The sequence below is a fragment of the Ochlerotatus camptorhynchus genome, unplaced genomic scaffold, assembly GCF_037179485.1.
Source record: "Ochlerotatus camptorhynchus isolate MF236.1 unplaced genomic scaffold, CSIRO-AGI_Acam_v1.1 ptg000685l, whole genome shotgun sequence".
NCBI classification, from domain to species: domain Eukaryota; kingdom Metazoa; phylum Arthropoda; class Insecta; order Diptera; family Culicidae; genus Ochlerotatus; species Ochlerotatus camptorhynchus.
Genome location: NW_027041162.1, coordinates 160,312 through 232,400, shown reverse-complemented (window position 1 = coordinate 232,400; position 72,089 = coordinate 160,312). Strand labels below are relative to the sequence as shown.

General features: G+C 35.3%; 3 protein-coding genes across 6 annotated transcripts in view; 1 reads left to right on the top strand and 2 right to left on the bottom strand.

Annotated features, from left to right (window-relative positions):
* Window positions 1-4,993: 4,993 nt before the first annotated feature.
* Window positions 4,994-5,695, bottom strand: LOC135714645 (uncharacterized; the record flags this gene model as incomplete). Its single annotated transcript, XM_065238018.1, has 2 exons — window positions 5,567-5,695; window positions 4,994-5,501 (listed from the first exon to the last, which is right to left on the bottom strand). Coding segments are annotated over exons 1-2 (637 nt in total), but the record flags the coding sequence as incomplete, so codon positions are not given.
* Window positions 5,696-40,077: 34,382 nt separating this feature from the next.
* LOC135714647 (uncharacterized) lies at window positions 40,078-41,100 on the top strand. The gene is made up of 2 exons (XM_065238024.1): window positions 40,078-40,518; window positions 40,588-41,100. The coding sequence occupies exons 1-2, from the start codon at window positions 40,078-40,080 to the stop codon at window positions 41,098-41,100; spliced, it is 954 nt and encodes a 317-aa protein (XP_065094096.1).
* A 27,026-nt stretch (window positions 41,101-68,126) lies between these two features.
* The window catches only part of GABA-B-R1 (gamma-aminobutyric acid type B receptor subunit 1), a 159,240-nt gene continuing 155,277 nt past the window's right edge, over window positions 68,127-72,089 (bottom strand). For all 4 annotated transcript variants that reach the window (XM_065238019.1, XM_065238020.1, XM_065238023.1 and 1 more), the window contains one exon: window positions 68,127-70,510. In XM_065238019.1, coding sequence (XP_065094091.1) covers window positions 70,488-70,510 — 23 coding nt within the window. In that variant the 3' untranslated portion in view covers window positions 68,127-70,487. The remainder of the gene's footprint in view (window positions 70,511-72,089) is intronic.

The window sequence follows — 72,089 nt, the reverse complement described above, 5'->3', positions numbered from 1 at the left end:
AGCAGAGATAGTTGAAATCACACATCCAATTTCCCCATTTTTCAAACGCCCTCCACGAGCATGCTCATCATCAAAATAAACACAAAAAATTAAATTCAATTAAAGACCCCTACCGCCCCCTGATACAAACCAACAATTCCAATTTCAGGAAACAAAAATTAAAAAATAAAATCAAACTCAACTAAAGACCCCTAGCGCCCCTTTTGCTTCAAGGAAATTAAAAGCAAAAATTCAAATTTTCTCAAACATCACAAACGTCTTCAATTTGCATTAGTATCATTAAAAAGAAATAAAAATAAATACCCTTAGCGTCCCATAATGCAAACCATTTATATTTAATGAAAAAATCAAAACGCCTTCCAGAAACCATTTGCAAACCATTTATATTTAATGAAAAAATCAAAACGCCTTCCAGAAAAAAAAATATGGAAGAAAATAATATTTAAAATCAAATTCAATTAAAGACCCCTAGCGCCCTCTGTTACAGCAGAGATAGTTGAAATCACACATCCAATTTCCCCATTTTTCAAACGCCCTCCACGAGCATGCTCATCATCAAAATAAACACAAAACATTAAATTCAATTAAAGACCCCTACCGCCCCCTGATACAAACCAACAATTCCAATTTCAGGAAACAAAAATTAAAAAATAAAATCAAACTCAACTAAAGACCCCTAGCGCCCCTTTTGCTTCAAGGAAATTAAAAGCAAAAATTCAAATTTTCTCAAACATCACAAACGTCTTCAATTTGCATTAGTATCATTAAAAAGAAATAAAAATAAATATTCTTAGCGTCCCATAATGCAAACCATTTATATTTAATGAAAAAATCAAAACGCCTTCCAGAAAAAAAATATAGAAGAAAAAAATATTTAAAATCTTATTCAATTAAAGACCCCTAGCGCCCTCTGTTACAGCAGAGATAGTTGAAATCACACATCCAATTTCCCCATTTTTCAAACGCCCTCCACGAGCATGCTCATCATCAAAATAAACACAAAAAATTAAATTCAATTAAAGACCCCTACCGCCCCCTGATACAAACCAACAATTCCAATTTCAGGAAACAAAAATTAAAAAATAAAATCAAACTCAACTAAAGACCCCTAGCGCCCCTTTTGCTTCAAGGAAATTAAAAGCAAAAATTCAAATTTTCTCAAACATCACAAACGTCTTCAATTTGCATTAGTATCATTAAAAAGAAATAAAAATAAATATTCTTAGCGTCCCATAATGCAAACCATTTATATTTAATGAAAAAATCAAAACGCCTTCCAGAAAAAAAATATAGAAGAAAAAAATATTTAAAATCTTATTCAATTAAAGACCCCTAGCGCCCTCTGTTACAGCAGAGATAGTTGAAATCACACATCCAATTTCCCCATTTTTCAAACGCCCTCCACGAGCATGCTCATCATCAAAATAAACACAAAAAATTAAATTCAATTAAAGACCCCTACCGCCCCCTGATACAAACCAACAATTCCAATTTCAGGAAACAAAAATAAAAAAATAAAATCAAACTCAACTAAAGACCCCTAGCGCCCCTTTTGCTTCAAGGAAATTAAAAGCAAAAATTCAAATTTTCTCAAACATCACAAACGTCTTCAATTTGCATTAGTATCATTAAAAAGAAATAAAAATAAATACCCTTAGCGTCCCATAATGCAAACCATTTATATTTAATGAAAAAATCAAAACGCCTTCCAGAAACCATTTGCAAACCATTTATATTTAATGAAAAAATCAAAACGCCTTCCAGAAAAAAAAATATGGAAGAAAATAATATTTAAAATCAAATTCAATTAAAGACCCCTAGCGCCCTCTGTTACAGCAGAGATAGTTGAAATCACACATCCAATTTCCCCATTTTTCAAACGCCCTCCACGAGCATGCTCATCATCAAAATAAACACAAAAAATTAAATTCAATTAAAGACCCCTACCGCCCCCTGATACAAACCAACAATTCCAATTTCAGGAAACAAAAATTAAAAAATAAAATCAAACTCAACTAAAGACCCCTAGCGCCCCTTTTGCTTCAAGGAAATTAAAAGCAAAAATTCAAATTTTCTCAAACATCACAAACGTCTTCAATTTGCATTAGTATCATTAAAAAGAAATAAAAATAAATACCCTTAGCGTCCCATAATGCAAACCATTTATATTTAATGAAAAAATCAAAACGCCTTCCAGAAACCATTTGCAAACCATTTATATTTAATGAAAAAATCAAAACGCCTTCCAGAAAAAAAAATATGGAAGAAAATAATATTTAAAATCAAATTCAATTAAAGACCCCTAGCGCCCTCTGTTACAGCAGAGATAGTTGAAATCACACATCCAATTTCCCCATTTTTCAAACGCCCTCCACGAGCATGCTCATCATCAAAATAAACACAAAAAATTAAATTCAATTAAAGACCCCTACCGCCCCCTGATACAAACCAACAATTCCAATTTCAGGAAACAAAAATTAAAAAATAAAATCAAACTCAACTAAAGACCCCTAGCGCCCCTTTTGCTTCAAGGAAATTAAAAGCAAAAATTCAAATTTTCTCAAACATCACAAACGTCTTCAATTTGCATTAGTATCATTAAAAAGAAATAAAAATAAATATTCTTAGCGTCCCATAATGCAAACCATTTATATTTAATGAAAAAATCAAAACGCCTTCCAGAAAAAAAATATAGAAGAAAAAAATATTTAAAATCTTATTCAATTAAAGACCCCTAGCGCCCTCTGTTACAGCAGAGATAGTTGAAATCACACATCCAATTTCCCCATTTTTCAAACGCCCTCCACGAGCATGCTCATCATCAAAATAAACACAAAAAATTAAATTCAATTAAAGACCCCTACCGCCCCCTGATACAAACCAACAATTCCAATTTCAGGAAACAAAAATTAAAAAATAAAATCAAACTCAACTAAAGACCCCTAGCGCCCCTTTTGCTTCAAGGAAATTAAAAGCAAAAATTCAAATTTTCTCAAACATCACAAACGTCTTCAATTTGCATTAGTATCATTAAAAAGAAATAAAAATAAATACCCTTAGCGTCCCATAATGCAAACCATTTATATTTAATGAAAAAATCAAAACGCCTTCCAGAAACCATTTGCAAACCATTTATATTTAATGAAAAAATCAAAACGCCTTCCAGAAAAAAAAATATGGAAGAAAATAATATTTAAAATCAAATTCAATTAAAGACCCCTAGCGCCCTCTGTTACAGCAGAGATAGTTGAAATCACACATCCAATTTCCCCATTTTTCAAACGCCCTCCACGAGCATGCTCATCATCAAAATAAACACAAAACATTAAATTCAATTAAAGACCCCTACCGCCCCCTGATACAAACCAACAATTCCAATTTCAGGAAACAAAAATTAAAAAATAAAATCAAACTCAACTAAAGACCCCTAGCGCCCCTTTTGCTTCAAGGAAATTAAAAGCAAAAATTCAAATTTTCTCAAACATCACAAACGTCTTCAATTTGCATTAGTATCATTAAAAAGAAATAAAAATAAATATTCTTAGCGTCCCATAATGCAAACCATTTATATTTAATGAAAAAATCAAAACGCCTTCCAGAAAAAAAATATAGAAGAAAAAAATATTTAAAATCTTATTCAATTAAAGACCCCTAGCGCCCTCTGTTACAGCAGAGATAGTTGAAATCACACATCCAATTTCCCCATTTTTCAAACGCCCTCCCCGAGCATGCTCATCATCAAAATAAACACAAAAAATTAAATTCAATTAAAGACCCCTACCGCCCCCTGATACAAACCAACAATTCCAATTTCAGGAAACAAAAATTAAAAAATAAAATCAAACTCAACTAAAGACCCCTAGCGCCCCTTTTGCTTCAAGGAAATTAAAAGCAAAAATTCAAATTTTCTCAAACATCACAAACGTCTTCAATTTGCATTAGTATCATTAAAAAGAAATAAAAATAAATACCCTTAGCGTCCCATAATGCAAACCATTTATATTTAATGAAAAAATCAAAACGCCTTCCAGAAACCATTTGCAAACCATTTATATTTAATGAAAAAATCAAAACGCCTTCCAGAAAAAAAAATATGGAAGAAAATAATATTTAAAATCAAATTCAATTAAAGACCCCTAGCGCCCTCTGTTACAGCAGAGATAGTTGAAATCACACATCCAATTTCCCCATTTTTCAAACGCCCTCCACGAGCATGCTCATCATCAAAATAAACACAAAACATTAAATTCAATTAAAGACCCCTACCGCCCCCTGATACAAACCAACAATTCCAATTTCAGGAAACAAAAATTAAAAAATAAAATCAAACTCGTTAAAGACCCCTAGCGCAAACAAACTTTTCTAATTTTATTAAACATTCTAACAGCATCCAGAAGCATGAATGTCATCAAAGTAAAAAAATATATAAAATTTAATCAAATACCCCACTTTCAAATTCCTTATTTTCCAAACGCCTTGTGTTTTATGACATGAGTATCATCGAAGTAAAAACAAATTAAATTTAAATTAGATACTCCTAGAGGGGGCGCTAGACTGCTTGTTATAATTTAAAAATAAAATCATCTTTTTTAATTCCTCCGTCGAATTTGCTTTTGCTTAACAATTAGAAAATAAATCAAGTTTTTAAAGATCGTTTTGTGTGGAGGCATTTAAACTAATCATACAATTTTGTTAAACACTTCATGATTGCCTACGGCGGCTGTCTCAGAGAACTTAGATTTTTTTTGTTCACCTTGCTGATACATCACAAGAAAGGTGTGTGTTATGTTTATGGACTTTTGGTTTTTTTTATAATGTGTATGAAAACAATAAGAGGGCGTTAACAGTAAAGGTCTAGCATGAGGAGCATCAGGAGGGCGCATAAGGTATGAAACACAAATCATTTGGGGGGGCCATGGCCCCCCCTGGCCCCCCCTTGCGCACGCCTGTGCGAACAATTGACGGCCAGTCAAATATGATCTCAGCCAACTACAAATTATCGAAGATGCTCCTAGTCGCTCCAGCTTAGCCAACAGAATATCGTGATTAACTGAGTCGAACGCAGCCTTTATGTCAGTGTATATGCTGTCGATTTGACCTCCTTGCTCGATTTCGCTGATGCAAAACGACGTGTATTCACACAGATTAGTGATGACTGAACGTTGCGGAAAAAATCCATGCTGAGATGTTGAAATGTACATTTTACAGGCCTGGAACATAACATCATTGAGAATTATCTCAAAACATTTTGATCCGGCAGGTAACGAAGTTATTCCACGATAGTTCGACACATCCACTTTACTGCCTTTCTTGAAGATAGGCTGCATGTATGACATCTTCTTAGCGATTGGAAACTGCTGGCTTCGAAGAGAGAGGTTGAATATAGCTTGCAGAGGTGTAATCAACATGCCACTACATTTTTTCAATATGCACGCAGGAATACCGTCCGGTCCAGGTGATACAGATGATTTCAGCTTCTTCAGTGCATTCTCCACCATCGTCTGATTAACATCGAAAATATCAATGTCGAATGCGTCCACGGGCAGGGACCTTGTCGCAGTTTCACCATCCGATGGAGACCCAGTTGATGCCTAAAAAACACTCGCAAATCGTGCACCAAATAGTTCGCATTGGGCTTCTGCGGTGGAGGCAGATTAATCTTCCATGCGCATGGTAGATGGAAGGACGCTTTCATTTCGCTTAGTGTTTACAAAATTCCAGAACTGTTTAGGATTTCTTCGCAGATTGTCCTGAACACGTCTTACGTATCTGCCGTACAAGTAACGGTTATAGCTCCGATAGTTGCGACTAGTTAATGTTAATGCTGGGTAATGCGCAATACAGATCCCATTGAGATCACTAGCCTCTTCCAAGCAACTCCTATCCCTACCTCCCCGTGGTACCGGCCGGGAACTGTGAGTAACCTTAGGGAAGATCGGGTAACCAACCCCGGTGGGAACTTTGGTCATAGGCTGACAGGGAAGGGGGGGGGGTTTGCTTCGGCAAGCCTGAGCGTCTGTTCTCCAGGAGGAGCGGCTCACAACAGCGTCTGTTCCCATGTTAGGGGCGGCTGATCTACGTCCGAGTGCCAGTGAAGGACTCTAAGCACAACTGTGCACCCTGGTCCTCCGGAAAGTTAGGGGGTTGGTGTCAGGCCCTGCGAGCCAGCCGTAAAAAAGCATTGCAACGGAAAATCAGCAACAGAGGAATACGAACCGAGACCAACGGCAACGACCCCAGCGACGAAATAGGACTTGCGATTGGAAACTCGGCACGTGGAACTGTCGATCTCTCAATTATGGAGAGCGGCAGCCGCAAACCAAGTATTGTAGCGTACTATTGTTGATTATGTCTTATCTTAAATGTGATGTTGTACAAATAAATGTATGTATGTAGTTGCGACTAGCTCGTGCAAATGCCAGTTTGGTGATGCCATTTTTGCGTGCCGAGAAGCGTTTAAGCATCTTAGATCGAATACGTTGAGGGTACTGTAAGCGAGAATTGGACCAAGCAGGTTTTCTCCGAGGTCTTGACAACGGAACACAGAATGTGAAGCAATCGCGCAGTATACTGTTGAAGCAACTAACAGCATCATCTACGTTGCTACACCGACAAACAGTAGACCAATCAACTTTAGAAAGCATAGAGTTGAGTACGTCATAATAAACTTTACTATTTAAAGTCACGATCATGTTCATCGACGTTCTCAACAAATGGAAAGATTGCTGAACAATACACCGTGAAAACAAGAGCTGGATGATGAGGATCGATATCTACAACCGACTCCGGGGCCTCATCAACTGAACTGCAATCTGTCATGCAGTCGTTCGAAAATATCCCATCAAGCGTTCTGTCCAAGTGATTGCGTATCATATTTCGTTGTCTCAACCCTCCAAAAGCAAGGCTGTCCAGAAGAATGCGGCAGAGACATTACCCAATATTTGACCTTCAAATACCTTGGAGTCTGATTTGATTCAAAATGCACTTGGGGTACCCACACTAAGTATTTGAAACATAAGTGTCAATAAAGGATCAACTTTCTATGGTTAATTTCCGGGCCGTGGTAGGGTGCTCACCCAGCAGACCTCATTAAGCTATATAAAACAACTGTTCTTTCAGTTCTTGAGTATGGCTCTTTTTGCTTCCTCTCAGCAAGAAAAAGCCACCTAATTAAATTCGAACGCATTCAATATCGTTGTTTACGTATTGCCCTTGGCTGTATGCATTTAACACATAATATGAGCCTTGAGCTTCGGGAATAAACCCCTGCAGAAACATTTCTGAGAGCTCTCATTAAAAGTATTGATCAAATGTAGTGTCAGTACAACATTGTGATTGAAAACTTCGAAAAAATGCTCGAATTGAGCACCCCACTTAATTATATATCATCGGATATTAGCCGACCGTGCTATAGCCTGCCTCGTGTACGCTTTACTAACTACAGTTTCCCCATTGACTATGATCCCTCCATGAAACAGGCTATTCAAGGAGTTCCATATCAACTTCGAACTATCTCAATTACACCCATATTTTTGCTGAAAAGTACCAAAAAGTCAATTGCAATAAAAGATTTTTCACTGATGGATTACGCATTGATGGATCCACTGGCTTCGGTGTCTTCAATGAACACTCAACTGCCTTCCGGAAACTTCAGGAACCTTGTTCCGTATATTTTGCTGAGCTAGCAGCAATCAACTTCGCATTGGGGATGATTTCCGACATGCCCACAGGCCATTACTTCATCTTCTCGGATAGTCTCAGTTTGATTGAGGTTATTCGGTCGATGAAACAAGGCACTCCTCTTATTTCCTTTCAAAGGTAAGGGAGCAGATGAGTTTGCTGGTCGAGAGATCATATATGATTACCTTTATATGGGTCCCCTCATATTGCTCAATCTCCAAGACAGACTCTCTCGCAAAGGTGGGCGCACAACAAGGAGAGATTTATGATAGAAGAATTTCACATGATGAATTTTTCCCATTAGTACGTCATAGTTTTCTTCTAAGTTGGCAAAACGATTGGACATGTAATTCTCTTGGGCGGTGGTTACATTCCATCACTCCAAATGTTGTTTGGAGAGCGTGGTTGAAAGGCCTGGATGTAAGTCGGGGATTCATTCGCGTGATGTCAAGACTTATGTCCAACCACTACTCGCTAGACGCACATCTCTACAGAATAAATCTCGTTGACAGCAATATATGTAGGTGCAGAACCGGTTATGATGACATCGATCACGCAGTTTGGCATTGCCCGGGTAATGATGTCTCCAGAGCACGACTATTGGATACCCTAGTGGCCCGAGGTAGACAACCCTTCCGTGAAGTAAGAGATGTATTGGGATCCCGTGATTTTCCCTAGATGCAGGCGATCTACGAATTCCTTTGTTTGTCTGATGTTAGAGTTTGATGTAACCATCCCCTTCTTTCCAAACAATTTCCAGTCATTGTGTCCCAGTCTTATTATCCTCTTGTTTCTTTGCTACTTGCCTCTGCCCAGCCAGGATGTGGTCAACCGTCCGAGAGTTTTATCTGAAGGAGGCTTCAGAAACCAGTTTCCTACCTAGCTCCTTCCAATCGAAATTGTTACCCATTAACCTTGAGCCCGACACAAGTTATTGGTACCCAATACTATCCTAGAACCACTGCTGTTTAGAATGTAAATTCAAACATTACTGATTTTTAGCTCCGCCATAGTCACGCACGACTGAACCTAGTAAATAAATGAACCAGTTAAAAAAAAAACAAATAATGATTTCTGTAAAAATCCATTTTAAGAGCAGTATTGCTTCTTAAGTCTAGATTATCAAAATTTCCGTTAGAATTATGTTGGCTAGTATTTTGATATCTACCCGGTGCAATTTCTGCAAAGGTAGCTCCATTTACTCGCTGAAAATTGTTCGCAGCGAGGGAAGCAGGTATGATGAAACATTTGAAACAGGGGTGATATTTGTTTCTACGGGTACTAATGTAGAATTTGTTCATCGCTGACCGTTGTTAAAGGCAGAGGAATTTGTACCTGTTCGGGAATGTGGAGCGTTTCCTACCTGTCACTTAGAACGAGATTGTAGGATCACGAGTCTTACATTCCCAAACTATTACGTGATATAGGCTGTAATGTGAACGGGGTATTAAGGGGGTATTCCCAATCTTTTGCCTTTTTTCGGCCTGTTTTTCAATTAATTTTTTTTCAAGAAAAATGAATAGTAATGCGCCTAACTCTTTGGGATTCTTGTTTATTGAACATTAAAGTTTACAAATAAATTTTTTTCGACATAAAAAAGACATTATTGACGTCACAAAATGGCGGCAAACAGACCCCTGTTCGCCGCAAACGCCTGGACGGGCGAAGACTTTTCTCTGGAACGACTTCATCTGAAACAGATTTCGTGATGAAATTAATAATCTGCATAAGATTCTCTGGAGCTTCTCCCGTTGGCAGCAAAAAATCTTGCAAATTAACAAAATGGCGGCCATATGAAAAAACAGGCGATTTTTAGCCCGCTTTTTTGCAGCTTTAAGGTGCTTCAAACAATGTTAAATGTTAATATTTTTGGCTGAAAGTGGGAGAAGCTCCAAAGAATTTAATAAGGAACAAAATGCGCAAAGATTCAAGTCAATATCTCTTATAGTTTCTGAGAAAAATCTTCGCCCGATAAAAAAAATGTGGTTTCGAGAAAAACGCGTTTAAAGTTTTGACTTTAGTTAAAACCATTTGGGGGTTCTTACCATTAGTCAGCTATGCCTGGACACCGAATTCGCTGATCGGAAAACGGCTTGGGGGGATGAAAGTATATAGTCTAAAGTACAAAAAAACGTGAAAAAAAAAATTTGATTTTTTGAAAAAAAAGATCGGGAATACCCCCTTAATGAACAATCAATAAAGCTTCCTATTACACTAGCATACTTCCATACTTCATATCCGGCTGGCGGACCTTGAGTGGTCAACTAGCTTATAAATTTAAGTTTAATTGGAAAAAAGAAGGTAGACCTAGCTTTACATGGAAGGATACACTGAAGCAAGATTTTGTAAAGTATGAGGGTATGGATGAAAGAGTCTGGAAGTTCTAGCTAAGGATAGGGAAAAATTGAAGTGAAGAGCAGAGGAAATCTATAAGGAAAGTGATAGTGCGATTTCGGATGGGGTAAGTCATCATCAAAAGGTATGTTCGTTGGTACAGGTAAATTCATTAATATAATTCGTTTTTGAGTACATAAATAACCCTTATTGTCAACCCCTCTTTGATAATCTTTTCAAAAATAAAACATAAAACAAGACCTTAGAGCACCCAAACAAAACGATTAAAATTTATCTTATCAAAGAAAGAGAGTTAAAATATCAATTCCTATTATCTAAAATAATTAAAATTCGGATGCAGTGGGGTTGATAAAATTGGAATATTACTGTAAATCATTCATTTTAAAACATTATATTATATATTGGGTTGGGGAGGGGCAGCCAAAGGGAATCAAAGGATTTGTTGATTGAACGAGGGTTCGTGGATTTGCCAGTCCTTTGTCACGTGATTACACGTGGCTATCTGGTCGTTTTGTCTTCCAATGGTCTTCAATCAAGCTGAATTCACCCAGCTACAACAAACCATCAAGCAGAACTTCACAACCCTATGAAAATTATGCTTTCCCAATATGGTACATTCTCTCACTATAAACCTGTCATTTCTAGCCTATCTGAACTATTTAATAAATAGAAACCATAACATGGGTTACGCTCCTCCTAAGCGGGTCCTCCGCATCCTATCTCTGTCTTATCTCAAATGCCAATGGTTTGAATGCATCAATATATACATTGGAAATGACGTTCAATCAAATAAACCCATACCCCACTCACTTGGCCAGGCTTCAGAATCGTCCAGTGGGCAGTGCGCTCTACACTCCAAGTTCCCTTTCTTTCAAATTTACCCCAAATTTCATATTTTACCCCTTTGAGTGTTGACAGAGCACGGACTTGAGGTTACTAGAGTATTAAATAATCTAGGTTCTATTTAGGATTATATCTGAAAAATCCAAATTTAGCCAACGCCCACCAACATTTCTTGCAAATTGCTTTTTATTTGTAATAGTCACTCTAACGCTCTTGGGTCAATCGTGACTTGTCCGGGAGTGAGATTTGAACTCGTGACTTTGGCGTGAGATGTATGGATGCTAAACTCTACGCCGGGGTCGCCTCCTTGCAAGCTGCTAGTTTCTTGAGAAAATTAAAAAAAGTGTTGCTAGAGGTTTCTAGGGAAATTAAAAAGATCCTGGAGTAAAAAATCAGAGGATTGTTCGGCTGTCTTCTTCTTTCCTACCTTTCCCCTTTCATTCACAAACCAATCAGTGCTCTCTGCGCGCTCGTTGGTTTGCAGTCGGTCGGCCATCGCTCGGTCGGTGCTGCTGCTTGCAACTACTACACGCAGAAAAAAATATTTTAAACGTAATAATATTTGACGTAAATTTAATAAGAATTTCATTTTGTTTTGGCTGCAAAATGAAATCATTATTATTTCAACAATCCAGTATCTTTGTTTTTAGAAACCCATGGATTGTAAAATCAAAAAGAAAATCTTTTCGAATTTACAAGAGCTGTAGGCGCTTACCCAGAAATTTCCTACGTTGTGTTGTTTGTATGTTGTGTTTCCCTCTGAGCGGTAGTAGCACAGGTAAGGTGGAGGGAAGTTCCTTCTTTTCAGGTTCCAGAGGACACACGGGCACCAGAAAGCAAGAGATTAAAGTGGCAGGTGAGTGAATACACTTAGGCAGGATACCTCTTTTACACTACACTTTATTTGTTCTTGGAAAAAGCCTTCTAAAAAAAATAGGTTTATTTTGCGATCTGAAATACTACACTTTTAACACGGGAATGACTCTGATGGCGAGTATGCGAAGGTTAAAATCTCGATTCTTTCCTTTCGGGTCTATTCCCACACGAATTGCCGGCGAAAAAGTGACGTCATTTGACATTGAGCGACTTGAAGACTGATCGTTCGCCCTTTGTCCGGGATGCGGACGAAGGGCGACTCGCCTCGCTAGAGTAATTTCATCCGCCGGGCGACCAAATGGCGCTCCGGGATCCGGACGAAAGGCGACTCGCCCCGCTAGAGTAATTTCATGCGCCGGGCTACCAAATGGCGGATGGAAGTTGTTTTTATTTTTTTGTGATTTTGTTCGTAGCGGCTGATTACGTGGTCAGCCATGTTTTTATTTCATTCGTGGAAGTCGTTTGTTTTTCTTCGGGCCGTGAAATTGGCCTCCGATGGCCATATTCGGGAGTGAATGGTCTTCCGACGGGACCAAAGACGGAACATTTTTATACTCAAGGTAAGTAAACTACTTTTCAATAAAAACAAAAACAATCACCCCTATTCTGTATTTCGTTTCGAACGAAATTCTCATACAAAAAATATTTTTTTGTATGAGAATTTCGTTTGAAACGAAATACAGAACAGGGGTGAATATAATTTGATAATTTTTGTAAATTTTTTTCAGCCGGCTGCTGGCGTTTACTTGAGAAGTGTCACGGACTGGGAGTGGACTCCATACCGAGATGGATTTTTATTCAGCCGAAACCGGGGTGAATTCCCTCCCAACGGAACCGAGGAGGTCAACAAAATCAGCAAGCCAACATGCCAAGTGGAATACTCTCAAGGTAAATATACTGCATGCAAACGGAAACAAGGGCAATGTTGATAATTTTTGTTTATATTTTTCATCCAGATCCAGTTAAGTGCAATTCTGGATACATGATGGTGAAGCTGGAATTAGCTACGGGAAGTTGATTTAAGATAAGTATTGCCCTGTTTGTTGTTTTAAGTGACATCATTTGTCATAATTAATCCGCTGGAGGAATTCGGATGGAGTTAAACATCCTTTGGGATGTCTGGGGATTGTGATCCTCCGAACTGAATTGTTGTTTATTTAAAGAAGTGATTCAGAGTAAAATCAATAGTCATAATTGGTTTTCTGGGCTACATCCGGATATGTTCCAACATCCCTGAGGATGCGTTGGAATTGTGCATCACGCGATGGTTATCAGGTTATGTGATATCAAGCAATATTTCTTGAAGGGATTAAATTAAATTTATAAATGGCCTGCTGCATGATTTCCCGCTGTCTTGCAACATCCTTGAGGATGCGGTGGAATTGTGCGCGCACACTCGTGTGTGTGTGTGTGTGTGTGTGTGTGTGTGTGTGCGTGTTTTTTTTTTTCATAGTAAGGTTTAGGAAACCTTCAAAAAGCTTGGCCTGTAGTGAAGTTGGCACGGTGCACAGCTCCACTAAAACCCATTCCTTATCTCTCCTCTGCCTTGATCCTCCCGGGACTACGGTGAAGCGACTACTTCGGGGGGTGGCTGTGCTCATGCACTTCTCATACTCTTAGCACTAGCTGGTGTTACTAGATCGCTGCTCATCTCTCCATTTACGCTGCACCTTCGACAACATTTGAGCAACTGTGCTGCTAACGGCATTCCAAGTGCCCTGGTCTCGACACATATCATGTACGACATTCTCCACGTTGAGGACGGGCATCTCCCTTCGCATTGGACGCTGCGTGTCCGAACCGATGCAGGTATTTCCTAAAGCAGCAGTGGCCAGATAGGAACTGCGTCAAGTGAAAGTTGACTTCTCCGTGTTTTCTGTTCACTCAGGTCGAAAGAATCGGTATCAACTGATGTGTCCATCTACCGTTTTCCGTCGTGTCCCACTCGAGGTACCACTCCTGTTGCCACATAGTCAACGACTCCGCTCTCACGACTTCCGTACTCTTCCGGCTTCTCTCTGCCTGTAGCACTCGCTGTCCTCCGCCTTAGTGATGCCGATAGGGATCATTCCGGCGATAATGCCTACTGCTTCCGACGAGATTATTCTGTACGCACTGTATATAGGCGTATGCGTGTGTGTGTTTTAATATTTTTGTAACAGTTTGCTATTTTTTAATTCATGAACAATCCAAAGCCAGATCCTGATCAGGAATTCGAATCTGGATCCCGATAACGGATTCGAATCCGTATCCCGATAGCGAATCCGAAGCCAGATCGCGAAAGTTAAATTCATGTTGGTGTAAAGTTGAAGTAAAGTTAAATTAAAATTAAAATTAATTAGTTAAAGTTTTTTAAAAGATAAAATCAAGTTGAGTTTCAATAAAGATAAAGTTAAGTTAAAGTAAATATATTATTTAGTGAAGGTTAGGATAAAGCTAAGTTAAAGATATGTTAAAACCAAGTTATTTTAAAGTTAAGTTAAAGTTAAGTGGAAGTTAAGTTAATGCTTATGTGTCTTTGACTTATAATCAATTTAATTAATTAGTTTAAGTTAAGTTAAGGATATGTTAAAGTTAAGTTAAAGCAATGTTAAAGTTAAGCTAAAGTCATGTTAAAGTTAAGTTAACGTTAAGTTAGATTTATATTAAATTAATTAGATAAGGTTTAGTTAAATTTATGTAAAAATAAGTAAAAGTGAAGTATGCTTTATGTTAAATTAATAAGGAAAGAGTTAGTTAAATTAATGTTAAAGTAAATTCAATGTTAAGATAATTTAATGAGTTGAAGTTTTATAAATTTAAGTTAATGTTTATTTAAAGATAAACTCAAGTTAAGTCAAAATAAAAACAAAGTTATAAAATAAATTAGTTTAAAGTTAAGTAAAAGTCAAATTAAAGATAAGTTAAAGTTAAGTTCAAGTAAAGTTAAAGTTAAGTTGAAGTAAAGTTAAAGTTAAGTTGAAGTAAAGTTAAAGTTAAGTCAAAGTTAAGTTAGTTTTATTTTAAATGAATTAGATAAGGTTTATTTAAATTTGTGTTAAAATAAAGTTAAAGTTTTGTTAGTTTTATGTTATATTTAGTGTTACTTAAATTTACGTTAAATTTAATTCAAGTTTATGGTTAATTAATGAGTTGAAGTTAAATAAAACTAAATAAATGTTTATTTAAAGATAGACTCAGTTTAAGTTATAATAAAATCAAAGTAAAGTAAGTGATTAGTTTAAAGTAAAGTCAAAGTTACGTTAAAGTTAATTTAAAGTTAAAGTTAAGTAAAAGTTAAGTTAAAGTTAAGTTAAAGTTAAGTTAAAGTTAAGTTAAAGTTAAGTTAAAGTTAAGTTAAAGTTAAGTTAAAGTTGAGTTAAAGTTAAGTTAAAGTTAAGTTCAAGTTAAGTTAAAGTTAAGTTAAATTTAAGTTAAAGTTAAGTTAAAGTTAAGTTAAAGTTAAGTTAAAGTTAAGTTAAAGTTAAGTTAAAGTTAAGTTAAAGTTAAGTTAAAGTTAAGTTAAAGTTAAGTTAAAGTTAAGTTAAAGTTAAGTTAAAGTTAAGTTAAAGTTAAGTTAAAGTTAAGTTAAATTTAAGTTAAAGTTAAGTTAAAGTTAAGTTAAAGTTAAGTTAAAGTTAAGTTAAAGTTAAGTTAAAGTTAAGTTAAAGTTAAGTTAAAGTTAAGTTAAAGTTAAGTTAAAGTTAAGTTAAAATTAAGTTAAAGTTAAGTTAAAGTTAAGTTAAATTTAAGTTAAAGTTAAGTTAAAGTTAAGTTAAAGTTAAGTTAAAGTTAAGTTAAAGTTAAGTTAAAGTTAAGTTAAAGTTAAGTTAATGTTAAGTTAATGTTAAGTTAAAGTTAAGTTAAAGTTGAGTTAAAGTAGAGGTAAAGTTAAGTTAAAGTTAAGTTCAAGTTAAGTTAAAGTTAAGTTAAAGTTAAGTTAAAGTTAAGTTAAAGTTAAGTTAAATTTAAGTTAAAGTTAAGTTAAAGTTAAGTTAAAGTTAAGTTAAAGTTAAGTTAAAGTTAAGTTAAAGTTAAGTTAAAGTTAAGTTAAAGTTAAGTTAAAGTTAAGTTAAAATTAAGTTAAAGTTAAGTTAAAGTTAAGTTAAAGTTAAGTTAAAGTTAAGTTAAAGTTAAGTTAAAGTTAAGTTATAGTTAAGTTAAAGTTAAGTTAAAGTTAAGTTAAAGTTAAGTTAATGTTAAGTTAAAGTTAAGTTAAAGTTAAGTTAAAGTTGAGTTAAAGTAGAGGTAAAGTTAAGTTAAAGTTAAGTTCAAGTTAAGTTAAAGTTAAGTTAAATTTAAGTTAAAGTTAAGTTAAAGTTAAGTTAAAGTTAAGTTAAAGTTAAGTTAAAGTTAAGTTAAAGTTAAGTTAAAGTTAAGTTAAAGTTAAGTTAAAGTTAAGTTAAAGTTAAGTTAAAGTTAAGTTAAAGTTAAGTTAAAGTTAAGTTAAAGTTAAGTTAAAGTTAAGTTAAAGTTAAGTTAAAGTTAAGTTAAATTTAAGTTAAAGTTAAGTTAAAGTTAAGTTAAAGTTAAGTTAAAGTTAAGTTAAAATTAAGTTAAAGTTAAGTTAAAGTCAAGTTAAAGTTAAGTTAAAATTAAGTTAAAGTTAAGTTAAAGTTAAGTAAAAGTTAAGTTAAAGTTAAGTTAAAGTTAAGTTAAAGTTAAGTTAAAGTTAAGTTAAAGTTAAGTTAAAGTTAAGTTAAAGTTAAGTTAAAGTAGAGGTAAAGTTAAGTTAAAGTTAAGTTCAAGTTAAGTTAAAGTTAAGTTAAATTTAAGTTAAAGTTAAGTTAAAGTTAAGTTAAAGTTAAGTTAAAGTTAAGTTAAAGTTAAGTTAAAGTTAAGTTAAAGTTAAGTTAAAGTTAAGTTAAAGTTAAGTTAAAGTTAAGTTAAAGTTAAGTTAAAGTTAAGTTAAAGTTAAGTTAAATTTAAGTTAAAGTTAAGTTAAAGTTAAGTTAAAGTTAAGTTAAAGTTAAGTTAAAGTTAAGTTAAAGTTAAGTTAAAGTTAAGTTAAAGTTAAGTTAAAGTTAAGTTAAAGTTAAGTTAATGTTAAGTTAATGTTAAGTTAAAGTTAAGTTAAAGTTGAGTTAAAGTAGAGGTAAAGTTAAGTTAAAGTAAAGTTCAAGTTAAGTTAAAGTTAAGTTAAAGTTAAGTTAAAGTTAAGTTAAAGTTAAGTTAAAGTTAAGTTAAAGTTAAGTTAAAGTTAAGTTAAAGTTAAGTTAAAGTTAAGTTAAAGTTAAGTTAAAGTTAAGTTAAAGTTAAGTTAAAGTTAAGTTAAAGTTAAGTTAAAGTTAAGTTAAAGTTAAGTTAAAGTTAAGTTAAAGTTAAGTTAAAGTTAAGTTAAAGTTAAGTTAAAGTTAAGTTAAAGTTAAGTTAAAGTTAAGTTAAAGTTAAGTTAAAGTTAAGTTAAAGTTAAGTTAAAGTTAAGTTAAAGTTAAGTTAAAGTTAAGTTAAAGTAGAGGTAAAGTTAAGTTAATGTTAAGTTCAAGTTAAGTTAAAGTTAAGTTAAATTTAAGTTAAAGTTAAGTTAAAGTTAAGTTAAAGTTAAGTTAAAGTTAAGTTCAAGTTAAGTTAAAGTTAAGTTAAATTTAAGTTAAAGTTAAGTTAAAGTTAAGTTAAAGTTAAGTTAAAGTTAAGTTAAAGTTAAGTTAAAGTTAAGTTAAAGTTAAGTTAAAGTTAAGTTAAAGTTAAGTTAAAGTTAAGTTAAAGTTAAGTTAAAGTTAAGTTAAAGTTAAGTTAAAGTTAAGTTAAAGTTAAGTTAAAGTTAAGTTAAAGTTAAGTTAAAGTTAAGTTAAAGTTAAGTTAAAGTTAAGTTAATGTTAAGTTAATGTTAAGTTAAAGTTAAGTTAAAGTTAAGTTAAAGTAGAGGTAAAGTTAAGTTAAAGTTAAGTTAAATTTAAGTTAAAGTTAAGTTAAAGTTAAGTTAAAGTTAAGTTAAAGTTAAGTTAAAGTTAAGTTAAAGTTAAGTTAAAGTTAAGTTAAAGTTAAGTTAAAGTTAAGTTAAAGTTAAGTTAAAGTTAAGTTAAAGTTAAGTTAAAGTTAAGTTAAATTTAAGTTAAAGTTAAGTTAAAGTTAAGTTAAAGTTAAGTTAAAGTTAAGTTAAAATTAAGTTAAAGTTAAGTTAAAGTCAAGTTAAAGTTAAGTTAAAATTAAGTTAAAGTTAAGTTAAAGTTAAGTAAAAGTTAAGTTAAAGTTAAGTTAAAGTTAAGTTAAAGTTAAGTTAAAGTTAAGTTAAAGTTAAGTTAAAGTTAAGTTAAAGTTAAGTTAAAGTAGAGGTAAAGTTAAGTTAAAGTTAAGTTCAAGTTAAGTTAAAGTTAAGTTAAATTTAAGTTAAAGTTAAGTTAAAGTTAAGTTAAAGTTAAGTTAAAGTTAAGTTAAAGTTAAGTTAAAGTTAAGTTAAAGTTAAGTTAAAGTTAAGTTAAAGTTAAGTTAAAGTTAAGTTAAAGTTAAGTTAAAGTTAAGTTAAAGTTAAGTTAAAGTTAAGTTAAAGTTAAGTTAAAGTTAAGTTAAAGTTAAGTTAAAGTTAAGTTAAAGTTAAGTTAAAGTTAAGTTAATGTTAAGTTAATGTTAAGTTAAAGTTAAGTTAAAGTTAAGTTAAAGTAGAGGTAAAGTTAAGTTAAAGTTAAGTTAAAGTTAAGTTAAAGTTAAGTTAAAGTTAAGTTAAAGTTAAGTTAAAGTTAAGTTAAAGTTAAGTTAAAGTTAAGTTAAAGTTAAGTTAAAGTTAAGTTAAAGTTAAGTTAAAGTTAAGTTAAAGTTAAGTTAAAGTTAAGTTAAAGTTAAGTTAAAGTTAAGTTAAAGTTAAGTTAAAGTTAAGTTAAAGTTAAGTTAAAGTTAAGTTAAAGTTAAGTTAAAGTTAAGTTAAAGTTAAGTTAAAGTTAAGTTAAAGTTAAGTTAAAGTTAAGTTAAAGTTAAGTTAAAGTTAAGTTAAAGTTAAGTTAAAGTTAAGTTAAAGTTAAGTTAAAGTTAAGTTAAAGTTAAGTTAAAGTTAAGTTAAAGTTAAGTTAAAGTTAAGTTAAATTTAAGTTAAAGTTAAGTTAAAGTTAAGTTAAAGTTAAGTTAAAGTTAAGTTAAAGTTAAGTTAAAGTTAAGTTAAAGTTAAGTTAAAGTTAAGTTAAAGTTAAGTTAAAGTTAAGTTAAAGTTAAGTTAAAGTTAAGTTAAAGTTAAGTTAAAGTTAAGTTAAAGTTAAGTTAAAGTTAAGTTAAATTTAAGTTAAAGTTAAGTTAAAGTTAAGTTAAAGTTAAGTTAAAGTTAAGTTAAAATTAAGTTAAAGTTAAGTTAAAGTCAAGTTAAAGTTAAGTTAAAATTAAGTTAAAGTTAAGTTAAAGTTAAGTAAAAGTTAAGTTAAAGTTAAGTTAAAGTTAAGTTAAAGTTAAGTTAAAGTTAAGTTAAAGTTAAGTTAAAGTTAAGTTAAAGTTAAGTTAAAGTAGAGGTAAAGTTAAGTTAAAGTTAAGTTCAAGTTAAGTTAAAGTTAAGTTAAATTTAAGTTAAAGTTAAGTTAAAGTTAAGTTAAAGTTAAGTTAAAGTTAAGTTAAAGTTAAGTTAAAGTTAAGTTAAAGTTAAGTTAAAGTTAAGTTAAAGTTAAGTTAAAGTTAAGTTAAAGTTAAGTTAAAGTTAAGTTAAAGTTAAGTTAAAGTTAAGTTAAAGTTAAGTTAAAGTTAAGTTAAAGTTAAGTTAAAGTTAAGTTAAAGTTAAGTTAAAGTTAAGTTAATGTTAAGTTAATGTTAAGTTAAAGTTAAGTTAAAGTTAAGTTAAAGTAGAGGTAAAGTTAAGTTAAAGTTAAGTTAAAGTTAAGTTAAAGTTAAGTTAAAGTTAAGTTAAAGTTAAGTTAAAGTTAAGTTAAAGTTAAGTTAAAGTTAAGTTAAAGTTAAGTTAAAGTTAAGTTAAAGTTAAGTTAAAGTTAAGTTAAAGTTAAGTTAAAGTTAAGTTAAAGTTAAGTTAAAGTTAAGTTAAAGTTAAGTTAAAGTTAAGTTAAAGTTAAGTTAAAGTTAAGTTAAAGTTAAGTTAAAGTTAAGTTAAAGTTAAGTTAAAGTTAAGTTAAAGTTAAGTTAAAGTTAAGTTAAAGTTAAGTTAAAGTTAAGTTAAAGTTAAGTTAAAGTTAAGTTAAAGTTAAGTTAAAGTTAAGTTAAAGTTAAGTTAAAGTTAAGTTAAAGTTAAGTTAAAGTTAAGTTAAAGTTAAGTTAAAGTTAAGTTAAAGTTAAGTTAAAGTTAAGTTAAAGTTAAGTTAAAGTTAAGTTAAAGTTAAGTTAATGTTAAGTTAAAGATAAGTTAAAGTTAAGTTAAAGGTAAGTTAAAGTTCAGTTAAAGTTAAGTTAAAGTTAAGTTAAAGTTAAGTAAAAGTTAAGTTAAAGTTAAGTTAAATTTAAGTTAAAGTTAAGTTAAAGTTAAGTTAAAGTTAAGTTAAAGTTAAGTTAATGTTAAGTTAATGTTAAGTTAAAGTTAAGTTAAAGTTAAGTTAAAGTTAAGTTAAAGTTAAGTTAAAGTTAAGTTAAAATTAAGTTAAAATTAAGTTAAAGTTAAGTTAAAGTTAAGTTAAATTTAAGTTAAAGTAGAGGTAAAGTTAAGTTAAAGTTAAGTTAAAGATAAAGCTAGGATCAAATTTTGACAAATGTAGGTTAAAGTTTAGTGAAGATTTAGTTTAAGTTAAGGCAAAACTAATTCAAAGTGACGATAAATTAATGAGTTGCGGTTTAAAAAATATAATAAAGTTTAGTTACGTTAATATTAAATCAAATTTAAGTTAGACATTAGTTAAAGTTTAGGAAAAGTTAAGTTAAAGTTTAGTAAAAGTTAAAGTAAAGATATGTTAATAGATACTTAAGCTTAAGTTAAGTATGTGTTGATGTTAAGTTAGACATGTTGAAGCTAAAGTTGAGATTAATTTAAAGTTTGGTTAAAGTTAAGATAGTTATGTTAAACTTAAACTAAAGCTATGTTTAAATTGTTATAGAATTAGTTGAAACTTAAGTTAGAGTTAAGTCAAATTGCAGTACATGTTATAAATAAGTGAAGTTGAAGTTATTACAAAGGAACTTCAGGGATCCTTTCAGAGCACATCAGTAATACTTCAGTTCTTGGAAGTTATTGAAATCTCTTGGAACACCTTGAATTTTATTTAACTTTTTGGAAGTTCATGGAGCTTCTTTAAACTTCATTACATCTCACTTGGATGTTCTTGTTAAGTTAAGATTGAGTCTAAATTTTGTTAAATTTATGTTACTGTTACGTTGAAATTAAAGTTAAGTTAATTTAACAAGTTAATGTTTAATTAAAGTTAAGTTGAAATTTGGTTACATAAAATCAAGCTGACTTACAATTAAATCAAAGTTAAGTTAAAATTTAGTAAAGGTTAAGATTAAATTAAGTTAAAATTAAGTAAAAGCTAAGTTAAAAATATGTTAAAGCGAAGTTAAAGAAATGTTGAAGTTGTGTTAAATATAAGTTAGTGTTCAGTGGCAGTTAAATTAAAGTAAATTTTTATTTAAGGTGTATTTAGTTAAAGTTTAATTGAAGATAAGCTGAAGTTTAACTAAAGATATTTTGAAGTTACGTTAAAATTTCATTAGTTATGATAAAGTAAAGTTGAAGTTATGTGAAAGTTATGTCCAGGCAACTTCAGAGAAACTTCATTCTTTGAACATCTTGGAAGTTCTGTTCAGTTAAAATTAATTAATATAACTAACGTTTAGTAAATGTTAAGTGAAAGCTAAAATAAACTTAAATTAAGTTAACAGTTAAAACTTTTTAGAAGTTTTGTTTATGCTACGTAATACTCAAATCGCAGCTACACAGCAAAAAAAATGTAATATCGATCAACGTAATTCAAGCTGATGTATGAAATAATGATGTAATAGCAAAACGCATATACAATCCCGACCAACCATTTTGTTAATTTTCTTTAATTTTCTATACATCGATCTTCAAAGCCATTCATAAGAAAAATCGATAGCGATCGTCACCATTTCATGAATAATTGTAAAGATGCTAAAAGTCTAATCGTGAATCGTTTATAAAGATCTGTCTCAAAATATTGCTACCAATCGTTACCAATGTTAAAATATCGATTGTGTTGCCAGATCAAAATATCGATTTCTGTTGTAAAATCAAAATTTCTAGTTTCGATCCCAGGCCATCTGGGGTGTACTGATTTCGTTGTTGGTTGCTAATCCTCGGGTCCACGGCTGCTGTTGATGAGCTTATCAACGACAGGCAAACACACTCTAGTATGTGGTGTATTGAAATTTCTGTAAATCTTTTCATACATGAATTCAATATTGTTTTGTCATAACCATCAACCAGTCAGCCATGTAGGTGTAATAGAGTTCAAAAAGTTTTCCTCATTGGGTTCCAAATGCCGAGAATCCCACCACGCATGCTATCACGGGTTATTAAATATAAAACGTGAAGAACTACAATGGTAAACATTTGCTGCGTCACGGCCATCGGTCTTCTCGTTCATTTACCAGCAGATTGCTTCTTCCGATGAAATGCCGAATATGTCGATAAATAATATAAACATTGCTATCTGTCACCTGGTGTGTCTCGAACTCTCTTTAACCAACGATGCAAATCGATAACAAGGAGATTATAAATGTGCATCGATGGCAATCTTTGTTGTTCTTCGTCAAAGTTCAAAGTTACGATGCTATCAGTATTTAAATATATATTGATGAATATTTGTAAAGAATACTAAAGTCCATGTGAGATATCGAAATTAAAAGAAATTTAGTATGGCACCTTTAAAGATTACTATCATATGACCGATGAAGAAATAATCTTAAATGTAAGTATCGAGCAATAAAGATTTTTAAATGTGTACATCGAAATCATAGAAAATTTAAAGTAAAGGATTGCCGACATAAATCTTTATTTCTGTATAAAGCACTTTGAAGAAGTTTCACGAACGGTTGGTCGGGATATTACATCAATGGATGTAATTTTGTTCGCAAAATCGATGTACATTGTACAATGTGATATTACACAACCGATGGATTGACCTGGTTGCAGCAGTTTCGATGCTGGACTTAAAGACAAGAAGTTCCCAGCCTTCCAAGAACAACATAGGACTTCCTGGAAACTAACTTAACTTAAACAGAACTATAACTTAGTTTTTACATATCTTTAGCTCAACTTTAACAACTTTAACTTATCTTCAATTAAACTTGAACTGAAAATTAATGTAAATTTAATGTTCCTTCAATAAACCGAGCGGACTGTATTTTTCACGGATACTCGAGAACGAAAATAAAACACGTCCGATACTAGCGAGTTCAACAAAAGATATGATTTTTTATTCTCCAAAAGATACATTGGTATTTGTGAGGTTCCAACTTTTACAATACAGTGTTGGCAGCAATAGTAGGGTTCTGTAATGTAGATTTTCTATCTTAACATTTAACTTGGCTTAAATTTAACTTTATTATAGTTCTTATTTAATTTTAACATATCATTAGCTAAACTTTAAATAAACCAATAACTAATAATACCTTAAATTTACTTTTTCTTTAACTTAACTTCAACTAAAACGCAACTTCAACTTAAAATTATCATTACTTGTAATTAGCTCTATCATACCTCTCACTTCACTTTAACTAAACTTTAAATTAGTTTTATCGTAACGTTCACTAAATTTTAACTTAATTATAACTTAACTTTATTTTATATAAACAAACTTTAATTAGATTCACTTTACTTTAACCACAGGCAAACAGACATAACACATTTATTATTTTTCTTGGTAAAACATAGTCACTTAAACACTACCGCCATCTATTGAGTATCCTGTGATGGGTAGTACGCTGAACAGATGGCGCTAGTGTGTATACGTCAAACGCAAGGGAATTGACTAAGCGCGACACAGGTGGCGATATTACCAACTAAAAACATTTAAATTGACCGCTAAATGCGTGTTCGATGAACACCTTGCCAGTGTTATGTATGTTTGTCTGTGCTTTAACTACAACATAGCTTTAACTAAACATTCATGTGAACTTTATGGAAACTCCTTCCATGAAGTTCCTTTGCATAACTTAAACTTAACATAACTTTAAAATTTTGTAAAAATTTGACTCAATTTTAATACATAAGTTTATCTAAACTTTATCTTAAGTTTATTTAAAATTTCATTAAAATTTTACTTATAGTTAATTTGAACACAACTTGATTTTATCTTTAGCCAGACTTCAACTTAACATTAACTAAAGTTTAACTTATAACCTCAACTTGAAGTTGAAGTTAAACAACTAAACATTCACTTAACTTTAACTAAACATTTACTTAACTTTGACTTAATTTTAACGTAGTAAGAACTTCCATGTGAAAAGTAAAGAAATTTCTAAAAGTTTCAAAACTTCCAAGAACTTTCAAAAGTTCAAAGAGCATTCAAAAAATTTCAAAAGCTTCCAACATCTTTCAAGAAGTTTCAATAACTGGAGTTTCCCTGAAGTTCTCTGGAAATTTCCCTGAAATTCCCTGGAAATAACTTTTCCATGACTTAAGCTAAACTTAATAGTTTAACATAAATTTTAATTAACGTTAACATAACTTGAACAGAAGCTCTCTTGAAAAAACTTCAACTAAACTTTTACTATACTTTAACTTAACTTTAATTAAACATTATCTTATTAAATTAACATAACTTCAAGTTAAAATTAACTTCCACTTATTTTTTACTGAACTTAAACATATTTTAGCATAATTTTATCATAACTTTAACTTGAATTTAACATATCATTCACTTTAACTAAACTTTATCTTGAGCTTAACCAACCTTCACTAAATTTTAGCTTACCCCGTAAAAAAATCCAATAAAAATACAATGAATTTCATTGTTATTGTGACCATGATATTTACTGTTAAAACATTGGACATTTTTGTTGATTACCATGAAATCACAACGGAATTCATGGTTCACAACAATGAAAATCAAGGTATTTGTGAAATTTACAATAAAAAAGGGGGGTTGTTAAGCATCTTAGCAATAAAAAAAAACTGATTTTTCTAGAACAAATTTAATCTCATCACATTAATTTTCATTGTTTGAGCATTGTATCGTTAAAAATCTAAAATTTATTTTTCGCCGTTCAATAACTAAACAATAAATTTTAATATACTCAAAATTCAATCGTGAAAATCATTGTAATTTCATTGTTTTATTATAATTATTATTTTTCGGGAACTGAACTTGATTTTATCTTTCATAAAACATGTTTTACTAAAATATTACTAATTAACTAAACTTATGTTCAACTATTACTTAATCTGAACTAATCAAATTTTTAATTCTCAATTTTGATTTAACTTTGACTTAATTTTATCTTAACTAGAACTTCCAAGAAGTTACAAAAACATCCAAGAACTGAAGTTTCCCGGATGTAACATGAACATAACTACAACTTAGCTTTAACTAAACATTAACTCAAATTTACCTTAACTTAAACTAAACTTATATCTATGTTTCGAAAGCAAAAAAAAATATCAAATTTAAAAATTTATAAATTTTAAAAATTAAACAACTTAGTAGGACTTAGTGGCCAAAGGAAGTTTTAGGAATATAATAAATAGTTACCGAGGGAGTCTATGTTACAACCAAATTCATCACTTTCAACATTGATAATGTTTGGAATGAATCATATTCATATATTTAATGCTTTTTGAATCTCAAATTCAACTTCACTGTAATTTCGCAATTTTTACTTACTTAATTACACAATTTTACTTACTTTCGTGAGTAAAATGTTGTATGTAAAAAAAAAGAAAGTGAGTAAACTTGACTCAGTCTGTGAGTCACTTTTTACGCCTGTGTATTGCTAGATAAATTTTGTTAATTTTTCTCTACATAAATATTAATTTAATTTTATGTATTCAATGTCACCGAGCTTATCTTCAAGTCACCGGACAGCGTTAGTTTAGGTTGCACCATCTCGACGGTGGACCTAACGAATCTGGATCATTAACTCAGTCCAACAAGGTACAAATAAGACAAATAAGTTTTTTATAACATTACTTATCCTTGATTTCATTTTATTCATCCTGTACAGAATAGTACTCGACTGTCAAATTGACGAATGGAACTCCAACTGATGTCGCAGTCGTCCAACTTCATCCAGAGTTCCAGAGTCCACTAGTCTCCCGGATTATAGGCGCCTGCAATCGATTTTCAATGGCATCGGATATCGATTTACTTTAGACGACAACCTGATTCAAAAAATTCCCATATTGATTGGTATTTGACAGTAATTCCCACTTTTTCTAAAACCTGAAGCCACCTCTTCTTGGATCTTGGAATTCAAACTGACGTCGGATACCTATTTCCAATCTATAGACATAACCCGATCCCAAAAATACCCATTTTATAAATAATTGACAGTATTCCCAATTTTTCTTAAACCAGAAGCCGCCAGCTTTGATTTCAAAATCTCATCGGATATTAATTAGCGGCCTCTAGTCATTACCCCGGTTCTAAAAATACCCATATTTATGGATATTTGACAGTATCTTCCACTTTTTCTGAAACAGGAATCCTACACCTTGGATTTCAAAATAGCGTCGGATATCGATTTCCTATCTGTACACGTCACCCCGATTCCAAAAATACCCATATAGATGGATATATGACAATATATCTCACTTTTTCTGAAACAGGAAGTGGCCATATTTGATTTAAAATGGCGTCGGATATCGATTTCCAGTTTATTGTAGATTGTAGTAGAGTTGGAAACTTGATCATGTTAACACTGCGCATCATTGTCTGGTAGTTCGTTAAAAAATGCTACAACAATCGTCAAGCTCGCTGTAACGTCACCTAGTGCCTCGTCATTCACGAATTGGCGCCTATGTCAGTAGTCTAATAACTCTTAGCGCGCTGATGGCATGGTTCCAATGCCGCATAGAGAGTTGCTACAATGATATTAGGTTAGCTAAGGTCAGTTAACTGACTGGTGGGGAACGGGAGCTTTAGCAATGACTATTATGTATGCATTTCTATAATGTAATCTAACAACAATGGTGTGAACTGTTTACAAAATCATGTTTGTAATTCTAATGTGTTGTATGGTTGAAAGCATTTGAAAAAAGTTAGATTCTAAAGTGGTTCTAGGAACTAGATTTGAGTTCCATTGAACCCGTCTTTGAATTCTCATGTAATTCGATGTGTCGCATGATGGGTTTGACCCGAATCAGATGTTGGCCTCTTCCCCCGGGACACCCGGAATATGTCCGGATGTGGCCAAAATGGTTCTAGGAACTAGATTTGAGTTCCATTGAACTAGTCATTAAATTATCATGTAATTCGATGTGTCGCATGATGGGTTGGACCCTAATTAGATGTTGGCTTCTTCCCCCGGGACACCCGGAATATGTCCGGATGTGGCCAAAGTGGTTCTTGGAACTAAATTTGAGTTCCATTGAACCAGTCATTGAATTCTCATGTAATTCGATGTGTCGCATGATGGGTTGGACCCTAATTAGATGTTGGCTTCTTCCCCCGGGACACCCGGAATATGTCCGGATGTGGCCAAAGTGGTTCTTGCAACTAAATTTGAGTTCCATTGAACCAGTCATTGAATTCTCATGTAATTCGATGTGTCGCATGATGGGTTGGACCCTAATTAGATGTTGGCTTCTTCCCCCGGGACACCCGGAATATGTCCGGATGTGGCCAAAGTGGTTCTTGGAACTAAATTTGAGTTCTATTGAACCATTCATTGAATTCTCATGTAATTCGATGTGTCGCATGATGGGTTTGACTCTAATTCAATGTTGGCTTCTTCCCCCGGGACACCCGGAATATGTCCGGATGTGGCCAAAGTGGTTCTTGGAACTAAATTTGAGTTCCATTGAACCAGTCATTGAATTCTCATGTAATTCGATGTGTCGCATGATGGGTTGGACCCTAATTAAATGTTGGCTTCTTCCCCCGGGACTCCCGGAATATGTCCGGATGTGGCCAAAGTGGTTCTTGGAACTAAATTTGAGTTCCATTTAACCAGTCATTGAATTCTCATGTAATTCGATGTGTCGCATCATGGGGTTAAACCTAATAAAATCTAATCAGTTACTGGATGCTTTCCCCAGGGCACCCGGGATTGGCCTGAACCTGAATGATGAGGCATCCCTGGGAATATCGTCTGATTTTGGGTAGATTGTAAGTTTGTTTGTTATTATTGTTAGTTTAAGATATGTATATGCAAAAAAAAATCAAATATTTTAGTTATAAGAATTATTTTTGTATGTATGTTTAAAGGAGTTTTAAATAAAGTCATTTGAAGGGTTCAACATTATTTACTTTTTATTATTAAAATCGCAAAAAGAAAGAAAATGGTGGTGCACAAACTACAGCCGCCGGCTAGTGCGCCGGGGCGGACAAAAGGCGACCAAAGCGGCTAAAACGATCAGTTTTTTGACAGGTATCGTTTTCGCCTCAGGCGCCCAAATGTTGCAAATATGGTCGCCCCCGGCGCGCCGGCGACCAAAATTGGACCAAGCGGCGCCGCGAGGTTCGAGTCGCCCAAGTCCGCCCCGTCCGCCGAGCGGTCCGGGGGCGAGCCGTGGGCGACTAGCCCGCTGTATGTGGGTTCGTGCCTGTGTTGCCAATCGTTGGCGGCGAAAATCTACACAGATGATCATAACTGTCCTAATTGGGGTGTGAAACACGGATAGAACGAAATCGCATGCAAGTGACGTTCAAACAATGCTACATTTTGATCAGTGCTTCAACAAGAGCTTTTATGGTTTTGACGTAAGCTGTCAAATTTGGCAGCTGGGTCAACAAAAAAATATGTTTGTTTTTAAAAGAGATTTCTTGTTGATTCAATCATATTTATTTTACTAAGCCTAAAAATATACGCAGTAGAAATAAAAATATGTTTATTGATTCAATTTTTAATAATTTGCGATTATTTACATGTTTTGTTTTCCATTTGTTACCAACAGAATTACAATTAAATTTAAAAAAAAAAACTTTCTGAGGCATAAAATCTCTCCGGTTCATGAGTTGATGGGTCGATAGGTAGGGTCCAGGTGTGGGAGCGGCCTTCCTGGCGTTGGGAGCATTGGTACTCAGTACTGAAAATAAGATCGACGGAAAAAATCAAGGAAAAAAAGAAAAACTGTTTATATTTTGGAACAGCAGCATACTTACTTACCTCTAGAGCTGAATCAAACGAGAAATTTTTTGTTATTGTTTACATTTTTGTCCGGGTTTTCACGAGGGAATGGTTGGTAGTTATTTTTGCATTCATGGCCCGGGGAATTGACACAACAAATAAATGTTAAATTAAAATTAACTATTGTTGGCTTGATAAAAGAATATTGTTATTTTTATAATAGTTGCAGTTGAAGAGTGGCTTATGAAAACAAAAAGAATCTTATTTTGAATTTATTTGAATAAATATTATCGAAACAATAAAATGCAATATAATTTCAACCGGAATTGTTTGTGTAAATACTACTACTACTACTATCTATGATGCATTTAGGTTAACATCTGACGTCCTCCTTTTTTACATATTTTGCAGATACTTTCTAAGCCCCGCAACTGACAGGATTTCCCGCCGTAGTAATCCATACGGTATAATAGCGTTTGGCATAATGGCGTTCAGCTAATCGCCGTCTTACCTAATTCTCCAAAACATATTTTTACCGATCAAAAATGCTTTCAGTTATATACGATGTGAGATACAGCAGATTGGAGGTTGTAGAGCGGCCGACAGTAAACCCATGTTGATCAGCACTCAAATACTGATTGCAATGGAACAGCAACGGTTCCATAATCACTAGCTCGAATAGCTTTGAAACGGCACTTAACGATGTAATTCTTCGATAGTTATCCACAGCTCGTTCCCGTTCGTTTTGTGGAAGGGAAACATGTGCGCAAATTTCCAGCAATATGCCACTGGAGAGAGACATTCGGAACAGGCGAAGGATGACTTGAGCAGAGTCGCGACCTTAGAAATCATCTCAGCATTAACATCAATTGCACCAAGCGTTTGATCATTTACTGGAACGTTCCTGGCAGCCAGGTTAATATGGTCATCAGTTAGTATCTCATTAGTGAATAAACTGGCAAACTTTTCGGAAAAAACGGTGGCATAAATCCTGAACGGTGGCATCAACTTCTCCGTTGAATTCCATGGACGATGATTCCCTCCGTTGCTCGTTCACGTAGTTCCAAAAGGATTTAGGGTGTAGCTTAAGTTTGCGCTGGATGCCTCGTTGGAAGCTTGAAAAGCATTCACGACTGACTCGCTGGTACATGTGATTCAGCCTCACATAATGTAGTTTCAGAGGAAGCGTGCGATACTTAGTAAATCTTCTCAATTCTACTCTCTTGATTGACTTCAACCTACGTAGCTCTCTCGTCTGCCAGGGAGGGTGAGACACTTTGTGATGAGTTCTTTTCGGAACGTGTTTGTCAATGACATATGCCAAGACATGTGAAAAGGTGTGCGCTGCAATCTCAACGTCATCTGGATCAAGGATGTTCTCCTATACCATGCTAGATAATACCTCTATGACGCTACGGTGGTCAGCTTTACGGAAGTCATAAGAAACCGTAGCAGAATAATCATCGAAATCACGCCCAAGTTTGTTCTCAACAGTGAAAATAAGAGGAGGGTGATGTGGAACTAGCTTAGTTAGTGCACAAGGAGCCTAGGAAATTAATGGAGCCCTGTCCTGTGTGCTCACGAAGCAGAGGTCCAAACTACGATCAATTTCGTTAACTACATGGTTAATTTGAGAAAGCGTCGCTGCGCTGTAGTTATCGAGAAGGCTAATAGCTCCTGCGTGTAATGTAGAACTATCAGGATCTGGGTACAGGAATCCGCTATGAGAAGGACTCCACGAAACGCCTGGCAGATTGAAGTCACCCAAAATGAATATCTCATCAACTGGAGTGGCACTTTCGATAACTGTGAAAACTGACCGACAGTGAGTATCGATGAGTTCATTGCCCCTCGATCAGGTAGAATATACAGAGCGCATAGAAATAGTGTGCGTTCACCCAGATTGATGGCTGTCCAAACCTGCTCCACATAGTTCCAATTATTGTTACCTGGTTTTATAGATATTGGAGAGTCATCCCAACTTGACAAACTTAACTGTTATTTCGGTGATTTCACCATGGTTGCAGTAAAGGCGGAATACGAGCTCTGGTGCCGGACATTCACAAATATAAACAAGAATTTTGAGGCATTCGGGGTGCTTGATAAATATAAAACTACGTATATTTTCTTAAAATGCAGGCATTAGTTTAACTTTTCTCATTACTGCTTATTAAAGGATTTGAAAAATTACTGTTTTACATTCTGATGGTTCATTGAAAATTCCGATCGAAGATTGAAACGAATTGCCAAAAAGAAATGATAACACATACTTTTGAACACATTTGGTGAAAGTAAAAAAAAAAACAATAAATTAACATGTGTATCGTGACTCTGTATCATTCGATGTTCAGTAATGCAGACATTTTATGCAACATCGGACTTTTTTTGTCATAAAAGTTTTCGTGTCGTGGTTCCCAAATAAACGTCACACCCTTTCTGGTAAGTTCTCTAAGTGGTTCATCGAAGGTTGCTAGGTTGGGTATATACTTATTCAAGTAGTTTAGTACAGTTGAAGATGCTTATTTCAAATAACAGACTAAAGTGGTAATTTTTATACGAAAGATGAGAAGATGAAAGTATATGTAGAGTTGATATTTCCGTTAGAGTACGGTAGTTTGAAAATTGTATATAGAGAGTAGAAAGCGGGCAAGGACAACTTTTAGGAATGTACGAATCGGGTTGATCATCTCTCTTTACAAAACTCCCATGTTGGACAAGGGAAGTGAGGGGTATCCACCCCCCCCCCCCTCCCGGCACCACTGGCAAAAAGAGATGATCACCGACTTGCTCATGTACCGACGATGTGTTTGAAACAGTTCATCGATTGTACCGCACTTATTACCTCTATGTATCACTTCACTGAACACTTGCGAAACTGTTAGTTGGGCCATTCCAAGTAAAAAACTTCCTCCTAAATATATTCACTTGATACGACCCACTGGCAAGGAGATTCAAAGTGGTTGCTAGTTTCAATGCAGCAAGAATAGCCGTACATTTGGAAGCTAGCGGGAACAACGTTGTATCCATTAGAAATTTAAACGCTTCGCCGCTTCGCCTAAAGTATTGCCGAAACCTTAAACAGTAAAACAATAATTATGAATAGTCACATCAAAAACAAAATTAAAATCAACTCACTCATTTTCACTCAGCAAAAGAGGGTCACTCTTATCCCTTAGCTCACGTCTCTGCAGAATAAGCACTGTCGATAAAAACTTCAAGGTTTTTTTCTAATCAATTTTAATATTTACCTGTAAACTGTTTCTACATCCACCATTGGTATAGCGGAGCACTTTTATTTTGATTGTAAACATATACAATTGACACTTCTCTGCAAGTTGACCTAGTTCATATTTCACTCGAAATGCAGTACGTTAGAATATGAAGTCGAAAAACATACGTAATGCCAATCTTAACTCGATTCAAGTTTGAATTTTCTCGAATCGAGTTACTCGAATCGAGATGCGCACTGCCTCCTCTGATCGAGAGCTTCTTTCAGCAGCAAAAAATGTCTTCAAAAGACCGCCGGTTAATTATCAACCTATACGATGCAGTTTGAAAAATGGGAAACTAGTTATAAACCAGTACCCAGTAAGCGGTCTTCCGAATTCACATGCTATGGCTCCGGGAAATTCTTCCTCTACATCGTGTCAGCCGTGTGTTTTCGGTGCAACTGACGCACTCACCTAAGGTAGAATATGACAAAACAGCTGAGCCCAAGGATAATGGCATCTCACATAACTTGAGGAATTTCGGACAGCATGCATCAGCTTCACCCCCCATTTTTGCTACTTTCCAAGCATCTGGAAAGTAGCAAAAATCATACCAATCCGCAAGCCCGCTAAGGATCTAACATTGCTTTCAAGCTACATACCAATCAGCCTCCTTTCAGCGCTGAGAAAATTGTTCGAGAAACTCATTCTCAATCGTTTGCTCAAGTTTGTCGAGGAAAATAACATTCTCCTTTCTGAACAGTTCGGGTTCAAGGAGCGGCATTCCGCCAATCACCAGCTAGTACAGGTGATGAATAACATCCGAAGTAACAAAGCTGTATCCAAGTCCACAGCCATGGCCTTTTTAGACGTTGAAATTGAGTTTGACAATGTTTGGCATGATGGACTTGTGTACAAGCTTTGTAACTTCAACTTTCCTTTACATCTGGTTAAAATCACCCGTAACTACCTCCAGCAATGGTCGTTTAAGGTATAGTTGAATGGTTGTCTGGTTGTTGAACCATTCCTCCCCTCGGAGACGGTTGCGTGTTTTTCCTGTTCGCAGATGATACCGTAATAGCCGTCAAAGGAAGGATGCCTCGGGAAATAACGAACAAACTTCAACGATGCCTTAACGCCTTTGCTGATTATGCCACCACGTGGAAAATCAAAATCAATGCTTCCAAAACACAAGCGATCATGTTCCTTCATAGGCAATCGCCCAAACTGAAACCAGCTCCATCTTGTACTGTAATCATGGATGGCACAAGGGTTGAGTGGTCTGCCGAAGTAACCTATCTCGGGATGTTGTTGGATGAAAAGTTCCTCTTCCGTTGGCATGTAGAGAAAACAGTAGTCAAGTGTTCTGCCTTGGTTAGGTGTCTGTATTCGCTGATTTGCCGCAGATCCCGCCTCTCAAGGGTGAACAAACTGGCTGTCTACAAACAAATCATAGCACCTGCGATCCTCCACGCAGCTCCGGCGTGGGAATCATGTGCACATACTCACAGAAGCAAAATTCAGGTCGCTCATAATAGAGTGCTGAGGATGGTACTTGATCGTCCTTTCGACACTAGAATAACAAATTTACACGAAGAGGCAGGCATTGCCAAAATAGATTACAGAATTACCGAAATTAAGGCTAAATTTGCACAAAAATGTAATGTATCAGAACATGCTTTGATAAGCAATTTGTATATAGTAGATTAGGTGTACATAATAGTTGTAGGTTAGTTATAGTTGTAAATAGAAGTTATAAGTAGTCTCTTTTTTTAAATTTAAAACAAACCAATCCCACCAAGGTGGTCATTCTCTTAAACAGGCCTGATAGGACTAAGAACGGTAATTAATAATTAAAATCTCGAATGTACTAAAGTTGAAAAGACGCATCTGTGTTACTTGAAAATTCATACATGTAAACGACACAAACACAAGAAATAAATATCATCATTTAAAAATGCCACAGCTCATTACCGCTTCGGACGGCGTGACACTTGGTCCTGCAGCAAGCAAGACTAAGTCAGCGGATAAAGGATGATTACGGCATGATCACCTGTCACACAGTAAGGAATGAAACTTGGAAATGAAAAATACTCCTCGGGGATTTGGTAAATTACCACAACCAGTGGTGGCACGAGTCCTGGAGTTTAACATTTTTTCCTTAACATTTGATACTTTTTGCGATAACCATTTTGACGACACACAAAAACAAACTGGCAAGCGGCAAAAATGTCATGACATTTCTAAACTGTTTTCTGCCAGCGACAGAACATTTTCGCACAAAGAAGCAGACAAGACCGGCGGCGCGCGCGACATAAATTTATGTCGTGTAGAATTTTGCTGATTTCTGGCTAATTACTGCATTTATTTTATGTTTATTGCATGGAATTAAAAGATAAGAATGAAGACTGACCACTCATAAGCATTGATGTTAAAATTATGCGTAAATAAGGGAGTTGGTAATTTACTGTCACACGCAAGCCTGCAGCTAAAATTTCATTACAATAAACTGTTTGGAAAAATCAGGCTGCGAGATTTTATTTATTCTCTATCTCCGCTGTTCGCTTGGAATGTAGTTGTAAACGGCCGCCCGTGTGCTGGCTGTTTTGTTTCGCTCTGGACGATGGTTTTTCAAAAAATGTACTGTTGCCACCTCTGACCACAACTGACTGTAAAACATATCTGGTAACTCTATATATGCAATTAGATTAACATCCAAAGTCCATCCTTTTTTACATATTCTGCACAAAAGAACAAAAGAAGCTTTCTGCTCCGCCCCATTCATAAAAAAAACGGTGGGAAATCCTGTCAGTTGCGGGGCTTAGAAAGTATGTATTGTGCAGTATATGTAAAAAAAAGGAGAGACTTCGGATGTATTCTTAGTGCAAAATATGTAAAAAAGGAGGGACGTCGGATGTTAACCTAAATGCATATATGGTGCAAAATAGATAGAGAAGCTGGTCCTACGTCATACTGTGGTCGTGTCTGCGGTCGGTCGTGTCACAACCCTCTATTTTTTTTTATATGCATGTCAGTATAACAATTGAAATCTTAAAACTAAAAACAAAAACTAAATCTTACCTAAGTCTAAAGGGAATTAATCATTGCAATTGAGGATTGCAACGATTTTTGCCTGAAATTATGAATTATTTTGTTGGACTTTTGTTCTAAAGTCTCAAAATTCGAAATTCTATGTACCTCGGTAGTACTGTACCAGGGAGGCAACTTCTAAATCATCTTCAGAACTTTGTTCTGAATCCTTTGAAGTGATCTTTTCCTGGTAGTGCAACAATTAAACCATATTGGTTCAGTGTAAAGCATGGCCGGTCTAAAAACTTGTTTAAATATAAGAAGTTTATTCGTCAGGCAAAGTTTAGATTTCCTGTTTAAAAGAGGATACAAACATTTTATATATTTATTACATTTGGCTTGAATGCCCTCAATGTGATCTTTAAAAGTTAATTTTTGGTCAAGTATTAATCCAACATATTTCACTTGGTTTGACCAGGAAATTGGAACTCCGTTTATAGTGACTATGTGACTACTACTAGGTTTCAAAGAGGAAGCTCTAGGCTTATGTGGAAATATTATAAGTTGAGTTTTGGAAGCGTTGGGAGAAATGTCTAAAAAAGCAACTCCAGTTGAGTAGCCTTCAGATTTATTTGAACGAATTAAATTGGTAACTCTTAAGAATTCATAGTTGAATGCCCATGGCGAAATCCAAACTGCTCATCGGCAGAAATTGAGTTCGTATTGATTTGAAACATCATTATATTTAAAATTATCTTTTCAAAAAGTTTACCTATTGAAGAAAGCAAACTTATTGGACGGTAGCTAGAAGCTTTAGCTGGATTGTTTTCCGGCTTCAAAATTGGAAGAGGTTTTGCATTTTTCCATTTATCAGGAAAGTTTGCCTAATGAAACATCTGTTAAATAATTTTACCAAGAAAGACGAGGCACTCTCTGGGAGTTTTTTGATGAGGATATAAAGAGAAAATTACATAATGGAGCTTTTATATTATGAAACTTTTTAGTTATAGACCTTACTTCGTCCAAATCAGTCCCCCAGGAAACATCAAACATATTTTCCCGAGATAAAATATTCAGATAATCTATCAGATTTTCCCGAGAGAAATATTCAGAATATAAAGTTCTCAATAGGACTATTAAGACCCAAACTGAAATTATGGGAACCTTCAAATTGCTTAGCAAGTTTCTGAGCTTTTTCAAAATTTGTGATCCAAATTCTACCACCTTCTTTAAGGGGAAGCTCACCGCTCCGAAAAACATAATTACGTTTTGATTTTTCTAAAAATATTGGAAAAAGATATCAAAATTCTAAGAAAATCACATATTTTTTAATTTTTCAATGAAAATTCACGTGCAAAAACATTTTTTATAAGTCATTATGGCATAAAGTTGGACTCAAAAAACCACAAAACATCAACTTTTCGGTTTTTCTGAGAGTCCAATTTTTTTTCATGATGGGATAGAAAAAAAATTTTTGCATGTAATTTTTGACAAAAATCTAAGGAAGAAACTGATTTTCTTGGATTTTTGATGATTTTTCCCAATATTTTTAAAAAAATAAAAACGTACCGAAAATATTTTTTTATTTTTGGGCCGGTGAGCTTCCCTTAAGCACTGGAATAGACTTGCGAGGTTTTTTCAAAAATTTTGTGAGTTTCCAAAAGGGTTTGGAACTCGGGTCTAATTAAGAAACATTCTTTGACTATATGTTTTAGTATTACTTCTACGTGAAGTCAACGATTTACATAGTTGAAGACGCTAATTTCAAATAACAGACTGTAGTGGTAATTTTTATACGATAGATGGAGTAGATGAAAGCATAGAGTTGATAGTTCCGTTAGAGTACGGCAGTGTGAAGATTGCATATAGATATTAGAATATAGCGAGCTAGGACAACTTTTAAGGAAGGTACAAATCGGTTTTTTCAGGTAAAAAGGTAAATGAATCATTAAACAATGACGATGTTCCTTAATAAGTAAAAAAAATCTTCTTAAAATAGATCGGGTTGCTCCTTAAATGATTGATCAAAATACATTAAAAATCTTAAAATGCTCAGTAAATATTTAAAGTACGCTCTCTAAAATAGAGAAAACTGTACATTAAGAATTTGAAAATGCTCCTTAGTATGCACCGCTTTGCACCATTTTGAAGTGTAATTGTACCATATATCATCGGAAAAGCTGCTGTAGAAAGGTTAATAAGTACTATGAAATCAGCTGAAATGTTCAGTAAATCATTGTGTGTATTTGTGCATTTTTACTGAACATTTCAACTGATTTCATGGTACTTATTAACCTTTCTACAGCAGCTTTTCCGATGATATATGGTACAATCACACTTCAAAATGGTGCAAAGCGGTGCATACTAAGGAGCATTTTCAAATGCTTAATGTACAGTATTCTCTATTTTAGGGAGCGTACTTTAAATATTTAATGAGCATTTTAAGCTTTTTATCGTATTTTGATCAATCATTGAAGGAGCAACCCGATCTATTTTAAGGAGATTTTTTTTACTTATTAAGGATAATTTCATCTCTTTTATTGAGCAAAAGTAGGGCTGCCGTTTTTTCATCTCTCTTTACCAAACTCCCCCTTTGGAGAGGGATGGTGAGGGGTGTGTCCCTCCACCACCACTGGCAAAAAGAGATGAAAACCGACCCGCTCAAGTACCAACTGTGTGTTTGAAACAGTTCTACCGATTTTTTACCGCACTTCAGTTGTTATTTGAAGGAAGGCATCCAGTCGTCGATTTGTACCTTCCTTAAAAGTTGTCCTAGCTCGCTATATTCTAATATCTATATGCAATCTTCACACTGCCGTACTCTAACGGAACTATCAACTCTATGCTTTCATCTATTCCATCTATCGTATAAAAATTACCACTACAGTCTGTTATTTGAAATTAGCATCTTCAACTATAAGAAACATTATTTTCAAAAGTTTTGTTCTTTAGGGAAGAGAATTACTTTTTAATTTGTTTTTGCAAATCCTGCCAGATAACTTTCATAGCAGGATCGTGTGTTCTTTGATATTGTCTGCCACGGATATTTTTAAAACGGATCAACAGCTGAAGATCGTCGTCTATTATAATTGAATCGAATTGAACCTCGCATTTTGGTACTGAGGAAGCTCTTGCTTCAACAATAGAAGTAGTCAGAGATTCAAGAGCATTTTTTTTAACCTTTGGTTTGCAAGGGAATGTTTGGATCGAAGTTATATTCCATAAATGTTCGATATTGCTCCCAATCAGATCTATGGTAATTAAGTAGAGCTGTTGGGATTACAAATTATTTCTTGGGATATTTCAAAAGTTACTGGAAGGTGATCAGAACCGAAGTCAGCATGAGTAACCAATTGGCTACAAAGTCGATACGAATCAGTTAAGACCAAATTAATAGTTGAAGGATTTCTTGCTGAAGAAAAGCAGGTTGTGCTGTTTGGATATTGAATAGTGTAATAACCTGCAGAAGAATCATCAAACAGAATATTACCATTGGAACTGAGCATTATTTCATTAGCGGTGTTTTGCATTAAAATCACCAGTAATAAAGAATTTAAACCTATGACGGGTAAGTTTCAGAAGGTCACCCTTGCAAAAATTCTTTTGCTGGCCTAAGCATTGGAATGGCAAATAGGCAGCTTCAATCGTAAGTGGTCCAAATTTTGTTTCAACAGAAACTCACAAAGTTTCAAAAAATTTGGTTTCAAATGAAAAAAACAATTTTATGTTTGATTCGTCTATGAACAATGATGGCAACGCCACCACAGGCTCCATCAAGACGATCATTTCTATAAATGAAATAATTTGCGTCCCTCTTAACCTTATGGTCAGGTTTAAGGAACGTTTCAGTTATAACGGCAATATGCACGTTATGAACTCTCAAAAAGTTAAATAGCTCGTCTTCATTGTGTTTAAGAGATCGAGCATCCCAATTTAAAAAAATTTAATGCTTTAAAATCCATTGCTGAATTTTAAAGTCATGACAATATTGTTTGCAAATTTTACTCCAGTATGAATAGTATCATACATGGAGTTCGATTTCAGCATATAAGTAATCATGTCAATTAATGATTTCTGTAAAAATTCTATTTTAGGAGCAGTAATGCTTACTGAGTCAAAATTTCCAAAATTTCGGTTAGAATTACGTTGGTTAGTATTTTGATTTCTACCCACTGTAATAGCAGCATAGGTAGCTCCATTAACACTCTGAGCATAGCGAGGGGAGTAGGTATCGATGAAGAATTTGAAGCAGGGGTGATATTTGTACTTACGGGTACGAACAAGGGGACCCTATCCTTGTCAACCACGCATAGATGCACCATAGCTCAGATGATTTTGACATTTTTGGACAATCTGACACTTTTGGGCATACTGACAGCGGCAAAACTGACCGAGGTACGACAGAACAAAACACACTTGCATCGCAGTGCTGAATGCTAGAAAGAGTAGTAGATGCCGGCGCCGGTAGTGTAGTGGTAAGCGTGACTGCTTTCTAACACCCCAATGGGTCTGGGTTCAATCCCAGCCGAGGTCGGTGGGATTTTTCTGAGGCATAAAAATCTCTGGTCACGTCTTCCTTCGGAAGGGAAGTAAACCCGAGCAAAGTAAAATATCAAATTGATAACAAGTTTTATTACCCGGTTATCACTTTTTGATAACTGAATATGTTATCATTATGGTTGAATTAACAGCCAACATAACAAAAATGATAACGAAGAATTGCTAGTTGGATATCACAAAAATAACTAATTTTGTTATCATTGATAATATCTTGATAACAAATTTTGTAAGCCATACAAATTTCACTTTTTATGTTGTTGACGTTGCGTCACTATTTCCAAGCGTACCAATCGCCGACGCCTTGAGAAGCCTGCGCCGACATTTAGAACGTAGTCGGGCGCCACACCATCACATTCAGGCCTACCTTCTAGTGGCTGAGGTGTGTATGAATCAGAATTTTTTCACATTTAGAGGGAAGTTCTATAGGCAAACGTTTGGTCTTAGTATGGGTAGCAAACTTTCACCCCTTCTGGCGAACGTCTTCATGAGCGACTTTGAGGTAGATGCTGAAAAGCAAAAGTTTTTCCCTCGAGTCTGGCGGCGCTATGGTGATGATATCTTCGCACCGGTGAAGGAACGCTACCTAGAGCAGACACTGAACATGCTGAACTCCCGCCACAGCTCAATTAAGTTCACAGTAGAAAGAGAAGTGGATGGAAAATTGCCCTTTCTAGATTTGATGGTCACCAGAAAGGAGGACGACACGTTGAAATTCGGTATTTACCGAAAACCGACATCCACTGATCGATACATCACCTCGGACTCCAATCACTTCGGCGCTCAAAAGCAAGCCGCCTTCCACTCTATGGCACACCGTCTCTATAATGTACCTATGGAGGAAGAAGAGTTCGCTGAAGAAAAGGAACGTATCTACAAGGCGGCGGAAGTAAATGGATAAGAAAAGGAGTTCACCAGCAAAATTTTACAAAAACACAAACGCAAGAAACGCCTACAGAACATAACCACACTACAGCCGGAGAGGGATGAAGCTAAGAGGATTAGCCTGCCATTTTATCCAAAAGTCACAAACCCAATCAAAAACACACTCAAACGTCAAGGACTACACATAGTACACAAAAGCGACAACACTCTACGCGACCTGTTGTGTAACCTTAAGGACAAGATTCCGGCGGATGAGCAGTCTGGAATTTACCGAATTCCCTGCCAGGATTGTCCCTCGGTGTACATCGGACAAACTCGTCGCAAAGTAAAAGTTCGCCTTAAAGAACACAAAAATGCTGTCGACAACAATAAATCAAACGATTCAGCTGTGGCGGCGCACACGACGGCCTCCAATCATCAAATTGATTGGAAAAGTGTGAAGCTCATCAAAACAGTACGAAAACCCTCACACCTCAATGCATGGGAATCAATGCATATCAACAACACACAAGAACCACTGATGAATGAAGATGATCCTCCCATCACATCATCTTTGTTCAACTTGACGAAGCTGAAAATACAGTAACAACTCTCTTCTCTAAACGTCTACACAACAGCGTAGCAATCCTATTGTAACCAGTCGGAAATTGTCCCGTAGATGGGCAGCATCGCGCCCGAAACCGGTCGACAGAAAGGTAATTTTTAATCCGTTTTAAATGTTGTAAGAACGATAAGTGTTGTGTCTTGTCTCGCGTCGCGTGTTATGTGTGCCATACAAATTTATTCCATAAATTTCAAATTATGTTATCATTTTGATTTCAAAGCCTTACGCTGATAACTGCAATATGATTAGGGATTAAAAGCACTATTTTTTATTGTTTCAATACGAATAATATTTAAAGGTATGGAAGGCAGACTGGACCGAGTACGATGACCGAAAATCACGCCGTTTGATACAGCAAAAAATAGCTGGAAAGGCTAGAAGGCGAAGGAAACAAAACTTGCTCAACAACAACAACAACAAAAACAACAATAACAACAACCACAACAACAACCACAACAACAGCAACAACAATAAAAATAACAACAACAATAACAACAAAAACCACAACAACAACAACAACAGCAAAAATAACAACAACAATTTTGGCAACAACAACAACAATAACATATCTAACAATCATCGAAACAACAATACTAACCGTAACAGTTTCCGCAGCAGTGTTAGTCAGAATAGAAACAACCTACTGCCACCTGATCGAGAGCTTCTTGCGGCAGCGAAATATCGGTTTTCCAGCCCTCCGCAGGCTAACTATCGACCCACGATGCAATTCCAACGAGGGGAAATCTTGAACCCCTACCCGGCGTGCGATGTTTACCCACGTACCGTTCCAGCGCACTTGCATAACGGGATGGCTGCAACTGCATCATGCGAGGCGTGTGTATGCAGGAATTCGTGTTTTGTACGAAATTGACGCACCCCTTGGAGGAAGACAATGATCCGGCAGACCCCGACATTATCCAGGACTTGACGACTTCTCTACATCAAGGAGAGGCACTCGTTTTTTCTACAAAACTGACACGCTCCATAGAGGAAGAAAATAACGAAGATCACGACACTTTGCAGAACGAAACAAATTCGGAACATGGATCAGGGGTAAATAACTTTTATAATAGTTTTATGAATGACAGGTTATCATCAACTTCTTCACCTAATCTTCAGACCACTACAGAAATTTTGGTATATTGCCAAAATGTTAACCGCATGAGAAGCGCCGGTAAAATGAATGAAATTAACAAAAATATATTAAGTTCTACTTGCTATGTCATAATGGCTAATGAAATAAGTTGGGATGATAGTGTGAGAAGTGAAGAAGTTTTTGGTAACAATTATAATGTTTATAGAGACGACCGCAATTTTCAATGGTCTGGAAAAAAATCGGGAGGTGGAGTATTAATAGCGATTTCGACCAAATTGAATTCAGAAATCATTATGGCTACTAAATTTAAAGAATTCGAACATGTATGGGTAAAAGCGCAAGTAGCAGATGAAACTCATGTCTTTGCTTCGGTATACTTTCCTCCGAACAATGCTCATAAGGACACGTATGATAAGTTTTTTGGAAAAGCGGAAGAAATTTTGTCTAGTTTACCCCCTGAAGTAAAAGTACATATAAATGGGAACTTTAATCAACGCAATTTTCACTTTATTTCTGATATCGACAATGAAAGCATCTTACTTCCAGTCGTTGGGGAAAATGAAACACTCCATTTCATTTTTGACAAAATTGCAAATTTAGGACCCAATCAAATTAACCATGTGAAAAATCAACAAAATTGTTATTTAGACCTTTTATTAACAAATACTTATGAAGATTTCTGTGTGACTGAATCGTTAAGTCCCATATGGAGAAATTAAATGTTTCACACAGCAATAGAATATTCTTTATTCGTTCACATAAATGAAAGAACCAACGACTGCGAATTTGATGAAATCTTTGATTTCAATTCAGCAAATTATGATAACATCAGAAATAGATTGAACATTGTCGATTGGCAAGCAATATTAAGAACTGCAGGAAATGTTGAATGTGCAGTTGACGTATTCTACAATGTGTTGCTTGAAATAATACTTGAAGAAGTGCCAACTAAAAGAAGAAGACGTCAGAGTCATGCAAAACATCCAGTTTGGTACAACAGGGAACTGAAAAATTTAAAAAATCGAAAGCAAAAAGCGCACAAATTTTATAAAAAATATAATAGTGAAGAAGGTTTGGCATACTATTTAGACATTTGTGATCAGTTAAATTTGGCCGTGAATATGGCATTTGAGGAGTATAATTTAAAAACTGAACTTGAAATAAAATCTTGTTCTAGGAAATTCTTCAATTATGTGAAAACCAAATTAAAATCTGATAATTTTCCCTCAAAGATGCATTTGGACGATAGGATAGGTGAGAACTCGGATGATATATGCAATTTGTTTGCAAATTTCTTCCAAGAAATATATACTACGTTTTCAGAAGAGGACCGTGACCGTGAATATTTTGAATCATATCCAGAATTCTCAAGTGACATCAGCGTAAGTCAAATCAAGGTTCATGATATCTTAAAGGGTTTAAACAATTTAGATGCATCTAAAGGTCCTGGCCCTGACGGTGTTCCGCCAGTTTTTATGAAAACTTTAGCAATTGAACTTACTGCTCCATTATTTTGGATTTTCAATATGTCACTGGAATCCGGAAACTTCCCTAAAATATGGAAAAACTCGTTTTTAGTGCCTATCTTTAAATCGGGTAAAAAATCCGACATACGTAATTATCGTGGTATAGCTATTATCTCTTGCATTCCAAAACTTTTCGAGGCGATTGTAAATGAAAAACTCTTTCTTCAAATTAAAAACAGAATAACTACTATGCAGCATGGCTTCTTTAAAGGCCGTTCAACAACTACGAATTTGCTCGAATTAATTAATTATTCCTTGAATGCAATGGATAACGGAAACCATGTAGAAGTGTTGTATACAGATTTCAGCAAAGCGTTTGATCGAATTGACATACCCATGCTTCTTTTTAAACTTCAAAAAATGGGAATTCATTACGCACTCCTCAAGTGGCTTGAATCATATTTAACTGACCGTCATCAAATAGTAAAATACAAAGGAAAGATATCAAATCCCGTTGACGTCACTTCAGGAGTTCCTCAAGGCTCCCATTTAGGACCACTTTTATTTATTCTCTTCGTCAATGACATATCTTTCATTATTAAGAAATTGAAAGTTTTAATATATGCTGACAACATTAAACTTTTTTTGGAAATAAAAGATGCCAAAGACATCTTCACATTCAAAGAAGAAATTCAGATATTCCATACTTGGTGTCAAAAAAGCCTGCTACAATTAAATATAAAAAATGTAACTCCATTACCATTAGTAGAAAACAAATCCTACCCGATATAACAATCACTTTAGGAAACCAGATCGTAGAAAAGTGTGATAGAGTCAGGGATCTAGGTGTTATTTTGGACTCAAAACTTACTTTCACCGATCATTATAACACAATTATTAACAGAGCTTGACCCAAGAGCGTTAAAGTGACTATAAAAAAAAAAAAAAAAAATAACAGAGCTAACAACATGCTTGGTTTCATAAAACGTTTCTGCTATAACTTTCACGATCCGTATACGATTAAAACATTGTACATTGCTTATGTAAGATCGATATTAGAATATTGCAGCATAGTTTGATCACCTTTTTCAATCACACACGAAGAAAGAATAGAGTCCGTTCAAAAGCAGTTTCTATTGTATGCACTCCGCAAGTTAGGTTGGACTGTATTTCCTCTGCCATCTTACACAGCTCGGTGTATGCTCATAAATATCCAAACATTAAAAAAGCGTCGTGAATTTGCTATGATTTCTTTCGTAAACGATATCGTATCACATCGAATTGATTCAATAGAACTATTGTCATCCTTAAATTTATATACACCATCTAGGCATTTACGAAATAGAAATATATTTGCTACAAATCGTCATCGTACGAATTATGCCAAATTTGGACCCTTGAACCAAATGATGGATACATATAATAAGCACTGCGATAACATTGACTTTACAATGACAAAAACCAAATTAAAGCAATATTTTAATTCGTCGCATAACGTCAACTAGAAGTAATGTTTTAACTTGTTCTTAAGACATATTATTAAAAATATAAACAAAGACAAAATTGTAAAAATAGCACTTAAGACAACAATTGTAAAACGGTCTACACTGATTGACGACAAATAAATAAAAATAAAAAAAAAGAACTAACCTTGCATCGTTAATAAATATATAGTGAATTTTTCATGATAACAACTGATAACAAAATTGATCAAGGCTGATAACTAAATAAGTTATGCGATAACAACTGAAAACAAAATGATATCTGGGATAACAAGACTTGTTATTTAGATGATATCGGGTTGTTATTCTACTTTGCTCGGGAAGCCGTTGGTCCCGGCCCATGTGTGTTGAATGGGTGCGATATTCTACGCAGGTGTGGAAGCTGCCTTTCTGCACATTCGATTGCCGTCAATGGATGGCAATCGATGTCCGTCGGTGATTGGCACTAGATTGCGGGACAGAGACCAACGTTAAATAAAGGAAATAAGAAGAAGAAGAAAGAGTAGTCTGTAAGAGTTATCCTCACGCACTACATTCATCACATTGATGTGAGCTCCGCCGAAATTTGTGATTGCTGCTCCCGTGGCTACGAATGTAGAATTTGTTCCTCGCTGACCGTTGTTAACAGCAGAGGAATTTGTACCTGTTCGGAAACGTGGAGCGTTTCCTACCTGTCGCTTAGAACGAGATTGTATGATCACTTTTCGAGTCTTACATTCCCAAAAATTGGATTTGTGGTTTTCACCACAATTTGAACATTTAAATTTCTTAGGATCTTCCTTCACTGGACAGTCGTCCTTTGCGTGAGAGGAATCACCACAATTCATGCATTTAGCTGGCATGTAGCAATTTTTTGTTCCGTGACCTCATCCCTGACACTAACGGCACTGGGTGAGGTTTTGGAAATTTCCTCCAATCTTCCTGAAGTGTTCCCACTTCACTCGGACCATAAGGCTTGCTTTTTCTAAGGCCTTAAGGTTGTTTATTTCACTAGATTTGAAGAGAACTATATAAAAATCATTAGAAATCCCGTTGCGCGAATCGCCAGGATGGGATTTTATTTCCATTTTGATTACTTGGAGTGACACAAGTGTTTTGGTATTGTAAGTAAAAAATTTGTGCTGCTTCTCAGTAAGATACTTGAGAAGACATTCAAATCCGTCCAAGATTTCAGCCAACACACGGCATTCACCCCGACGTCCAATTTGTAGTGAAAACTTAACTTTCACGAAATTCAAAAGTTCCATGCGAAGAGCATGGAAATCGAAAGTGGTTATCACAATAGGGAGAATCTTTTCCTTCTTGGCATTAAGCCGGGAAAGTTTAGAAGAATTTATCTTGGATGATGGATCATTCTCATTATCCGTGAGCAAATCAAATTGATTGCTCAAATTAAATTCATCAGAACCCCCTTCCAGAATTTGTCCTTCTCTTTTGCGCTTAGGCGCCAAGTCAGCAGTAAATTTTTATCTAAATCGACTTCTATAAGAATCTGAAGGATCGAAGAGGAATTTTCCAAATCGATATCCAAGAATTTTTTTTATATAGGGGAAACGCTCCTATAGTTGCGGTACGTTAGAAGCGTTAGGTTCCTATAGTTGTGTACGGAGTCTCAATACACAACTATAGGAACCTAACGCTTCTAACGTACCGCAGCTATAGGAGCGTTTACCCTATCTTTATTTAGGAGACCCTGGGCTGGTTCGGCTCCGGTTTATATCCAAGAAGGATTACCTTCGGCACGGTCCAAACAAGGATCGAAGAGGAATAGGAGTTGAACAAGGTAGAAATTTTTCAGTGCCCAAAAGTGCTGTTTAATTTTTTTGTAGCTTTAGGTAGTGGTAACATTTAAAGAGCCTGAATTTATAAAGAGGCGACATCTTATCCATTTGACAGGTCTTCTGCTCGATTGGAATGACTTTTCCTATGACTTTGACAGACAATCGATTGTTCCAATTTTGACATGTCGTCTCTTTGTAAATTCAGGCTCTTTAGTAACATTCATTGGCGTTTCAATGCGTTAGGCCGAGTTTAGAATCCGTAGGCCGAGTTTGGCGTCAAGAAGCAGTGTTAGACTTTTAACTATTTCTCCACAATTTGTTTCTCTTTATCAAATCTTACGGTAGGTACGGAAAGGTACATAAAATTGGAAGCCATCAGTAATAATAACATTCCGTTTGGTGGTAAACTACGTTAGATTAAGAAAGACTAAGTGCGGGTTGTGATTAATATGCAGGAAATGGGGTAGTTAACCCTATTTAGTATTTTTTAATTCAATCAAAAGGTAAAAGATGTACCAACAATTAAATGGAGGAATTTCTAGCTTAAATGTTCTGATCACGAGATATTCACGATCAATTACGAAATTTCGCATAAATGTCCAATCAGTTTTTTTGTGTGTGCTTTTTTACAGCATTCTGAGGAAGCCCTACCTGAATATTAAAATATGAAAATAAATTTTGAGACATAGCACTGACTTTCACTGTTGCCAATTTCTTAATAATCGTTTAGGGAACATGCATAAATAACGTAGCAGTTGAGGATGGGAGAGGTTTCAGAAGTTGTGACCGACCATGTATTAGGTATAGCAGAACACGCTACGAAAGGAAAGAGGGGTAGTTGGTCAAAAAATGCTACGTCATTTATGGATGGTCATTTTTTTTACTTCCATGGCTGTATCCCAATTGGCTAGTTAACTTTAACTCAAAGTTAATAGTGACCGATGGAAAGTTATCGAATAACCCTGCTATCTAAGCGTGATTATTTCTGACCGATTAGAAGCTGAATATTGGCAACCGATTGACCAAAAACACCGGGATTTTCGAACATTTAAAATAACTGCAACTGTCCCGCGTATCTCACGTTTAACCACGAGTTGAATTGCTGCTGCTGCTGCTGCTGCTGCTGCTGTTGATGCTACCTGCTCACTCGCCGTCAGAAAAGTTGAGGAACTAGCCAAAAATGAGTTGAGGAACGACAGCAATCCTGTTTTATAACTTAAAACCTTACACCTTTTCGTGACGGTTGCAATTTTAGATTATTGGTTTTCAGTACCTTTCCCTAAGACGTCGTCTACATCAAAAATTCAATATAATATCTTATTCCAGAAAACACACTACTCTAGATTTTACATGTATACTATGAAACCAGCTGGTTGTTAGGTGCGATAAAATTAGGGACTTGAGAGTAATTCTTGACTCGAAGTTGACATTTGTAGGTCATGTGAAAACCACAATTCACAAAGGAAATAATATGTTCGGATTCAAAGACCCGACTAGATGAAAGCTTCTTTTATCGATATGTGTGCTAAAAATACCTGTGAATGTCTTAAGATGACCGTATGGATACAAAGAGAAGTTGACGAAGAGAATCTGTTCATGTTACTTAGGACCTAATGCAATGTTCAGCTTGAATTCTCGAATATTGCAGTGTGGTTTGGGCTCCATACCACGGAACTTATATAAATCGTATAGAGTCAGTTAAAAAAAACAGTTTTTGTTATTTGCTTTTAGGAAACTAGGCTGGACCTCTTTTCCCCTGGCTTCTGACTCATAAGAAGGCAGGGGAAAAGAGGTTCAGCCCCCCCGTTGCATGTTAATAAACATTGAAACACGTAAGAAACGAAGAGAAGTTTCCATGATTTCCTTTGTTAATGATCTTATCTCACAACGCGTGAATTCAGAAAAAAAATATTAGCAAGCTTAAATTTTTACGTACCATCACGCATGTTAAGAACTCGAAATGTATTTCAACTGTCACCTCACAGAACGAGTTATGGTAAAAATGGATCAATTAATAGAATGATGAAAGTGTATAATAATTATTGTGAGAGTATTGATGTAACTATGTCTAAAGATACAGCAAGAAGAACACTAGCTGCTAGAGTTTTATCTCGTTAAGTTTAAAACAATTTTTTTCTTGGATGTATGTATATGTAGTCTACATTGATCGATAATTTAAAAAAAAAATTATGGCTTAAAATAGCATTTAAGGTAACAGCACTGTTGTAAAACGGTCTACACTGATTGACGACCAATAAATAAATAAAAACATTCCAGTATCGACCACTAGGAGCACTACTGTAAAATATACTGTGGTTCTGGTAAATTAACAAAGTTATTACATACATTTTCTATCTTTAAAATCAAGATTTTGGACCAAACCATTTTTGAATAATACTATACGATTTCATGATTTCATCTTTAATTTTTTAATACAAACATATTTGTACTAAATGTTCCTGAGAGGTCAATAAAGAAAAGTGTAAGAGATCAGATCAGTGTGGTTTTAACTATCAGCTGTATTTTACGGTGCAGATCATGCTATAGCCTTTTCATTCGATAACAACTATTGGTGCGGTGCTTATTTATTGTCAGCAGCTCGTTCTTTTTGTCGTTGCTTTTGGAGGTAAACAAGTGGAGATGTAGCGCCGCCGGGATGTTCTGAGGCATAACAACCGTTGGTCGCCGGCTAATGAGGTCCAGGTGTGGAGCTGCCTCCCTGGCGTCGGTAGTATTGGTGCTCAGCACGGAAAACAAGATCGACGGAAAACAAATCAAGCAAATTAAAAGTAGAGATGTCTGTTGAAATAAAATAAACTGAAAATCTGATTCAGCTTCGCAAATGGAAGGGCCGTTCCCACCATGGGTGGAATTGCCAATTTTGAGAAAGCGGTGGATGCGGATCCCGTTCAGATGATTGCTACGTACCCGATGAGAAATCACTGTTCATAAAGGTCATAAAGAACATATTCTATCAAGGGAACACATTCTTACCCCAATCAGAAGAACTAGAAGTAGTCAGTACAACAACAAAAAGAATCAGGGAATCATCAACGGAACGAAGAACAGAGCAGTACCAGTACGTACGCTGGTGTAGTGGCAACAAGGAATTTGGAAAATAGAATACCAGCTAAAACTCCATCCACAAACAACGGTACCTCTCTATTTACCGAGAAGAAGTGGATAAAGGATGAAGAGGAGGCCAAGGGGCTTACGCTGTGGATGGAAAAACATGTCAGAAGAATAAAGGGAGTTGCCAGTACGGCAGATAGTGGAAGCAAAGGTCAAGTCGGTTTCCTGGAAAAGTAAAAATAATTCATAATATGTTTCTCATATTTAGTTTGATTATTATACGACTACACACAAAGATGATTTTACCGAAATCGGTGAAATTTACCCGAAATCTCAACAGCTGAACGTTTGTTAAATAGTTCTGTGATTTTCTGTAATTTTTCACAGATATTCGTTGAATAATTACACGAAAACTGTGAGAAATCACCGAACTGTTTACCAAACGTTCAACTGTTGAGATTTCGGTAAAATTTCAAAAATTTCGGTACAATAATCTTAGTGTGTATTTACTGATTTTTGGCTCCGTGGAGAATTGAGCCTTAATCAATAAGCTAATTGTAAAAAAATATTAAGATACAATATCAGATTCTTTAAAGGAATTAATAAATAGCGATCGAGCTCGACATTGGATACATTTATTCTTTGCCTTTTTTGCGGTCTACAGAGATTATCACATTCTTATCTTCAAGTAGGTTTCCTGAAAGTCCTTCATTCGATATTCCAAATGCTTACAATAATAAGAAAGTTCGAATTGGATTAGTCATCGTTGAAAATGTTTTGATAACAATGCCGTACTACCTAAAACGATATCTCACTGTATCTAGAAATTACAACCTACCAGCCCCAGAACTACAATGTTTTGCTTGTAATAATAGAAAAAAATGTGTTAAATTCATATAAGTCAATTATTCAGAAAATCATTTATACACCAAAGTGTAAGTGTATGTCTTTTTAGAGATAATAAAAAAAAGTATTCTTTAAAATAAAAATCTATTTTGCATCATTTCAAACCCCTCATATTTGCAAAAATTGTTAAGGTTTCATTAACTTGTTTCGATTAAAACAAAAGAAAATGGAGTAGTAATCATTTCTTGATAGTTGACCAAAAGCTGTTAAAATACTAGAAAATTGAACTGTGTAAAAGATTTTGAGCTGTGATAGTGATGATGGTAAAAATCAGATAATTTAATTGAGGTTTCGAGTATTTGTGACTTTATAATGGATGTTTGAATAACGACAACCCAAAGAAAAACAGACGTAACACTTTGAACAAGTTTTTCTTGAAAACATAGTATCTCAAAACATAAGACCTCAGTAACGACATATCTCTGGCTTCTCGCGGAAAACAAGATTGCTCACTAACTCGCAAACAATATAGAATAGAATAGAATGTATAGAATCGTCAAAGTGATCCGATGCCAGCGCTGCGACGAGTAGTTCACGGAACTGGTAATATTCAAATCAACCGTTAAATGCGTGAACGAAGATACACAATGAAGTGTTACGTCTGTTTGTCAGTGAACAAACATATGGAAATCACAGAACATTCCGATTCTTTTTCTCTGCAAAATAGTTTAAAGAGCTGTAATTTTTCGGATGACCATGATATTTTCTGAAATGTTGAATACTGGTTAATTAAGTATTCTAGATTTTTCGGTTATTTCTTTTTACAGCGTTATTAGTAATCAGTAAGGAGTTTGAGTATGTTTAGCATAATGCTTTTTTTTGCAGCAGCATATTTTATAAATTGTATTTCCTGAAGTACAATGAACGAAACATGCTGAAATTTTGCTCATTGATAGTAAAGATCAGAGGATCAAAACAGAGATATAGAAACCAACAATAAAGACATTACGCCTGCGACGACTACCACGATAAAGTCTCTCTATAATATAGGTTGATGACACAGGTTGATTGTAATGATGAAATGACAGCCGCCATTTACTTACGTATATCAGCTCCTGCGTATGTTATGAAAAGGCTTTTTCTTTCCACCGTACTGTGTCTTTGACGAAGTTTTTCGTGAAAAGATAAACGCAAGAGGATATACCTCGCCTAACTTTTCAAAAGGTCCTAAGTAACAAATGTAAACAAATCGAGTTTATAAATGCACATTGTAACATTTGTACCTAAGAACATTATGCACACACACACACATTCAGATTAATGTCAATTGAATTGAGAAAATTCTAAATTAACAAAACGTCTGAAGTCCAAATTTGCATTAACGATGTTTCACTGTTACATAAGACGTTTGACTATGTTCATCAAGACAAACGTCTGAAGTATCAGAAAATCCAAAACAATGCAGATCTGTACTTCGGTCCTTTGTGTTTATACGAGTAAAACGTCTAAAATGTTCAAACAAACCAAAACAATGTAATTGTGCACATCGGAATTTTCATGTCAAGCATTTTTCCACTATTTCCGCGTGGGGGGGGGGGGGGGGGGGGTTGTTAATTATCCACGGCCCATACAAATTTTAAAATTTTTATATGGGCAATTGCCTACACATGGGGAGGGGGGGGGGGTCAAGAATACCGAAAAGCTGTCTACGTAGTTAATGAACAGCCCCTAAAATAACACTGTTATCAAATAAAAAGCAGCCATTCCACTGCGTCCTAGCAAGAAGTACGGTCGACTTAGTTCGCGCTCCGCTATTTTGGAAGTTTTCTCGCTATTCGCTTGATTTAAATTGTCAGTTTTTTCTCGCTTAGAGTTCCCAGCTAAATAATTAACTAAAAGTGAGTTTTTTCTGAGAAGAAAGTGTGTTTTCGGCATCATCGGAAGGGAAATTGTTTTTACGATTGCCAATTCGCCAACCATTTTGCGCACCATCGGTGCGTGGTAACGCATACCTGCACACGGATCATCGTCATCGAGTGTCAGCATCTGCCTCCGCATTTACACCGCTCATCTATCATCGTGTGCCGACCCTCACATAAGCACACACCAACGAAGACCGCCCGCACACGCTGATCGAAGATCATCGACGTTGCGCGTCGCTCCGCTGCTGCCGTTTAAACGCTCGGTGGTAGTAGTATAGGATTATCAGATAAGTTTTTGTTCTTGTTTCTCTCTTTCGCCCATCAGTTAAATTTTAAGTTTGTGTTCTGTGTTTGTAGTTTTTTTTTGTGTATTGTGTCCGAGTGATTATCGTTTCAGTGGTAGAGCGTTTTTCGCTCCTACTAGTACGGCAAAATGGACATTTTGTCGCAAGACGAAATGGACGTTTTGTCAGAAGATGACACCACTTTGCCACGCGATGGCAAGAAGGGTCGAAAACGTACGTCATCTCAAAAGAAAGATGATGTCATCCCTGGTTCATCGTCTCAGTCTGGCAAAGGACAGGCTCAGATAAACCCCCGATCGCGAGCCTATCCAGATGACTCGACTGGCCCATGGGTTGTCTACTTTCAGCCCAGAAACAAACCTTTGAATGTAATGCAAATTACTAATGATCTGATGAAGCGATACTCGGCCGTGACTGAAATCACGAAGGTTAGGCACAATAAACTTCGTGTCTCCGTCTCTAACCTGAAGCAGGCTAACGAGATTGCTGCCTCCCAGCTCTTCACGCTCGAGTACAGAGTTTACATCCCAGCTCGTGATGTGGAGATCGAAGGTGTGGTCACCGAAGCGAGTCTGACCCCCGAGATCTTGGAGAAGCAGGCGGTTGGCCGTTTCAAGAACCGTTTGCTTCCTCCGGTGAAGATACTGGATGTCCAAAAACTGGGCTCAGTATCTGTCAGCGAGGGTAAAAAGAGTTTTACCCCCACAGACTCGTTCCGTGTGACCTTTTCTGGTTCAGCCCTTCCGCACTACATCGAGCTGGGAAAACTTCGACTACCTGTGCGTTTGTTCGTTCCCCGGGTCATGAACTGCCAAAACTGTAAGCAGTTGGGACATACGGCCTCCCACTGTGGCAGCAAGGCACGCTGTTCCAAATGCGGAGAGAAGCATGGGGATGACACCTGTACAGCTACCGCACCAAAATGTGTGTACTGTAAGGGAACTCCTCATGGTATCTCGTCATGCCCGGTGTACAAACAACGCGGGGAGAAATTACAACGCTCACTTAAGGAGCGTTCCCGGCAGTCTTTTGCAGAAATGCTTAAGACGGCCACGCCATCGACCAACGACAAAAATCCCTTTTCTCTTTTGTCAGATGACGAGACTGACTCTGACTTGGCTGAGGAGGGAACTTCTTTCTGTTTTTCAGCACGGAAACGAAAACGCATCCGTTCGCGGAAAGTTGAGAATGAAGAACCCCAAATCAGCTTGCCCAAATCAAGGAGTGGTGGAAAAAAGGAAGTTTCTACTCCTCCTGGATTCAGAAGAACTGACTATACCCAGGATTTTCCACCTCTTCCGGGGACATCCAAAACCCCTGATGTCCCATTTTTAAGAACAGAAGCCCCTTCTTCATCTGGGTTGTTCTCATTTGATAAAATTGTGGACGATATTCTCAAGTACCTGAATATTTCTGATCCTCTCAAAAGCATTGTTCTGGCAATGCTTCCTACTGTGAAGACCCTCTTGAAGCAATTGACATTGAAGTGGCCCCTCATTGCAGCAATCATTTCCTTCGATGGATAATTTTCCAAACGAGGTCGGGGATTTGATCACTATTCTACAGTGGAATTGTCGAAGTCTTATTCCTAAATTAGACTCTTTTAAGTTTTTAGTTCACAATAATGATTGTGATTTATTTGCTCTTTGTGAAACTTGGCTCTCTTCAGATATTGATCTTCCTTTTTATGATTTTAACATTATTCGACTGGATCGTGAGGATTCGCGTGGAGGAGGGGTACTTTTGGGGATCAAAAAGTGCCATTCTTTCTATAGAGTGAATCTTCCACAATTTACAGGTATTGAAGTTGTCGCATGTCAGGCTATTATTAAAGGTAAGAGCCTTTGTATTGCTTCTGTTTATATTCCTCCTAGAGCCGTTGTTAATCGAAAACAACTTTCAGATATATGTTCAGTACTTCCTGCTCCACGGTTGATTATGGGAGATTTTAATTCCCACGGTACAGGCTGGGGGGAACTGTATGATGACAACCGTTCTACTTTTATATATGACCTCTGTGATAACTTCAATATGACAATTCTTAACAATGGAGAAGTAACACGTTTGGCTGGACCATCTTCGAATGGAAGTAAATTAGACCTCACACTTTGCTCTAACTCATTATCGTTGGATTGCACGTGGAATGTGATCCAGGATCCCCACGGTAGTGATCACTTGCCGATCAAAATTTCGATTACCAGTGGGTTCAATCCGTCGGAATCCGTTAACGTCGCGTACGACCTCACCCGTAATATCGATTGGACAACGTTCAAGACCGCGATAGAGGAAGCCGTGTCGTCGGTAGAAGGGCTTCCACCGTTGGAGGAATATAACTTCCTCTCCAATCTGATCTTGGACAGCGCGCTTCGAGCTCAAACTCGGCCGGTTCTTGGAACGTCTTTGCGTAGGAAACCTCCTTCCCCTTGGTGGGACCACCAATGCACTGAGGTTTATCGTAAAAAGTCCGACGCGTTTAAGCTTTTCCGGAAACTTGGAACACCCGTGTATTTCGAAGCGTACTCGGCTCTTGAACGCGAACTCAAGAGCCTCATCAAAGCCAAGAAACGCGGATACTGGCGGCAATTCGTGGACGGATTATCGCGCGAAACGTCGATGAATACGCTTTGGAACGCGGCGCGAAGGATGCGTAACCGGTCTTCGAACAACGAGAGCGAGGAGTACTCAGATCGTTGGATTCTCAAGTTCGCGCGAAAAGTATGTCCTGATTCCGTGCCGGCACAGATGATTCCTCGCGAAACGACGAATTCTGTAGACGAGATCAGCCAGCCTTTTTCAATGCTGGAACTCTCACTCGCGCTCCTTTCGTGTGGCAATTCGGCTCCGGGGGCTGATAGAATCAAGTTCAACTTGTTGAAGAACCTCCCAGACGTCGCTAAGAGGTGCATGTTGAACTTGTTTTGTCAGTTCCTGGAGCTCAATATTGTTCCGAATGATTGGAGGCAAGTGAGAGTTATAGCCATTAAAAAGCCTGGAAAACCCGCTTCAGATCATAACTCGTATCGTCCCATCGCGATGTTATCGTGCATTCGAAAATTGTTGGAGAAAATGATCCTTTTTCGCTTGGACCAATGGGTTGAGACGAACCACCTACTCTCAGATACTCAATTTGGATTCCGTAGGGGCAAGGGAACGAACGACTGTCTCGCGTTGCTTTCCACAGAAATTCAGTTGGCTTTTGCTAAAAAAGAGCAAATGGCTTCTGTATTCTTGGATATCAAGGGGGCTTTTGATTCAGTATCCATTGAAGTCCTTTCAGACAAACTCCACGCTTGTGGCCTTTCTCCATTAATAAATAACTTTTTGTACAATTTGCTGTCAGAGAAACATATGAGCTTTTCTCATGGAAACTCTACAGCTTCTCGATTTAGTTACATGGGTCTCCCCCAGGGCTCATGTTTAAGCCCCCTTTTGTATAATTTCTACGTCAGAGAAATTGACAATTGTCTAAGTGACAACTGCACGTTGAGACAACTTGCAGATGACGGCGTAGTGTCTATGACAGGGCCCAAAGGGGTCGACCTGCAAGGACCCTTACAGGATACCTTAGACAATTTGTCTACTTGGGCTATTCAGCTAGGTATCGAATTCTCCACGGAGAAAACTGAGTTGGTCGTTTTTTCTAGGAAGCATAGCCCAGCACAACCGAAGCTTCAACTTTTGGGTAAACCGATCACTCATTCCATGTCTTTTAAATATCTCGGGGTCTGGTTCGATTCAAAATGCACCTGGAGATCCCACATTGAGTATCTGAGACGAAAATGCCAACAAAGGATCAATTTTCTCCGAACAATTACCGGAACGTGGTGGGGAGCCCATCCGCAAGATCTTCTAACGTTGTACAGGACAACGATTTTATCGGTTTTAGAATACGGTAGTTTTTGTTTCCAGTCGGCGGCTAAAACTCACATCATAAAACTGGAACGTATCCAGTATCGTTGTCTTCGTATCGCGTTAGGATGCATGCACTCGACTCATACGATGAGTCTAGAAGTGTTGGCGGGCATGTTGCCACTATCGGATCGGTTCTCGGAATTGTCCCTCAGGCTCCTCACCCGTTGTGAAGTTATGAACCCACTGGTAATCGAAAACTTTGAAAAGCTTCTGGAGCTGAACCCTCAAACTCGTTTTATGTCATTGTACTACGTGTACATAACACAGGATGTCAGCCCTTCACAGCATAATCCTCATCGTGTATGCTTCTCCGACTTCGGCAATTCAGTAAGTTTTGATTTATCTATGACGCGGGAGATTCGTGGGATCCCAGAACATCATCGTTCCATGATTGTTCCGTCAATTTACGCTGCAAAGTTTGGCCAAGTTAATTCCGCAAGATCGTTCTTCACAGATGGATCACTAATAGAATCGTCCGCTGGTTTTGGTACTTTTAACGAATTTCATAGCGCCTCTCGAATGCTTCAAGCTCCTTGTTCCGTATATGTTGCTGAGCTGGCGGCAATACATTATACGCTAGAAACGATCGCCTCACTTGCACCAGATCATTATTTTATTTTTACGGATAGTCTCAGTTCTGTCGAGGCTATTCGCTCTATGAGGCCGGTAAAGCACTCCTCGTATTTTCTCATGAAAATACGAGAGCTTCTAAGTGCTTTATCTTTAAGATCTTTTGTCATCACCTTTGCATGGGTCCCATCTCATTGCTCGATTCCGGGCAATGAGATGGCTGACTCACTTGCTAAGGTGGGCGCTATGGAAGGCGATATTTACGATCGACAAATCGCCTACGATGAATTTTTCTTCATTTATCGTCAACAGTCACTCGTCAGCTGGCAGAATAAGTGGAGTGAAGGGAGTTTGGGACGATGGCTATATTCGATCATCCCTAAGGTGTCGAAGAGTTCTTGGTTCAAGGGGTTGGATGTGGGTCGAGACTTCATTCGTATGATGTCTCGCCTCATGTCCAATCACTATTCGTTAAACGCTCACTTGTTCCGTGTTGAGCTGAAGGACAGCAATCTCTGTGAATGTGGACAAGGTTACCAGGACGCAGATCACATTATTTGGTCTTGTGCTGAGCATCGCGGAGTCAGATCTGAACTGTACGATTCCCTTCGGGCTCGAGGTAGACAACCTAATGTTCCAGTTCGGGATATTTTGGCTAGACGCGATCAGGAGTTTATGGAACTCATATATGTTTACTTTAAGAATATTAACATTAGATTGTAAGTTTTATTAACCTTGTGTTTAGTTTGTATTTTGTACGTGTGGGTTTTTTTATGTTTGTTTTCAAGATGAATAGAAATTAGTTCATGTTTTAGGATTAATTAAATATTTGTATCGTAAACCACATTTTAAACCTCCCTCTCCCTTTTCCCATCCAAAAAAAAATTGTAAATCCCCACTAACCTCGAGACAACCGCGAGTATCCGGTCCAGCTCCTTTAACTTTATATATAAGAAATCAATAATGTATAACAAAAATGATAACTCGGCTCTGTAAAGTTTATTCGATTGAGCCTGTACAAATAAAGTAATTAATAAAAAAAAAAAAATAATAAAAAGCAGCTCACGCGACCACCAACGATCGACCAAAACAATCTGTGGGCAGTGTTGCGATATACCGTTAAAAAAGTTGACGCATTGTCCAATACTCATATTGTTCGTTTAACTCGTATAACTTAAATTATGCACTCATAAGCTTAAAAAACAAATAATGTTGAAAACAGAAATGACCTATGTAACTGTGATTATAACAAAACGTCCTATATAACATGTCCAATGTACACCTGACAAGAGCAAAATGTCCTATGAAACGTTTTTCAGGTTTTCATAGAAAAAAAAAAATATGAAACGGGTAGATTATAATTTCAATTTTTCGGAGACGAGCCAGCCAACGGCTGAAAGTCTCCTTAATAAAGATATAAAAAAAAAAAAAAAATCAATTTAAATTTTACTATCGCATTTTACTATTAAAGGTCTTAAAAATGTCAAAAGTAGATTTGGTATCAAAACAGATTTTGTCAATCCTAAACCTTGTTTTTCTCGAAAAGAGTGAAATGTTAGATAGGACCTTTTGAAAAGTTAGGCGAGATACCATTTTTGTTGCCGTTACTGACAATGTGTTATCATTTGGCTCGTTGATCGTTATTATTTTGTAATTTTGAGATATTTTTGTGAGATCAAGTTCAGTTTGTTTTCAAATGTAGCCGAAACTAGAGTCGGTGTATAATGAGTCACGCCAAGAGTGAAGCCAAGTCTACCTATTGAACTGTCAAACCGGCTACCTATCGAGCAAAGTAAACAAACATTACGATGCTATGAAAGGTCCACGAAAGGTATTGCAATAAAATATAAAATATAATCGAAGAAATTATCATAAATACGCAGTGAGCATTAACTTGTCCTGGGATACGTTTAGCAATGACCAGTAATGAGAATTTCTACTTGTTTTTGTTAAGATGATTTGACAAAATCACTGATATAATGATTTAGGGTAGGATGGTGCAAAACGCACCTTTTAAGCAAAATCGTCAATGGCTGGCGAATGGAAGCTAAAATCAAGAAGAAAGTAATGGCGTTTGGTTCATCACCATGTTTTCTACAAAGATCGAGTGATTTAGAACTACAAAAGGATGATTTTCCATGACTTTCAAGGTATTTTCTAAATTGCTTCCAAAATTATAGCGGGGCAAAACGCCTGATTCATGATGCAATATGCACCACAACATTGGGACAAGACGCACGACAACAATGGCCAAAACGCACCACAACATTGGGGTAAAATGCACCCCATGGTAAACAAACCATAACCCCTGCAAGTAGATAATGCAAAGGGATGCGGTATTTCAAATGATTATTTCTTTATGTTAAATCAGAAATAAGGTCTCAAAATCTCAATAGAATGTTAAACTGTGATTCATCAAGTAAAATATCTAAAAAATATACGAAACGTAAATTTGTTATTTTTTTTTGTGATATATGATGTTAAAAGCTTAATTTACAGTCGATGATTTTAACAACGGTGTCCTGTTTTGCACAAAATGTAATTTTTTTAAGGAATAAGCAGGTCAATACATGATTTTATGATCAAGAATTATTTGTGAAACCTCCAGTTGAAAACAATCACAAACCGTTACCCGGAAAATGCATCTGAGGAAAAGTTATCGCTGTTTTTCTAAAAGTGGGCATTTTACCCCAGGGGTGCATAATGGGCTGTTCTCCCTTACTACAGCCGATATTTTTATTTATGGCTAGAAGTCATTTGAAGTTGATGTAGAAGTCCTCTGTTGCCAAGTGAAAAGAAAGGGAATCTTTCGAAAACCGTGATGCGAGTTAAACTGTTTTTCTCTTGGCGTGACTCATTATACACCGACTCTAGCCGAAACCAGTATTAGCCAGTTGAGTACCTCTTTTTCTTCTTTCTTCTTCCTCGCATTTCAAGCTTATTGCGTATGGCACAGTTATTAATTGAGAACGTTCGATGCCTGTACCATTTTTGCATTGGTATAATTGTGTGGCAAGCAGTGCTCGGAAAAACTCAAAAACTAAAATCTCATGCATGAGTTTATGCGCCTATGAGTTTTTCCTTGCAAAATTCAACGTCGCAAAAATCACCGATGAGTTTTCGTGTTCAAAAATTCATTGCTTTCTATTTTGGCGTTATTCATTGATATTACTATTGTTTGCGCATCAGAGGTTGGAAAACTAACACAACATGCATAGGCATGATATCAATTGACGTTAGAGTGGTTTTTATGAGTGTTAAGCTGGAACGATTTGTCGGCGTTGTGAGTGTGAGTGCATGAATATGCATGAGAATCTCAAGCGTGAATTTTGTTTGCCACATTCGCACGCGAGTTTAGGAAATGAGATTTGAGAATGATTTTCCGAACACTGGGGGCGAGTACATTCATACTCTTATATGCCCAGGGAAGTCGAGACATTTTCCAACCCAAAAAATTCCTAGACCGAACCGGGAATCGAACCCAGCCACCTCCAGCATGGTCTTGCTTTGTAGCTGTGCCTTTACCGACTGAGCTAAGGGAGGTCCCGTACCTTTCGATGTGTATCACTCGACCATATGTATATTCGATAGTAGCTTTGTTCGGTGTACTATATTCATGATCTTAAGTTTTCTCGGTCGATGCTTTTGTTATCGACCTTGAAAGCAAACATTTTAGCGCTAAGTATGCAAGTAAAGGCTGCCATGTTTGTGAAACTTATGGAAGTGAATCCCGTTCTGATGCATTTAGAAGTTAGATATTTGACAACGGAGGATTAGGTGGTTTCGTACTGATCTTCTTGACTAGTGTTTTAACATCTATTGTATGTATTGCATTGCATTGTGTACAAAAAAACGTGGCTCTGTAAAGTTATTCGTTCAAGTCTAATCAAATAAAGTAATAAGTGAAAGAAGATAAAAACTTATGCTTCAAGATTTACAAAAATCTGGATAGTAAAAAAAAAAATGCCATCTCATAATGGGGCAGATCCCAAGTGACATAACAATTTTTAGCAAGGATTTAAAGCATGCGAAATCATGGTCTTCAGAATTCTCATAAAACTAAAATTGTTACTTGGGGATGGTATTTTTGTTGGACAAAAATTGTAGCGTAGAGGGTTCGGTGTCTTCGGCAAAGTTGTAATGCCGTTATGATGGCGCTAGGACTATGACAGAAGCATACTAGGACTATGACAGAAGCATACTAGCAAATCGTCGGCAAAGTTGATTTAGACTTTATTGATAACTCTTCCCAAGACGTCAAAACTCCACAGCCTACTTATGATGCGATGTTCAAAAATGTTGATCAATTCCGCGAAAAAAATGATTTTATAAAAATAAAATACGTTTCAAACCCAGCGAAGGTCCACTCAAACAATTGTTGTGCAGTTTTTTAAATATTACTAACGAAATGCCTATTAATTTGATGATTTTATTGGGCATTATGTCAAAATAACGAAAAAATCATGCAACCTTCTACTTCTGTGCCCAAAAAATCAAAAAGAGGCAAAAACTGGCAACTCATTTTCAGCTCACATGTTCTTCAGTTCTTGCAAATTACTATCCTTGAGAGATCTAGAACAGGTACAACCAGGCATTTTTGCTACACTATCTAGAAAATAGCTAAAAATAAAATTGAACAAAAAACTTGATTTTGCCCGTTTGATTCGATGTTATCCTTTCTTGACATTCCAAAATTTTAAGGATAAAAAAAAAGCTTTTTAACTTATACACTTTGTTTATTCAGACAATTTCTGTTTACAACATTCTCTGTCATTCCTTTTATTACACATTAAATCAACTATCACATCATCTACTAATGCAACTGCTGAACTGGAAAATGAATTATTAGCGTATGAAAGTGCGTTCAGACTATTACTGTTATCATTTTATATAGGCTGTCTTGCAACGCGCACTCAAACAACAGATTTTCACCGAAAATTATATAGGGTTAATGTCCCTAATGTCAGCCAAATTGCCCCTTATACAAGGTCCGTACATAAATTCCGAATCAATGCATTTTTTTTACAATTTTTAACTAGCTACCAAAAATATCCAAATGTGTTCAAATGACGCATTGTTTCAAGCGCAAGTGAAGACCATGAGATTTTTATTGATGGGAACTATCTCTATATTCATAGGCTTACATTAGAGCCATTTTCCACAATAATGCCTTTAATCGCATATGAGTCCCATGTGGAATTTCATCAATTTTGGGATAACGTTTGATAAGTTTAGGCATCAAATTGAAAACATTTATTCCTTTATAATATAATGGATTTTGTGAAGCACAAGTCAAGAAATGTGGTGTTCTTATAATACTAGAATTATATCTATGAAAGTCACTTCCTCTTCCAATTCGATCGCACAAATATCGAGGCAGCAAACCGTTAACTATTTTAAAAATGAATACCATCCGTTTGAAGCTATAGGTAATACATAGGCATACTTTAAAAAAAATCACCATTTTTGGTGCAAACACAGAAATTTTTAAAATATGTCTATTTGGACCATAGCATGCTATAATTACAAATGGCATCAAAATCCCATTTTTTTCTGAAACATATAAGCATGTGAAAAATCAAAATATCGATAGGTTTTTTAACACGGTTTATATTCCCCGTGTAAAAAAACGACACAGAAATTAGCATGTTTTTCCGATTCTTTGATAAAATGTTCAATAAAATCATCAAATGAAATAAAAATTTTGCTAGACATGCTAATAAAACTGCAAAAAATCCATGCCATATTGAAAAAAACAAATTTTTTTCGACCTTCTTCAATTTGCATGATACTTTGCATTATTGTTTGTTATGCCCTATCATTAAATTTTGTACAAACATTTTACCAGTCCTGTTATTTTTTTAAAATTACCTTTGTGACATTTTTCAATGAATGGAAGCACGAAAACGTTGCTTCTAATCCATATGACGTATGTGACTAGTAAAGTATATCTGGGAATAATATACACGATACTTTAAAAATATCAAAAAAAGTTGTAAAATCACTTTTGGTCATATATTAAACTTCTTCTTAGCAAGCTTTTTTATGCAATGTTAATACAGAAAATTAAAGTGCTCAAATGTCTTATGCATTGATTTTTATGAAAAAACTACAAAAATTACTAAAATGTTCAAAAATTTGACGTCAAGTTCTTGTTTCATGATTTTTGCCAATTTTCAAGTTTCCATAGTTTAAATATTCCAAAAGTTTGCATGAGCTTTTTCTTAAGAAAACATGAAAATTGAAGATATACTTTTTAAGAAATTTCAGTTTTTGGAACATTTGTTTTTTATTTTTACTCAAAACTACCAAAAGAATACCGTGTATATTTTTCCCACAAAAAAAACTATATCAAGCGTAACTATTCAAATCGACGTATCTGATTTTGTAAGCAATCACTTCAATCGACGATTTGTGGCAACTGCTAGCTCACATACAGAACCTAGCAACACCAGCTAGTAAGAGAAAGACTCCCCTACCTGATGATGGTATTTGTTTGCGTGGGTGAGTTAGCAGTTAAGAAAAATCGTCGATTGAAGAGAATGTTTACATATATTTACAGATACGTCGATTTGAATAGTTAAGCTTGATATATGTATCTACAACTTTATCTCAGATGTTATTTCGATCAGTGCTGGATTTTGGATCTAAGGGTCCAAGGCTGCTATCCTTAATGGAGCCACCAGATTATCTGCTTTCGAAGTTTGAATTTCAAATGCGTGTTCGCATTTTTCCTTCCTACCTGATCTTGAGCATTTTAATATGAGACTCCAATTGTAGCTTTGACGAGTTTCTGTTTACAAAAAAAGTAGATATCGCTGCATATTTTTTAATTTATGTAATTGACGTTCAATGGGGTTGGAGTTTCAAATTAAAGTCAACAATCGTTCCAACCCCATATGATATGGGGTTGGACCCCATATGGTATGGGGTTGAAACGATTGTAGCTTGTAAGTGACATTTTTCATTGAACTAAGTGACAATCAATCGATTTTTTTATATATGGTAAAAAATTCAATGATAGAAATGAAAAATGTCATAAAAAAATCTAAATTTAGGCATAACTGCATTATAAAAATATATTTTCCATAATAACTGCTTAAAATACATTTCGTTCAAGAATGTAAGAAAACCAAATTTAATATGAAAATCTCCTAGAGTCATAGTCACTAGAAAGCCATTGAGGGGTTTATAAATTTCACCCAATATCTATATTTTTCAATTTGAGACTCTAAAATTGATTTGAATATCATAATTTGTCAATTTTCTGCGATGAACGAAGGAATTTTTATATGTATGTGATTAATTCCCCCCTGAATAACGGTATTCAATTTATAATTGCATTTATTCTCTTTGATTCATTGCTACATAAAAACAATACAAATCAGTAAAAAGAATCGTAAAGATCCACGAAGCACATTTAGCTTCAATGTAGACGTCCATGCTTCAAAATCAATCTTCTTAAAAACATTACTTTCGATGTTCAGCAAACAGAATGAACTCAGTCAATCATAAGTTATCGATGTCTTCAACGATCTTTGCAATTAATCAATGCTAATTTACTGAAAGATCTTTTAGCTCAACTCAACAGTTGGTGACAAACAAGTTCAGACATCTTGGCATATCAACGTTTAAAATAAAATTCTGCGGACAAAATTATGTTACCTGTTTTCAGACATTAATTTTTTTATTGTGAACAGGATTGAAACCATTTATACTAACAGTCTAGAATGCTTCTTTCTTCGACAAACCTACTCTTATAACTGAGGACTGATGGATATTTGTTCACCACACGGCACTAGTGCGCATGTAAGCCTTCATTCTTCAAGGACTGTTCAGTTTATAAAACGGAAACGCACTTTCAGCCACAACTTTTTTGTTTAATTATTTAAATGTATGCTTTCTTGGTCAAGTAAGAAGCTCTGCTTGTAAGCAACATAGAGAAAATAATCAACAATATACAGTAATGATCAGATTTTGTCAGCAACTTCGCGCATCAGACTTTCTATATTTCCATTATTTCTCATAACCTTAATTCCTAATCTTTATCATTCATCTTCAAGATGTATCATGGTGTCTGTGGTAAAATAACATTATTATAAAACAATCAGTATCGCTAAAACATCCACTAAACGAAATCTTAGGTGTCTCTCTTTCGTAAGTTTCAAAATTTTCTATCGGTGGTCATTTTTCCATACAGTTTGTGGGCTTCAATGGCCGAGAGATTACATTTTTGGACGTAATTTACACTGAAAAACACGAAAAAAATTGAAAATAGTTCATTACCTTCTGATAGAACATTTCCATACTAGTCTCATATGAAAGGGGGTTTCGTTTGGAGTGTTTCAGTGATACTGATTTTTTTAGTAATTTTTTCTTCCAGGAACAGCATGGGATGTTTAATGTATACTTTGATTCAATCATACCACTGAAGAAGCGCATGGGATTCGGAGAACACTAGGAAAGATTTTTTTAATGGGGCTGACACAACCGGGTCGATACTGTATATGAAGCAGTATGTTATTTTTACGAGATCTCAAATCACATGTGCTTTAAAATACAATTGTTATAGTCATTTCAATATCTGAACATCTGGAAAAAATGTGCAACTGTGTCAAGTCAAATATTATTTATTTTAGCGCATTTAAACATTAACTTTAAAAAATAATACTAATTTCGTAGTTACTGTATTTGCAAAATTTTTGGTGTTACTTTTAGTTCCAGGTTTATTACTTCAGAAAATTAAATATTACTTTCAAATAATGTTGACACTTCCTAGTTCTGAATGTTATTATTTGCTTAAGCTATTCAGTTTTGTTTCCATTAAATTTGAATTGAAAATATACATTTGCAACACTCTAAACATATTTCGTTCTGACTATTAAGCCCGGGACATATTTTCATATTTTCAAAAATTTGTATCACCAAGATGCCATCCCAAGTAGTATTACAAGTTTTATTGAGGTTTTAAAGCACTCTACAAGTCCATATAATCTACAGAACCCTCATAAATCCAAAATTGTTACTTGCGGTGGCCGAAAAAAATTGATTTTTTAGAATATCATGGTGGTTCTTACATCTGTTGGGTTGAACTCCCCCCAAGTCCCTTCTTATTTGTTATGTATTAAAGAATGTGTTGGCACGGGGGTTATATTTCCATCTTATCATTTATCTTGGAATCGGCTCCGGATGTTGCGGAATATGGATCCATATGTAGGGTTACCATATCAAAAACTTGAAAAGGAGGACATTTAATTTGAAATTTGGAGATTAAGGAGGAAAATGATTCCCTTTCTTAACATTAAAGGAGGACAATGAGTTTTTATCAAATGTTTTAATAATATGTGCGGTATAACAAAATTCATGATTTGCAAAGATTCAATTGAGATTGTTCATAACTTGTTATGGTTCCTGATGAATATGGGCGTCTTAGTGAAATACCTGTTTAAAGAGAGAGAAAGAGAAGGATTAGTAATTTCCATTTAATACGCCTACCTTATTTGCTTATCCTTGAAAGATACGTGTATTTCGTCTACAATGTGCAGACTTCTTCAGTGTCTTGTACTAATACTCGACTATTAGTCTGCACATTGTAGACGAAATACGCGTATCTGTCATGGATAAGCAAATAAGGTAGGGGAATTAAAGGGAAATTACTAATCCTTCTCTCTCTCCTTGTAATTGTTACCAATTCAATTCATCTTCTCGTTATACTTCTAAAAAATGCATCAAACTAGCCTTCATAATTCATTTTTGATACTTGGAAATGATCTAGTCTAGCTGTTTTGCATGAAAACTACAGCTTTACAGCCTTAAAACCATCCCAACTTTTATCATGCTCATAAATCAGGATACATGTCATCGCTGATTGAAACCAAAATGGAACATCTAAGCAATCTGTTAATTTAACCCTTGATTCAGCACAGGACTCTAAGGCCGCTTCCATAGTGGGAGCGAAGAGGTGCGCTTTGCGTTCTACACAAAAGAATTCCTATTATTGTTATTATTCCTTACATTTGATGTCACGATTCGCGTGCCTCTTCGCTCTCAAACTATTCAAATCGACGTATCTGCTTTTATAAACAATCTCTTCAATCGACGATTTGTCTTAACTGCTAACTCACCCACGCAAACAAAAACCATCATCAGGTAGGAGACAATTTCGCCTACTAGCTGTTGTTAGTTTCTGTGAGTGAGCTTGCAGTTGCTACAAATCGCCGATTGAACAGAACGTCAAAATCGAATACATGTGGGATGCAATCTATGTGGCTGTGCTCCATTGGGTGAATTTTAACTTAAATATTACAGTTAGAATTTTTTTAAATACATCTGCTATTGTACCAGTCTTATTTCTGGCAGCCCAGGAATCAATTTTAACAAACACCTCGAAAATCACACGAACGATAACAGAGAGATTTTCGAATATTACAAATTATTTTCAAAATGTAAAAATTCAGAAAAATTGATGAATTTTCACTGACACTTCGAAAATAAATTATAATGTTCGAAAATCTCTCTGTTATCGATCGTGTGATTTTCGAGGTGTTTGTCAAAATTGATTCCTGGTTTGCCTGCAATAAGTCTGGTAGAATAGCAGGTTTATTTGAAAATGTTCCATCTGTTAAATATAAGTTAAAGTTCCCCAAATGGATCGCAGCCTAAATGTAGGGAGGTTGACATCTGCAGTAAACTAGTAGTCCCACCATCGAATGGCATTTGCTAGATAAGATGGGATTGAGACATAATTAAACAAATAAGCTCTGCAAACAACGCTCTTTGAAAACATTTTTATGAATATGTTACTGGAAAAAATGCAAGGATTAAAAAGGAGGCCATTTTCGGGCAAAGGGAGGATATAGAAACATTATTGAAAAAGGAGGATACCATATGGTAACCCTATCCATATGGTCAACATTATTATATATCATAACCATATCAAGCGACATATCAAATCACATCTACTCGAAGAAATATGATAAATGGCATGCAAAACGACAAACACAGAGCCAAATGCCCATCGCAGAATCAATTCCGGATATTCCGGATTATGGATCCGTATGAGAGGGTTGGTTTTTTGCAAAAACTTCTCATTTGTTAATAGCTCTACATTCACTTGACGAAACATGGTTTTTCTTGGAGCAACTGATAGAAAAGCGTTCGAGTTTCCTATAGGTACTTAACACACGGTTGATTTGTATTTAGGCGAAAAGATTTACGCATTTGTGCGTCGTAAACGCTGCTCATTTCAACTTTTAATGAATAAACACATTGATGTTAATACAAATGTTGTGATTCAACTACTCTATTCGTGTCTAAAGTGATCTCTTATCCCACTATATGATTTTTGCCTTAAGCAAGTTTCATCAACTGAGTGAAAAGTTATTAGGAAAAGTGAAATTTGTGTAAACAAATTAGCATGTCAACCCTGAGTTTGACTATCATTAGATTAAGCAATGCATAATTTTGTTTGGTCCACAATATATACATATCCCGAATAAACAATATCGATATAACTTAAAAAGCTGCAAACATTTTAGATTATATTTGGTGTCCATTTTATAAACTGAACAGGAATTGCAGCTGGGTCAAGATTAGCGCAGAATTTTTTCACTACCTGTAACTAGTGACGCTTGTAAAATTTCTGAAAATTAAATGAAAATTCTAAAAAGTTACAGCTCTTTGAACATTTTTTGTAGAGATATACAAATCGAGATGTTATGTCCGGTAGTGAATAATTGCAGGGCCGATGATGGGTAAAACGGTTCATTGAAAACATTTTACTGGCCTATTTCCTCTAATTTTCTTTAACCCTGCTTTACCACGGTCCACATAGCAGTCCCTATGGAATTCCTATTTACATGGGACTGTTTTGCGAATAGCGTTTTTTTTTTATCAGATGATACTTTGTGTAATGATAAATTTCCGCACCCTACAAACTTTTCCGGTCCATTGTAGTTGAAAACGCTACCAACATACAATCAGGTTGTGTGTGTGGGTGTGTGTGTGTACATGTCAGCCGTGCATGGGGGATGGTGGGTGCCAGTGTTTCAAATTGACCTTTTCGTTGAAAATTTATTGGGAGCAAAATATGACATGGCGCCACCACATCGTTATCATCTGGGTCATTAAAAAACTCCCGAGTGATGGTTATAGTTAAAGTTCGTTGGACTATTTCACGTTCAAACATATTGATTGTTTTCGTTTGCCACTTTTTTCATTTGTTCTGCTTAATTTATTTACACTGACTTGCCGGTTAGTGCCACTTATTTAATAAATTCCTTGTCATAATTCTACGCAACTTTCTCTGATACTTTTTGTTTCTAAATTTCCTTCTATCTATATTGTTACCTACTATTCTTAAATTTGTCCTATAAACTCTCACAAGCCTGAATTAATTCATTGTGGTACTGCCGATTCTGCTTACAAGTATAAAACAATTTTAATAACTTCTATACAAATTTGTTCTTCCATTTTTGGAAGAAATTTTATGAAACGATTCCATTTCATTTGCAATTTGTCAAACATTGTTTTTAAAATTTCTATTTACAAAAGATCATCTAAATGTCTCCAGAAACAAACATCATTTATTTTCTGTCAATGTGGTTTGTTTATTTTACTAACATTTTTCAGACCATTTTCAGACCATTTTCAAATACGCTGTAATACGATTGTACAAAACTTCAACATTTCGTAGAAAAAACAGGACGAAAAAGATGTACAACAATCCGATGAATGATACCTTAAAAGCTATTTTCTACTCTAGCATACGGTATGTCAAACATTTGAATTATTAGAATCCGTTAGTTGGCATCCACTGTGATCGTTCGATGAATTTGTTCTTAAAAAGTGCTTTAGTCTTACTAGTAACTATCACGTGGCTGAGAATTGACTTAATTTTCATATCCGTTCATCGCGGAGATCTGCAAAAGAAAAATAGAAAATAAATTGTATATTTAAATGTTGTCAAACAGTGAGGAGTAACATCATAAGTTTATTTAAATTACTAGTTTAATATGGTTGTGATTAGAGCTTAAATGAGGTCAATTTTGGAATTTCAAACGCTTTACTCTAGAATGGATGTTTGGGATGTCAGGAACATCCCCACAACATTTAAAGCCATTCGTATAAAAATGTAAGGGGGAATGCGGTACTTTTACATTTTTGCCTTTAGGTGGCGCTGAACGAATTTGATTTTCTTCGTGTGTAAAATAAAGAACATTTGGGGTATGGAGAACAGCTTTGTTAAAGACTAGATGCAAATCCAAGTTAACCCTGAAAAGTTAGCGTTTGAACTGAACAACACCCGCCTTACTTATAGTGAGGGCCTATCGCGATATCAACAGTTTTCTTTTCTACCAATAAAGGCATGAAATTTACACTATTAGTATACAAATGTGCACAGTAATGGTCAATTGAAAACCTAATAAAATTGGCCCTGTGGTCCTGGGTTTATTCCGGGTTCCGCTAGGACATCCGGTGGGGGCAGAGGTACAATTTTTCTATAACAAGTTGCTGCTGTAACATCACAAAAACAGGGTCATATGAAAAGTGCTGATTATTATTTTCACTACAGCAACCTACAACCTGGTTTAAAATTCTGAGAATCCTCGATGATCCTTGATGATCCGAAACAACCGTAAAATAAGTTGCGTTGAATGTTTGATCATAGTTAATACATAGTTAGTCTGCTACTTTATATGCTTCTTTCCGCTCCAAGTGCCTGAGCAAAATTGCAAAACTAATATTGACCTCTTCCGATTTGAACCAAATTTGAAAGGGAAGTTACATTAATTAAAGATTTTAAAAATCCAAATGATTGTACTAATCGAAGTGTCAAGGGAGCATTCTTTATTTTTTTTTTAATTTTTAAGAAAGCACAACATTCTTCATATCTCCAGAAAGAATGAAGCTACAGATTAGGTACTATTTTCATAAGAGAATTAGTCAAACAATCCACATATGAAACTATTATGTGTGTACATTGTTGCGAAATATGTTCATACATTAAAATTTCGAATTCAAAATGAGTATATTTTTATTTCCAATTTGATGGCACCATCGTTCATTGTTCGAGCATTTCCTTCCAAAATGCTAAAAGAAATGTCAATTTTGTCTCAACCTCTTCCGATTTGAATGAAACATTGCTCACAAGTTCGCTACTACATTTTTCAAGCTAACCAAATTTTTTTTCCTCAAGAGTCACTTTTGAAAAGGGCATATAAAACTGGATTTTTTTTCTTCTAAGAATCATTACATGTAAATTATGGATCTGATCAAAATAACATCTGAGAAGAAGTTGTAGGTAATGAAATTTTCTTTGAGAACCAACGGCTCTACTATGTAATGCCTCAGAACATCCCGGCGGTGCCAACTGGGATTGAACCCAGGCCTGCTGGGGTGAGAGGTAATCACGCTTACCACTTTACCACGGCGCCGCTAAGACACTGCCTTATGATAAGAAATATCACCAAATTTAGTCTGAAATATTGATATACCGCT

Excerpts from the sequence above, each read along its gene's own strand:
- LOC135714647 (XM_065238024.1), top strand. The coding sequence starts at position 40,078 with ATGGGTAGCAAACTTTCACCCCTTCTGGCGAACGTCTTCATGAGCGAC. Across the intron at positions 40,519-40,587 it reads GTATCTACAAGGCGGCGGAA|AACATAACCACACTACAGCC; the intron begins GTAAATGGATAA and ends AAACGCCTACAG.